The sequence below is a fragment of the Trifolium pratense genome, linkage group LG3 (genome assembly GCF_020283565.1).
Source record: "Trifolium pratense cultivar HEN17-A07 linkage group LG3, ARS_RC_1.1, whole genome shotgun sequence".
NCBI classification, from domain to species: domain Eukaryota; kingdom Viridiplantae; phylum Streptophyta; class Magnoliopsida; order Fabales; family Fabaceae; genus Trifolium; species Trifolium pratense.
The window spans coordinates 41256457-41328545 of NC_060061.1; the positions used below are offsets into that span (position 1 = coordinate 41256457).

A 72089-nucleotide genomic window follows, 5' to 3' on the forward strand; every position below is an offset into this window, starting at 1 on the left:
AATTGCAGTAATACGAATCAATGTGATGCATTCTCTATGATTCAATGGCATAACATCTCTAAAATACAAGAAAGCCAATGTGATGCATTCTCTCAACAATTCAGATTTTTTCCCCAATATATATATGAAAAAAATCCTAAATATCTGGTGTGGCTAAAGCCACACCATGCCTCTACATGGATCCGTTCCTGCAGCTAAGAGACTGTTTTTTTGAACATAGGGTTATTTCTAATTAGGTTAAATATGTTTTTTGTCCTTATAGTTTTGTAGAATTTCGTTTTTAGGCGTGAATTTTTTTTCCACACTTTTAAGTCCCTGAAATTTTTTCCGTCAGTGTTTTTAGTCCCTAGTTTTAATTAAACTCTTGTATACTTTCACGTTTTTAAATTGTTTTTGGTATTCATGTTTATAATATTATAAGAATATCTCCGATAAAAATTTAGAAATTTTTAACATAAGATGAATTATTAATGAATTTTTATGTACAAAAAACTAAAAAATTCATATTTAATTCATTTCTTGTTAAAAAAATTTAAACTTTTGTAAGAGAGATTCATATAATGTACTAAACATGACCGCAAAAATATTTAAAATTTCGAATGATATACACTAGTTGAATGAAAAGTAGAGACTAAAAACACTGACGGAAAAAACTTTTAGGACTAAAAAGTGCAAAAAAAATCTCCAAAAACTAAAATAAAATTATGATAAATTATAGGGATCAAAAACATATTTAACCCTTTCTAATTTAACGTGCTTAAAACATGTTCTATTTTTTTTGGTTACAAACATGTCCTACTTTATTATCATAGATCAAGTCTATTGTCTACAAGTAATAATTGAGACAAAATCAATGATGTTTTTGAGAGTTACTTTCACAAAGTTAAGAACCAATCTGGTTACTTAACTGACCACATCAATACCGTTAATGGCGTCATCCAACATTCCAACTGTTAGATAGTATGTTAGTGATTTAATAATATAATGGGCTTGTGGTTGTAATTGGGCTTTGGGCATAGTAGTAATTTAGTCTATTTATGTTTTCTATTATATTCATAAGACAACTCATTGTATTGTAAGCCATTGTAATGTAATCCTAATGAAACCCTAGTAGCCCCTTTTGTCTTCTCTGCTTTGTATCTTTGATTCTAACATAGTATCTAGAGCATGGTTCGATCCTTCTTGAACCACATGTCACTTCCGCCGTCAAGTTCCCAAAAATTTGGGAATGTATTTGCTTATTTTGTTGTTCTCCGTTTGGAATCTGGGAGGTTTGCCTTTTTGCGTGTTTGACTTACAACTTTGAAATTTGTTAGTGTTGTTTTGTGAAGTTTCAATTTGTGCATCAAATTGAAAAACGGTGGCTTTGATATTTACTGGTAATTAGAATTGACTTGGCATTTTAAGGAAGATACTTTTGTTATTGAATTTTTTAGTGTAGTTTGGCATAGAGTAATCAACCCATATATGTTGGTTGCCAACCACTACTTTGGTTCGTAACCCTCGGCAGATATTGGTTCTTTTCTTTGATTTGGTACTTGGTTCAATCGTAGTATTTTGGTTATCTCTTTGTTTGAATTAGTTTGGTTTTATTTGGTTGTTTAGCTATTATTGGCTGTGGTTTTTCGGTGCGGTTCAGTGTGATGGTATTTGGTTTGTTTGTCTTGATTTGGGTTTGTTCGGTTGAGTTTGATCTAGTTTTGTTGGTTTGGTTCCATTAATTTGGAGATTTGTTTGAATGAATCAGTTTGGTGAGGTAATACTCACAATTTGATGGTTTGGTTTTGTTTGGTGAATCGAGTTCTCACAATTTGGTTTCGTATGGTCTCTCTTGTTTGATTGTCTCTCCCCTTTTGATTTCTTCTTTGTTTGATTGGTAGTCTCCCTCATTGACTTCTTCTGTTAAATTGGTTCTCTCTCTATTTGGTTCTTCTCTTTGATTGTATCTCTATTGATTTCTTCTGTTTGATTGACCTTCTCTCTGTCAATTCTTCTGATTGATTGCATTTCTCCCTATCGACTTCTTCTATTTGGTTGCACTTCTCCCTCTATTGGTTCTTCTGATGGATTGCATTGCATTTCTTCCTATTTGGTTTCTTCCGTTTGATTGCCTCTGTCTGAATTATGTATGATTGCTTCTCTATGTTGATTTTCTGATTGCATCTCCCTCCCTATTGATTCTTCTTGTGTTTGAATGCTTCTCTTTCTCTCTCTCTCTCTATTGGTTTGGTTATTCTCTCTACTTTGGATTGGTTTTGCTTGATTGTTTTGGATTGGTACAATTTGATTTGGTTTAGTTTGGACCGGATAAGTTTGGTTTGACTTGGTTTTGTTTGGACGTTCCTACTGGTGATGGATCTTGCTGCATTTTCAATGATGTCAACTCACTTTGGTTGCTGCTCTCTATTGGTTATTTTGGTTTGATGTCTTGTTTGACAAACTCTCAATGCTTCATGTCAAGACATTGTGAGTTTGCAGGGAGATGTTAGATAGTATGTTAGTGATTTAATAATATAATGGGCTTGTGGTTGTAATTGGGCTTTGGGCATAGTAGTAATTTAGTCTATTTATGTTTTCTATTATATTCATAAGACAACTCATTGTATTCTAAGCCATTGTAATGTAATCCTAATGAAACCCTAGTAGCCCCTTTTGTCTTCTCTGCTTTGTATCTTTGATTCTAACACCAACAACCGTTGATGGAGAGACTTAAACAACGTTTAACATAGTCAAAGACTATTTAAAAAAAAAAAACCTATTCTTTTTGGTTTTCACCACCAGTTTAATCTGGTCGAGGGTCAGTTCTGACATTAAGTGGTTCCAGCCCCCTCCTGATTGTAGTTACGGGGATCGAACCGCGGTCATTCCTTTCAAGTTCAGCGTCAACTACCACGAAACCAACTAACGATTGGTAAAAGAAAGACTATTTTAAAATATTGATAGAATAAAAAGGTTTTAAAAACACCTCATATAAATTATATAATCAGAGAACTCTTTGAATATACACTCTCATATGTTTAACAATTTTTAATTGCAAAGATAGTAATACTTCCTATCCGATTGATTGTATATGGGATTTTCTAATCTATCTTGCGAACATTACATTAATACAAGTATCGAAGAAAATAATAATTTAACTCATTTTGTTTGAGTTTGATAATTCATTACAAATTATCAAAGGATCTGGTTAACATAAGTATAAGAATTCAAAATTAGAAATATTTTCTTAAATTTATAAAATGAATTTAAATTGTTTTATTTTTTGAATAACTAATATGCGCCCTATATGACACATTTTAACCTTTCCCATTATATTGTAAAAAAAAAAACTTTTTCCATTGTTGAATATCTATCGCATGATCCTCATTTACATCACTAAGAACGTTTTAATCTAAAATAAAATCTTCAATAACAGTCCACAAATTCTAGTTGAACTAGCATAAATGTCGAAATTGCTAGTATTGGACGTCTTGAATGGAATTCAAACCCGGCCACTCCACTTTGTATGTATGAATTTTCAATAACTTTATCATTTTGTCTGTCAATCAAAAAAAAATCTTCAATAACAAAAATATCCATCATGTTAACGTGCGGCACACAGGGTCACCCAATATCTTTAGATGTTTAAAACAGTTTTTATAGTGAGGTCTTTAAAATTTTAAATAAAGACACAAGACTTATAAAAAATAAAAATTAATTAAGTTATAGTGAAACCAAAATTTAAACCCATGTCTTAAAATTCACTTGTTTTCTTCATGTTTTTCAATTATTTCAATCACCATTCACCACCTTAAATTTTTTTTTTCTTTTCCATCTTCTTTCAAATTAATGGCTAAAAAAAAAACTTGACCATAATCTGACATAAGAGAATCTTTCTCTCCTAATATACACAAGGCTTTTGTCCCAACCAATTAAATTATACAATCATGCCTTACATTAATCAAATTCAAGAATTTATTTGTCTATAAGCAAGAATTTAAGAAATTAAATTCAAGAATTTAATTAAGCTGTACATTATCAAAAAAAGAATTTAAGGCTTTAAACTGTACAATCATCCTTCTCTTAAAAGGTAAGTACCCTGCGTCAAAAAAAAAGGTAAGTACCCGATCCTACAATTTCAGGGGAGGGGCAAAAGCAAAATAACTATTTAATCAATAAGGAATATACTAAGTATCTGTTATTATTTGTTATTAGGGTTAGGGGCACTAGTTAGCATTTTGGCTTAAATGCAGTTTTGCCCCCTCTGTTTTGATTAAATCGGAATTTTACCCCCTCTGTTTTAAAACGCGGACTTTTACCCCCCTGTTTTATAATTTGTTGGATTTTGCCCCCCCTAAAATTCTGCTTTCGAGTCACAACTTTAAAGCTTCGCACACAACTCAATTTTGATCAATAATTTACCAAAAGGATACCGAAATGACCGTAATCGAGTTATCTTTCCACATAATCAAACCCCACTGAATTTGGAGTTACAAAGAGAGATTAATTACCGTTTTAGTGAAGGTATGTCCCCAAAATTCTGCAAAAAATCTGCTTTCGAGTCACAACTTCAAAGCTTCGCATACAACTCAATTTGGATCCATAATTCACCAAATGGCTACCGAAATGACCGTAATAGAGTTAGATTTCCACAGAATCAAACCCCACTAAATTTGGAGTTACAGAGAGAGATTAATTACCGTTTTAGTGAAGGTCTGTCCAATTACTAATTCTGCAGAAATCTACTTATGATCTTCAAATTCAACATCGTCTACCGAACACATCGTAACTCCAAATTCGACGAAATTGAAATGCCAACAAGGGTAATTTCGTTAGATTTCCATACATGTAAATAGTATTAAAAAATGAGCTACAGGGTGAGAGGAATGACGAGAATACCAGTAGTAGTTTCATACGATAATTAATTTGAACAGACCTTCACTAAAACAGTAATTAATCTCTCTCTGTAACTCCAAATTTAGTGGAGTTTGATTCTATGGAAAACTAACTCGATTGCGGTCGTTTCGGTACCAGTTTGGTGAATTATTGATCCAAATTGAGTTCTGTGCGTAGCTTTGAACTTGAGGCTCAGAAGCAGATTTTGTGCAAAATTTTGGTGGGGGGGCAAAATCCAACAAATTATAAAATAGGGGGGGTAAAATTCCGCATTTTAAAATAGGGGGGGTAAAATTCCGCATTTTTCAAAATAGGGGGGGTAAAACTGCATTTAAGCCTAGCATTTTTCTTGTTATTATAGTTTCTTATATAAATTAAAGAAATACAGTATTAACGAATGTCTTTGACTCTTTAAAGATCTTAAATAATTTATAAAAATGTGTGAAATCAATGAAAATTGAATTACGATTGAAACACACGCTCTATTGGTGGAAAGACTTTATCGTAAGCAATGAATGCGAGTTCGATTCTCATTGTAGACAAATTTGTATTTTTGTAACAAAAAAAAAAAGAAAATCGAATTATTTTTTCCAAAGAAATAGAAATATTTTATGTTTTGAATAATTTTTTTAAAATATGATTCTTAAAGAATGATTCAGAGACACTCGTTAGCAAGATCCAATAGATTAAAAAAAAAGTTTTTTTATTAATCAAAATTAAAAGAAACGGTTAACATGTGCCATTAAGGAGGTAGACATATTTTCTTAGAATTTGTGTAATCAACTATTTTGAAATTAAATCAATAATAAAAATATTTTGAAATTAAAATTTTAAAATGATTTAATACAATTTTTTTCATTTGAATACTTTAACGTGTACTCCCCCTTTTTTTTTTTAGATAAACCAACGTGTACTTCCTTTGATCACATCTATAAGTAAATTTAATTTTTTAAATATATTAAATAATTAATGTACGTTATCTATAATATAGGTCATATACATACATTTTTTAATGTACCAATAAAGTCAAATGTACTTTGATTTTTTGGAGTACTTTTAGGAAATAATTAAATATTAAAACCTAATTAAAAATTATGATTAGGGAACAAGATAAAGTAACCACGTGTATGGACTCACTATTAAACAATATATATACATACATAGGGAAAGTTAAAATGTGTAGCAAGAAGTGACAAACTACAAAACGCATCCATTTTCTGGAGTAGTGTACATGGCTGCTGAGCAAGGTGATAGATTTTCCTCCATTGAAGTACCACTTTTGGATGATGAAAAAGTGTACAAAGTGAATGGTTCAAAAACTAAGGATGAACATCACACGGTTCATGAGGGTAACACTTCTTTATTCAAGACTTGCTTCCATCTTGTTAATGGCATCTCAGGTTCAATTTCTTGCTCTCTCTTTCTTTCTTATTGTCTCTCATCATCAATAATCACTCTTACTTATGCCTCTGGTTAATGTTATAATTAAAAATCGATGTATCTAATCTATAATAATGATTAAATATATTAGTTTTTTAATGAGTTTAAAAATATATTTTTTGCTTATAATAATGATAAGAGAGAGTTCATTCTTGCGCACTTGATTTGTTTTTTCTTGCTTTCATTTGTCCCTTTATTTTTTGTCTCTAATTTCAAGGTGTGAGTGTTAAGGTCGACAGCCACACAGTGGAATAATTACTTAACTAATAATGATCCACTATTTGCTTCAAAACAAGAAATTTAAAGTCTTCTTATTGGGGTTGGTATATTCTTTCATTATTTTGTTGAACCGATATTATGGAGTCACCTTTTTTCACATTAAAATTTTGAATGAGTTTGAAACTCATACACAACCCGAGTCTAAAAACGTAACTAATAATCGAAAGCATGTTGTTACATTGAATTAAAGAATTATCTATAATATTGTACAACTTTCTTAAAGTACAACCTGTTATAAAAAAAAAAAAAAGTACAACCGAATCTTCTCAATGATAAATATATTAAAACTATTAATACGCGAAATATTTCAAGGTAATTCAAGTATTTAGTAGAATTAATTTATAAATATGAATTCTGATTTTAGAGAAAGCATCATCACATAAGTAAGTTTCTTTCACTATTTAACTCCCAAACTCAAGTGTATATATCACCGAGGTAATAGCAACTCAATATAATCATTTATCTCAATATAAATAATTTTCCTATTAACTAGGAATGACAAAGTATACTGAAAACTAACGGCTAGCTTAAAAAAATGTAAAAATAAGTAACCGAAAAATATCATAATAATTTGTTAGATAAGTAGCAACTTCTATTTTATATATATACGTACACACACATCACTCTTACATATTAATTTGTTAATTACAATATGTCCAATTTGTACTAATTTGTTTTTCACTTACTACAATATATTAATTTTGTGGGTATTTTTGTTTTTCATTTCGTCTGCATTCATTTGCAACTATTTGTGTACAAATATTCCATAGTATCCATGTGACTGAGATATTGCTTTCAAAGCTGTAGAGATAACGATATTTAAATGAGACAATACTTTAATTATTTGACTGATACATAGAATAGTGTGGGCACTGTTTTTTTCCATCCAATCCAATATATATAATAATAAAATTTTAATTGAAGCAATTCCAATACCAACATGGACAGACACATGTGACCAATGTTTACATCCTTTTAAATTTAATAATTGATGTACACAGTTTTTATGTCCTCATTCAGTCATGTATACCACATAGTAAAAGAAGTCATGCTTGAAGTAGTTAATTATTACAGGAGCTTATATACATTAGTTAATCTTTGATTTCAGACTATTTAGTTTGAAAAAATCACCATCGCTTGATGCTGAAAGTAGTAGGTATGTGGATTGTTCCGTGTTGACGACCGGTTTACTTGACTCAAGTTCTAGGGACTTTTATTTTGTCTTGGGATTAACTAGAAGTTGATTTATTTTATCGTCCTACGCGCTTTTTTGTGGAATCACTGGGTTATGTTTATGTCCCCCAATTTTGTATATATTTCTTTTTTTAATATAATAAGGAGATATAGACAATGGATGAAGGTGAAGTCTACTTTGTCCCCTGATGTTAAGATGTTCTTCGTCTTATAAAATAAAAATTACTCAAAGACCTAATGTCACCAACTCATGAAAAATGTTATGTCTACAAGTACTGAAAAGATTGTGTAATAATTTACTCATATAGCTAGTTTTTATTGGTGTGAAAAAGTAGAGTAAAAAATTAACTTGTGAGTAAAAAATAAGTTATATGTTTGTGAACTTAATTCCCTTTGTTCACAAAATTGTTCCTCCTTTTTTAAGCTATTATTTTTCTTAATTATCTTTGTTCACAAAATTGTTCCTCCTTTTTTAAAATCATAGCTTTTGGTCTATTACTCTATTTTTAGGATACAAAAGTGATCGACATGGAAAATATTTTTACGTACACGACATAAAATTTGAATAGTATAAATTAAACTTTATGGCACGTGAATATTTGTCACATCACTACTTTTGAGTTCAAAAATCTAAATAAAAGACAAAAAAGCGAATATTAAAAAGAGAAACTATAGTTAATCAGTGAGTGAGTGAAAACTGAGAACCAAAATTGCAATTAAGCTAATTAGCATTAAGCATCAATTGTTGAGACATTAAAATGTTACTAACTTTTATATTCTACTCTAATTTCAGGAGTTGGTATTGTTTCAATACCTTATGCACTAGCATCAGGAGGATGGTTAAGCATAATCCTACTATTTACAATAGCCATAGCATGTTGTTACACAGGAACATTAGTCAAAAAATGCATGGACATGGATCTTAATATCAGAACTTTCCCTGACATAGGTCAATATGCATTTGGATCAAAAGGAAGATTAATAGTATCAATAATCATGAATTCAGAACTTTATCTAGCAGTAACTGGTTTTCTAATTCTAGAAGGAGACAACCTTAACAAACTAATACCAAATATGGAAATTAACATAGGTGGTTTAACAATTGGTGGCACAACAATGTTTACTATGGTTACTACAATTGTTATTTTGCCTACTGTTTTGTTTGAAGATATGAGTTTGTTGTCTTATGTTTCTGCTAGTGGTGCTATAGCTTCTTCAATCTTCATTTTTTCTTTGTTTTGGAATGGTGCTGTTGATGGAACAGGGTTTCATGGTAAAGGAAGGGTTTTTAATTTGAGTGGAATACCTTCTGCTGTTAGTTTGTATGCTTTTTGTTATAGTGCTCATCCGATTTTGCCGACTCTCTACAATTCTATGAGGAATAAAAGTCATTACTCCGGGGTAAGTATCGAGTTGTTTAAATTTTCGTTACTTTATATGATTTATTGAGTTTATCTACTAGCATAAGTACTTATCACACTATTTGAAAGAACTTACGAAAAATTTAGTGAGAAAAAGACTTTGGCTGTTGTTGCTATAGACATGTTTGGATTTGATTATTTGAATTATCTACTGATATAAGCACTTATCGGACTATTTGAAAGAGCTTATTGAGACAACCTATGACATATTTCACAACAGTTTATTAAAACAAGTTATAGCTTAAATGAAAATGGTCTGGCCTATTTTATCTTTTGTTATTGAAATATCTTATACATAAACACTTATATGATGATAGCTTATGCTACTAGTGATTAATTAAGCTTATGTTTGGTATCACGGTGAATATGTCAGAATTACGGTGATCTACCATAATTTTGCAGAAGCTACAATCAACCATACTTTTGCAGAAGCTACACTCTCTGTAGCTTCTGCAAAATAGCCGCCGTGATACAAAACATACACTAAGTTGTTTATCAAAACATGAATTAAATTCCTAAATGCTGTTTCTTTTCCATTTTATTTAGCTGTAAATACATACTAAACTTTTGTTTTTTCTTAATTTTTCTTTTTTGGCAGGTCCTATTTGTAAGCTTTTCAGCATGCACATTTGGTTATGCAGCAGCAGCAATTCTAGGCTACTTAATGTTTGGACAAGAAGTTGAATCACAAGTAACTCTAAACCTTCACACAGGAAAATTAAGTTCAAGAATAGCTATATACACAACCTTAGTCAATCCAATAGCAAAATATGCATTGATGCTTACACCAGTCATAAATGCAATAAAAATGAAGGTTTCATGCAATTACTCCAACAAAAGAGTCACACATATGATTATTAGTACATCATTACTAGTAAGTTCTCTTATTATAGCAGTGACCATTCCTCTATTTGGATACCTTATGTCACTTGTTGGAGCAATGTTAAGCGTCTCGGCTTCAATTTTAGTTCCGTCGATTTGTTACTTGAAGATTTCAGGAGCTTACAAGAGATTTGGAAGTGAAATGATTGTTAACTATTTGATTATTGTGATGGGGGTTGCTATTGCTGTTTTTGGTACTTATAGATCTCTTGTAGATATAATTCAAAACTTGTAAGTTTTCTTTGATAGAAGTGTTTTAATTTCCTATAGAGTGCTATAATTGGAATTGGAACTTTGGTTTGTAGTGAATTGGTTTATTTCTTTGTTGTATAAATAAGTACTTTTGTTTATGTCTAGATAGCTAGCATTAACAACTTATGAGGTTGAATGTTAGAGATTTTGTTGTGATTTAGACATGTTTTTTGTTGCAAGAAAAGGTATTTTCGTATGTAAGGTGACATGATATTTTGGGTTTGGTTTTATGTTATTGGAGCATGTTTGAAAGTTGGGTTTGATTTTTTTTTTTTAAATAAGAAAAAAGAAAACAAAATATCTCTAAAACTGTTTTTAATTATGTATAATAATTAAAGCTAAATCAGATACCAACAATTCAACTAATAAGATTTTGGAATTTTTAAGAAGATAGTTACGTGTTCTATTATGACTTCTGCCTATAGAAAAAATTCGGTCGTAAGAAGAGAATCTATCTTGTATGTCTCACAGATTCTCTAACAAAGATTAATCGGATTTGGATCCTCTCCAATTTTCCCTCATATTTTCTCTCCTTTATCTTAATCCAAGGGTTGATAAATTACAAAGAATAAAAAGGAGAGAAAATCAACCATTTGATTAAGAAAAAAGAGAGAAAATATGAGAAAAAATTGGAGAGGATCCAAATCCAAATTAATCATACAACTTATGAGTTATCACGAGTAGGGATTCTCTCATGTGACATTTTATATCCAGTGAAATCTCATCCACACATTTCTCTCAACACAAAAATTTTAATTATTAAATTACATGATCAAAGGCATGTATTGCACCGGATTTTCTCATGTACCGGAGACAATCCATTTCCGAGTTATCACATACTCTAAAGTTTGGACTTCGGAGAGTTCTCATGACATATTGACATCCTTTATTTTACATATAATTTGTCAACATCCAATCCAATGTTGGATAATCAAAATTAAATTCAACTAGTGATGAATAATCTAAAATAAATTCAACTGAGATTTTATTCCAATTTAATGTGATGGAAGCTTAGAATGAACCTTTCCCATGTACGATGAAGGAATTTGGAAGCATTTGAAGTTGGGTTTGGGTATGGTATATGGATGATTCAGTGTCACGGTCGGAAGAGGTTGCACGCTGTTTTCTGCTAAAAATAAAGGCGGTTGCCTTGTCCATTTGTTGATCCATGAAACCAACCTTTGCCCTTTTTTAGGTCACAAGCATGACTCATTGACTCCTTTCAATTTGAAATGAACAACGTTGTACCTACAAAGATTAAAGAGCAAGTTTGTGTATTATTTATTATGTAAAGACATTTTTGAACCGTACTTAATTTTTTATTTTATTAAGATAAGATGTCTAATCACTAGGCGCCTGGATTAGTTACAGTTGTCACCTATGACTGCATATAGTCACTAGTTAGTGAGATCAAAGTTGTCTGATTAAAATTTGATGGTTTTTGATTTAAGGTAAAAAGTTATATTTTAAAATAGTATTAAAATTGAGTTAAAATTTGAACTATTTGATGTTGATCGGACGTGTCAAATTAGACGATTGCAACTTGATTTCATATGAGATGACGGGATTGAATCCGTTTCCAATAACTAGACTCATACATTTTTTTTAGTCAAAAGGCATCAAACTAGACTATACAATTTAAATATGAAGAAATAAAAATGGCCAAGTTTAAATTCAGATGTTGTAATTTAATGATTAAAGGCACACCGACTTAAACTTTATAGACTTAAATCAATTTTGATCTCCTTATTTCTAATTTTTTGAAGTTTTGATCCCCTATTTTAATAATCAATATTTTGATCCCCCATTTCAATTTTTCTCGAGTTTTGGTCTCCCACTAAATTTTAGAGTCAATTTTAATGATGTGTCAATGTTATTATTGATGTGACACTACACCGGCTAAAATATGATCTCCGTCATTAAATTTTCATTCTATTTCAATATCAGGGGAACCAAAGCCGCTTTTAAGTCAACTTTTATATGATTGAAGTAGAGAGAATATTTTTTTTTTTGTCAAAACAAAGTACAAGACTAATGTACACAGATTATGTATTTATCATCATTAATTCTAGCCGTCCTAATCAGAGAAGATTGGATCTCATTATCTCTCATCTTTTTTCTTATTAATTAATTCTAAATGGTATGTTACTTGTCACCACTCAGATCAGCCAATATATACCAACATACAATGTATAACAATTTTTACTTATCTTTCATGCCATATATAACTTTTCCTTGTAATTTCTATGTATTCCTTTTCCTTCATTGGGCAGTATAATTAGAAAGAACACACCCTTTCTTCAGCATCAATTTAACTAGCTATAGTCCTGTCCTCAACTATATCTTCCATACAAGTTAATTTAGTCCACGTGGCACCTAATATAAATCAAGTATATAATCTTGACAAATAAAATTTGGTTGTTAATGAGGACCAACAACATCCATTATGTAAATTTGGGAAACATAGACTACTACTTGCTGTTGAAGCGTTATGTTTGTGGCAGGCTTATAGGTGAAGAAAACATGGCTAGCTCTTAGATATAATATACTCCTATCAAATGATGCATAACTGGATCTCTTCAACCGAGTTGAAATTAGATATATATAAAAGTTAGACTTAACATTTTTGATCGATCGAATAAGTGTATATGCTTCCAAAAAATGTTTTTAGAGAATGAATTGGCCAATCATGTCATATGTATGATGCATGAGTGATGTAATTAAACAGTCAAGTTTAATTAGCACACAATAAATTATTCCTTTCAATTGAATTTTTTTATTTATTTCTTTTGAGGAGAACGGTTAGAAGTCCCACATTGGCTAGCGATATGATAAAGATAGCCTTTATAAGTGTAGTGCAAACCTCAACTCTCAAGCTAACTTTTATGGTTGAGTATAGGTCTCACAAATTCTAATATGGTATCAAAGCCTATCCTAGATCCATTTGTTGTGAATTTCGTTTGTTCATATGCCATCTCACTTGCTTATAAACGGTGGGTGACCCGATAGCGGAAACCTGATAACAGGTGGTCCAACGGACTGGGGAGAAGCTCTGATACCATCTTAGAATTGAGTTTTGTAAAGTGAGGATTGCCTCTAGTATATAAACACTTAGTCAGACCATTTCGCAATCGATATGAGACTTTTTAACACACCCTCTTGCGCTAAGCGCCATGGGCTTGAGGCGCAGATATGAAAGGTGGAGGGCTCGATCAAAAACCTGATTACAGGCGGCCCGACGAAGTGACCCAGCAAATCGTGGATAGGCTCTGATACCATTTTAGAAATGGGTATTGAGCCTAACTCATCCTTACAAAGCTTGTAAGGATGAGTTAGGCTCAAATACTCAATTCTAATATAGTGGGCCTATGCATTATCCACGCTTCAAGACCTAGTGAGCTCTTGCGTGGGGGGGCGTGTTAGAAATAATATAAAACCATTGATGTAGCTCTATCATGACAGTTTATGCTTTTGGGATAATCGGTTATTTGACAATACAATTCATATTTTGATAATTTGATACAGTATTATATCTCAACCGTTTATTTATAATCGGAGATTTTAAATTCATTACTGTAACTGCATTATATCCAATCCCCTAGACCAACCTTGATCAATAACTATAAGATATATTTACTAAAAGCTTATATGATATTCATGATATAGTGACAGATTGCACGGGTAGCACGTGCCTTTATGAGGGATGCAATGCAAGGACAGTGCCTTCATAGATATTGCATATATAAAGACAAGAGACAGAGTAGTTGGTGACTTCCTCAAATATATGACACGAACCAATTCAATACTATGAAACGGTGAATTAATGCAACCGCCGCAATAAGTTGGTCTTAATTATATAAGATTTTGTCCTTACACACCATATATCATACGTATACCATTTCCTCCACTTTTTGTCATCAATCATATTATGAAGTGATTCTCAAATTTCATATCAAAATGAAAGTAGCATGGAGATTCATTACGTTCATAGTAATTATTGGGGTGATGGTGTCTCTCCAATTGAATTCATGTCATGGTAAGAGGGTTTCCTTAATATTTTTTTTCATTGAGCTTATGATATTGTTCCAAAGATTATGAGATTAATAATTTAAGGCGTGTATATTGTGGTTGAATTGTGATGTGAAGGGTTGGTACTTGAAAAGATGAGGGAGAGGATGGTGAGATATCCATTGGAGGTTTTATTGAAGTGGAATGGTAAAGAAGGAGTCATTGATACATGCTTTTGGTTTGGAGTGGAATGCAATGTTGTGAACTTGTAAGCAATACCATCTTCTTCTTTTTTCTTTTGATGTTAATTATAGTTTTGTGGTTGGTATTGGCTTGGGACATGTGAGTGTGGTACTCCTTGAGGTCTCAGGTTCGATTCTCTCTGATGTCAATTTGAGTGGATTAATTTAGTTTCTTAAAAAAAAAATTATAGTTTTGCGGTAGATATTTGCTTTTCTCTTTGATAAAAGGTTGTTTCAAGAGATTTGCCTTGGTTTTTTGTTTTGTTTTGGTGTTGAAATGTCACTATAAACACCATTTCTCATTGGCCATTTGAAATATTAGATTCTAGTTGATCTTCATCAACCACTTGAACCAAATTTCACTTGGTTAACAATGACCAAAATTTAAAATGAATACTCAAAATGAATTTTTTATTTATTTTTTTAATCATATTAATTGTTTAAAATTATATCTGAAACTATTTGACCGACAAAAATGACCATGATCGAGAGTTTCAAATTTTAAAGAATATTATTTAATTGATTTTTTATTAATTCAAAAGACTAAATTACTTACATTTCTATGATTTGATCAAAGAATAATAAGGAAGTTCAAACAACGAATGAAGTACAAAATAGAAAGTTGGATAATTTAAAGGAAAAAAACTAGTTAAACTTAAAATTGTTCAAATATTAGCTGGTTTATAGCGCACCTCTATCTTGTTGTCTTTTGAGATTTGCATATATCACCTGTTTTTACTTAAAAATATCATACTTTTATCGATTTATCGTACACTTTATACTAAGATTCGATTCGAGATTTGAATCATCGCGCGTGTTTATGACAGGCACATTGGCCAACAAGGGGATATACCATATAGCAGGAAACTTATACAAACAGAAAATTCTGCTAACTCACACAAAACCAAGAAGGTTGATGACAAAGAGACTTCTTCACCATCATCATCACCATTTTCTAAACATATTTCACCATCACAAAGTGTCTCAAATTCACCATCTCCATCAATTTTCCTTCAATCATCAATAGCATCACCGGAACTTTCCCCTTCGCCATCAATCTCTCCCTCGCCTTCACCTGTAATAGCGCCGACAACTTCAGACTTACCACTTACATCAAATCCACCTACAATTGTGTCCACACAAGAACATTCTAATTGGATTTCAGCAACTTCTCCTACTTCATCTTCAAACCAAAGGAATTCAAACAGTTCAAACCAAAAGCAACATTCTGTTATTATATGGTCAACAGTTGGAGGGTTCTCCTTCCTGGTTTTGGTGTCATTCGCTGTTTTTGTTTGCTTCAGAAGTAGTAAGGTTGCTACCGTAAAACCTTGGGCTACAGGGTTGAGTGGCCAGCTTCGAAAAGCATTTGTAACAGGTAATTTCTGATGCCTGAATTCTCTTTAAGTTTATTTTATATCTTGTTATATGATCAGTGCTTAATTAAGTTGTTTATCCAAATAAAGCCGTATCTTCCTCCTTTACGCGTTTATTTGAAATACTTATACTCATCAACATTAAATGATTCAGGTATTCCAAGTCTTAAACGAGCCGAACTAGTAGTAGCTTGTGAAGATTTCAGCAACATTATTGGTTCTTTACAAGACGAGACTATCTATAAGGGAACTCTTTCAAGTGGAGTTGAGATAGCTGTAGTATCCTCTTCCATGACTTCATCTCAAGACTGGTCAAAAACTATGCAAGCTCAGTTCCGAAAGAAGGTATGAAGGCAACAAATGTAGCATATGCAACACGCTTTTCGTGATCTGGTTTTAATTGTTTCTCTTGTTTTTTACTTTTTGTTTTCCAGATTGAGATGTTATCAAGGGTAAACCATAAGAACTTTGTGAATCTTATTGGTTATTGTGAAGAGAATAAGCCATTCACAAGGATGATGGTTTTTGAGTATGCTCCAAATGGAACGCTGTTTGAGCATCTACATAGTGAGTCCCCTTTTGTTCAAAATTTACTTGCAGGGAAATGGCTGTAGTATCATTGCAGCTTAACATTGAAATGCAGCTGTTATTTGATATTATATAACAAAGTTATTGTCTATAAGAACTTATTAACATACCTTCGATAAGCAATTTCTTGTGTCAAAAATGTGTGTGCATGAAAAATTATAATTAGCCCTCACTTCTTGTATCATAAACACTTGTGAGACTATTTGACAGAACTTACAGAAACAACTTATGACATGTTCATAAGCTTTTTTCAGCTTATTTCCATACGCTCTCTAAATGAGGCTTATGAAAACTACTTATACCTTATAAGAAAACCGTTGACTTCCTTTGATCTTTTGTTATAGAAATAGCTTATAAACCAGTTCTTCTATGATAAATGCTTAATTAAGCTATTTATATCCAAACATGGCCGAGTTTTGTGTTGACACAATTCATGTATGATGTATGTTTTGCAGTTAGAGAAGCCGAACAACTAGACTGGAGGACGAGAATGAGGATAGCTATGGGAATAGCATACTGTCTAGACCACATGCATCATCTAACACCACCTATTGCACAAAGAAACCTTCTGTCTTCCTCTATATACCTCACCGAAGATTATGCTGCTAAAATATCAGACCTTAGTTTCTGCACCGACAAAGTCAATACAAAGAAGGTTTCCGAAAAAACCTCAGCAGAAGAAATAAACGATAATGTGTATAGCTTTGGCGTAATATTGTTTGAATTGTTAACAGGAAAAATTCCCTATGCAGTGGAAAATGGTTTTCATACAGATTGGGCTGCAGAATATATAAAAGGACAACCATTGAGAGAGTTGGTCGATACAACCATATTGAACTCTTTGAAAGATCATGAAATTGAGAAATGGTCAGAAGTGATTAATAATTGTGTAGATCTTGATCAAGAAAAAAGGCCATCAATGAAAGAGATTACATCTAAGTTGAAGGAGATTACTGACATGGAACCTGATGGAGTAACTCCAAAATCATCACCTCTTTGGTGGGCTGAAGTTGAAATTATGTCCACAGATTTATGTTGAGACATTAGTTCATGGATTTGATTCGTTTACGGTATCGGTGTAAATAACTTTTGCACTGTCAATCAATCATAACTGTTAGATCATTTAAATCGTTTGACTTTAATCATGACTACTTTTAAAGTCATATATTTGATTGGTTGTGATTAAAGTCATATAACAAGGGAAAATAATGCGAGCAAAACTCCGAATTTGGAGTTTGATGCCATGTTGTTCTTTGTTTTTTTCTTCTTTCTTATTTTGTAATAATTATTTTTAGATTCTTGTTATGAAGATAACAAACAAAAGTACTGAAGTAGGGTGTGTATAGAAGAGACAGCTTTTGTCTCAGTAGAATGATTGATTTTTGTAAATATTTGATTAATGGAGAGAGCTATCAATATATTATTCTCTTTTTATGTTTTTCTGCATGAACTTGGTTTTTCTTTCGTGTGGAAAAAGCAACGCTCACAATAGTATCTGAATATATCAAAATTACAAAAAACATATATAAATGTGTCCTTTATTACTTAGTTTGGTCTTTAAATGTGTATTTCGTTAATTAGTTTGGTTCTTGAATGTATCTTTTGTTAGTCAATTTTGTTCATAAAATTACTGACAAAAGACACACTTTAGGGATGTTTTTCTAATTTTGATACAATCAGAAATTACGACTCACATGCATCACGAAGAGGGCTGGGGGCGGCCCAAAAGCTGAGCTAGCCCCCACGGTATGGTTCAGGGGTATTGTTGTTAAATGGACCGAAGTATTATCATTATAAATACCGCTGGTAACACTAAAACCCTAATTCATTCAAGTTAATAAACACAGAACTGTAGCGACTCTATAGTCAGAGACGTACTCACAATTTGGAGAACTTCGTTATCAAACATCATGTGTTCATTGTTTGCGTTTATTCGTTGTTTCTCTTTTGTTACTAGTTCTTCCAACAAAATGTTTGTTTACTCAACTTTTAAAACAAACATGTAAATTTCTTGTTCCATGTTCTACTTACAAAGAATAAAATCAAAGAACATACTATTTGTTCTTTCTTCCATCTTTGGCGAAAAACCAAAACACAAGAAAAATAAATGCTACAATGTAGTAAACCAGAGGTATGAATCTCTTTATAGTTTATAAACCATGTAATGTAACTGTACAAGAGGATGTGTAAATATATAGTGCAAGACAAATTCTGTGAATATGACTCACAAGAATCCACATCATATCAATGTATTTACATTTGTTTTAAGATCAAAAGCTTAGTTTTTGTATCCTTTGATATAAATCAAGTGTAGCTGTATGATTTGGATCTAAACAAAGAGCGGCCTTACAATCTATACGAGAAGAAGATAAATCACCCATTGACTCGTAAAATGCAGCTCGCAGATGAAGCATTTGAAGGTCAGGCTTGAATTTTAGTGCCTTGGTGAGTTCTTCCACAGCTTCTGTTTCTTTTTGCTCATCCATCAGCACTAGTCATATATATGAAACTTCGTGTCAGAATAACAGCTATTTGGATCGACTTATTTGAGTTATTTACTGGCATAAGCAGTTGTAAGGGTTTTAAGGAGAGCGTATTGAAACAACTCATCACATATTCATAAGCTGTTTTCAGCTTATTTCCATAAGCTCTAAAGGAGAGCTTATGAAAACAACTTATAGCTTATATGAAATTTTTTAACTTATTTTATATTTTTGTTATAGATATAACTTATACATAAGCATTTATGTGATAAGCGCTTATGCTATAAGAGCTTAATTAAATTATTTGTCCAAACAAAGACTAAATCAAAGAGCAGATAGGAGAGTGACTAGTAAATGAAGTACCTGCTGCCCTGTATCTATAAGGGTATGTCCTTAAAGGATCAAGGTGTGTTGCAATATCAAGATCAGCCTTCGCCATCTCACGGTCACAATATTCCGATCGTTTCTCATACGCTGAGGCATTGCTCTCCGCCTTCTCAATTAGCATTGTCATCTCATCGTATGCAGCTTTCCGTTGGTTTTTCTGATGATAAACGCGCGCTAGGCCTTGATGAGCTCTAGTGTGCCTAATTGCAAGTGCGTTGTTGTAGCATTCCTTCGCAAGTTCTATTTTACCACAATCAACATAAATACTCCCCATGTTATTCAATGCCTGCAAAAAATATTGCACCACACAATCAACAAAACAACACAAAAGATTACATTTACAAATTGCAATAGTGTTAGTTTGAGAAATTACTAACTTGTCCTTTGCGAAGTCCATCTGAAGGACATTTAAGTGCTTCTTTCAGAAGCTGAATAACATAAGAAGAAGATTCAGGATCAAGATTTGTATCTGCTAACACATATGCTTTTAGAAAAAAGGCTTCAAATGATTTTTGAATTGCAATGGATCTATCAGCCCTTGTAACAGCCTCGTCACGGTAGCCAGTATCGTATAGAATCCATCCTTCGTAAATTAGCCTTTCCTGCATTGAGCTAGAATGGTTTCTTGCCAGCCGCAAACTGCGCATTGCAGCTTTTTGACAGTTTAACCTGTGCAGCATAAGAACTGTTTAGTAAATAAGCAATTGTATTTACTAACATGTGCAATCTGTGAGTTTCTAGTCAAAATCATCGAATCACTGACACAGACACCAGACACGATACTAACACAGACACTTGTAATAATTTAAGAAAATGGAAGTGATTGAATTAAGCTTATAGGTCAGTCTAATGTTGGTGTCAGACACAAAACATGCATTCAATCAGAAGTTTCGATGCTACATAAGTCAAAAGTGAAAACTCAAGTAAATGAGATATTTTTAGAGTAAGTTCTAAAGATTCTTACCTCAAAAGTAGCAGTGACAGACGAAACTCAAGCAGGCTCTTTCCAGGCTCATTCTCTAGCATTTGATGTATAATAGCCAAAGAACCGACATCATCAACTGAAGACCATTGTTGATACAGTTGCATCCAACAATCAGCTTGATTCTTCTTCTGAATTCTACTTTTAAGAATTTGAACCAAGTATTCACCTTTAATCCTTCCATGTAAAGTAATGTAATTAGCCTCTATAGTTAACAATGCTCTAATATCTCTCATAGCACTATCATAATCCTCTAATGCAATATACAACCAAGCCCTCAACTCTAAACAATCAGGTGAAAGCTTAAATCCAAGAAACTTATCCAACTCCATAATCCCTTCTCTTATTTGCTTCTCCTCAACTTTTTCCAATGCTCTATATTTATAAGGAAATGAAAGTGAAGGATCAAGTTGAGTTGCAAAATCTAAATCAAAACCTTTTTCTCTTCCCATATTGTACAATGCTCTTTCTTGATACATCCAACCAACTGGTTTATACTCAAATATCAAAGAACTTATTAACTTATAAGCCGAATATGGTTGACCTTGTTTATGCTTTGTTCTAGCCACACCGGCTATCGAATAAACATGACCAAATTCAACTGCTTCATCAAAACAGCGTTGAGCTTCTTTATACTCTCTTCTTTCAAGAAACACACACCCTAATTGATGCAATGCAAGACCCTTCTGCCATCTTTCAGCAGCACACTCTTTCATTCGCTCGAGTAACATCGTTGTTGTTTTCGATACCATGCTTTGTTCAATAGAAACCTGACTGAGAAAATAGTACAACAAGAAAGTAGCACACCCTAAATTTGCCAACTTTTGCTTTGATTCAAAACTGCATAAGAAATTTATCACCTTTGAATTATGAAGCGAATTCGGAAGCTCCCGAAGAAAAATTTGTAAGCAAGAAACTACAAGAAGAGTAGCATTTTCTTCCAAACCATACTCAATTAGTATCAATGCATCTTCAACACTTTCAACAATTGAAGCCAAATGAAAATCACAAGAACTTTTCATTTCCTCACAACAGAACTTATTGGCAAATGATAGAAGTTCCAAAACAGTATTAGGACAAAAAAGATCCAATCTTTTTGTTCTGCTATAAAATTCTAATGCTTTCATCCCTTCTGAGCATAATCCATTTCCTGAAAAATCAATTTTCCACATTTTGGATTCTACAAATTCACCACAAAGCATTGCATTAAATGGTTCTGAAAGTGAAGCAATTCTCCACCTAACACACTTGATTTCTTCATTCCCAACACAAAACAAAACGTCACTTTCCTCATCAAACAAACACAAACTCTCATCATTGTTACAAGTTTCATGATTATTTCTCTCTTCATTACACTTGCAATGATCATTAATTGAAAAAGGATTAAACCCATTGTCCAAATTCTTCTTTGGACATTCAAGAACATTATAACCACCACAATCCATTGAAGAAATACCAACAAGTTCATCACCCCTTCTCTCAAATCTTAACCATGCAGACAAAACAACCTTTGACATAACATCCTCGGCGTTCTGTCGCGCTGTTCTAAGACATCTTCTGAGTAGTTTTTGGTCTCCAAGACCGCAGAAAACAGAGAAAAGTTCAACATAAAGTGACACTTTCTCAGATTGTGAGGTGCAAAACTCTATCCTTTGATAGAGTTCTGCTAAAGACTCAACAAGGTTGATTGGTTTAAGGTAAGGTTCTATGGATGGTTCAATGGTGTCAGTAGAAGGTAACTGAAGAGAAACAAGATTTGGAAACTCTGAGGTTTTGTTATTGTTGATGAATTTTGATTTTGACCAAGACAATATGGTTTTGTGTCTGTTAAGGTTATGATGTTTTGTTTTGCTGCCACCATTGTTTTCAGATGAAGAACTTAGAGCATGAACTTGAATGCTCTTGAAACGTTCAGAAATCTTCAAAGCTCTCATTTTTTGATGAATTTAATCACTTTTCTTTCAACCCTTTTTGTTAAAGTGTTGAACTTTGAATGAAAATTAACTTGGGGTGTGAAGTGTGTTCCTTTGAGAAAAAGGTTTTCATTTTGTAAGCTTATAACAGAAAAAAGAACATTTTTTTTCTCTCTCTAGGAACTACAGTGATTTTACGGGAATAATTGATGAATGATATGAACTTTGCATCTTCCTTTTTTGGTAAAAAAAAAAAGAGAAGAAAATTTAGTGTCCGGTTAGATGTGCGTCAGGTTTGCCAAAATCACCGTGGGAGCCAGAGTAAACGTGTGTTTGGAGATGTAGACAGACACTTAAATTTGGTATTGTAATGTCTCAGAAATCGTGGTGGGAGCAAGAGTAGACATGTTTTTGGAGGCGCAGACAAACACTTAAGTTTGGTATTGTAACGTCTCAGAAATTACGGTGAGAGCAAAGGTAGACGTGTGTTTGGAGGTGTAGACTGACTGACACTTAAGTTTGGTATTGTAACGTCTCAGAAATTACAGTGGAAGCAAGAATAGACGTGCGTTTGGAGGTGCAGACGGACACTTATGCTTTTTAGATAATGTATGTTTTTGGAATCAAAGAATGATATGAAAAATTGGTGAATCTAAGGAGCATATAAATCAAGTAAGCAATTATGAAGATAGTGCTTTTGTAAGTGATCAGGTGAACCTGCTATGCTATGCACATAAAGTAGCACCAACAAATCCGTTTGATTTCACCAAAAGAGAGAGAGGGAGAGAGAGATTCTTCAAAAAGAACCACTCCAATTTAGGACATGAGCATGCTAATTTGGTCAACTACTAGTTTCATTATGAATTTAGTTTTTTTATGTATTGAAAGGAGGGCTTAAAGATTAGTTAATTGTTATGGATCAAATCAAATGAAAGTAAAAGGGAGCTTATTGAAGAATGAATTATTGTTTACTAATAGCTAGGCATCTTTAGATTAATTAATTAAAAAGATTTGAGTTAACTTGCAATGCATTTGGAGTGAGGTGGAATTGTTAAGTAAAGGTGCACTATAGGTGGTGGAGTGAGTTTGTGTAACCAATCAAATAATTATTTTTATGTTAAGTGGTCTTATCAATACCAAACGGAACATTTTAATTTAATTAATTAACTATTGTAATATTCCTTTACCCTTTCACTCTTAAAGAAAAAAGACAATTTTATTTTTTTAGTTAGTTTGGAGCCTGGTACTGATGCTCTTCTCTAGTTACAATGTTTCGTGGTATGTTTGTTCGTCCAAGAGTCGAAATCTGTGGTCGAGTTTGGTGGCTTCAAGGCCGATCTTATGAACTATGAAGGTAAACATATTGACGACGCTTCCTTGTGGTTGAGTTGCGGCTTTTGGAGGTGTATTGTGTTTTCGTCTACCATTAAAGTGAGGATAAGTTCATGTGTGATGTCTACGTTGTGAAGATTTGACAAGCTAAGATTGTTTGTAGCAAAAGCTGATACTCGGGTCTGTACTGTACCACTCGCATCTTTATATTTGAGGTGTGCGAGTTTTGTTATTCGACAATTTGATAAATAAAAAAAATACAATATTTTTTTAACTTGAATGACATGTAGTCCCAAACCCCCGCAATTAACTTAGTTTCAAGAATAATTAATTAAGGTTGTTCCATATGGTGATCATCATTTTCACCGTAACTGTATTATTTTGACAAAATCATTTTCACCATAAATTATTTGGTCCATATTGGTTGAATGTCCAAGTCATATACGTGGTTCTTTCATTTTCTCAAGGGGAAAAAACTGTTGTGTATGGCGATTTAAGAATGATTTTCATTGTGTAGTCTTAATAGTATATTGCCAAATTTGTCCTAGAGTACGGTCAAGTCATCAATACAAACATTGTAGTTCTCCAAAAATATTGAATTGATAATTTTATAAAAGGCGTTACATTATTATTTTTTAGTATATAAGCTTCATATATATTTTGCAAATTTCAAAGTTAAAATTAACAAAATTGTATTTAGAATTAATATTATCTCAATAATTAGTATATTATCGACTTTTGTTTTGGTCTTAGTATATTATCAACTTTATTATCATTTCAAAAACAAATATTAAATTAAATGAATTACGTAAATTCATTTAATAACAATTATGCAACGTAAATTAAAATATTAACATCAAATTTAAATTTAATTATTTTATAAAAATATTTTTATAGACTTTAAATAAATCTCATCTCTAAATTTGCATGCCTTATAATATATTGGGCCGTACATTGACCATCATATGATCCAATTAGATATTAATAAGTCTCTTTTTTAAAAAATAAATAAATATTGCAGTGCGTATAATTTTATTTTGTTTACGGTGAGCTGAGAATCGAACCCACGACCTATAGCGTACTATCCAAACCCCTCACTACTAGACCAAATCTAGTGGCTTTGTAGTGCGTATAAATTTTTCCGTTAAACTATTTGACAACAAATATGAAAACTGAACTAGTTATTTGTTAATATCACAACTTTAATCGAATATCTTGATATATGCATCTAATAAAATATCCTTAGAGATATTGTTGTTAGAGTCGGAGTTTAAACAATGAATTTTTCAAGCCACTCGGTTTAGTCTAGTCGTATGAGATTTGAGTAGTATACAAGAAGTCCTAGGTTTGATTCTTTGCTCCGCTATAAACAAAAAAAAAAAACTAAATTTCTCACTTCTCAATATTAAAGTGTGTGCGCGTTTAGCCATTATCATATTTGACAAAAAAAATTAATTTAATATATATTTGTAGAGATATTTTAAAAATTAATTAAAAAAAGTAACATAAAGATAAAATATGATTAGATATATCTATAAAACTTTTAGTCAAAAAAATATGTATAAAACTTTTTATAGTAATATTGCATACCAATTAAATACTAATATTATTTGTCAAAATAATTAAAAATTGTTCACTAAGTGTCAAACGCACATGAATTAAAGAGGATGTGCATGAACAAGTCTTAATCAAGTAGTACAAAACACAATCTGAACAAATAAGCCAGATCAGACACCTAATTATTGAATGGTTAAGACAGTAGATCTAGCAACATCTTTGTATAATTTATTCATAAATAAATAAATTATAATAACTCAAAACATCATGAACCATATATGGTGCCTACTTCTAGTTCTACATAGAGATTCCATCAATTATTGGATATGTGTGTGTACACGATGCATGTACAAAATAATAATTAGAACAAAATAAAATAAACAATCAATCCCAAAAAAAATAAAAAAAATAAAAAAAAAATAAAAAAATAAACAATAATACTTTTTTTATTTACTTTTTATCTTAATGGTCAACACATATTCAATTGAACTATAACTATATGAATTTTGTGGATCTGGATTGCATACATTAAAATAACTATGCATCACTACATTGCAAGCCTTTAAATTAAAATTTTAGTGGTCTAGCTTTGAAGTTGGACGACTGAGATTAACATGCAGTTAAATATTAATTTATGTGCATTCATTGTCGGCATATAATCATGAATTCCTGATGGTCATCTGTATGACTATATTCAATTAGTAACTTCACAGAATCCGAATTTCAATTGAACGGATTTGGATTGAGTGCATTCAATTTTCATGCATTTAACTTAACATGTAGCTTGAATTTTCAGTTATTTATGAAGATTGATTATGTATGGTGAATATTATGTTGAATGCATGAATGCATAGGAAAATAAATGCACTCGATCTCAATCCAACCACTATGTACTATAACAAAGAGAACAATTATTTATTATAATAATAATATGTGTGTGCATCAACACAAGTTGAAAGTTTATGTTACAAGAATATATACCTCTCAAGAAAGCAAAATGGAGAGAAAAAGGATCAGATCCTTTTCAATCACCATGTTGAAGCATGTTCTTCTATAATACTGTACCCACCACCAGGAAAACATAAAAGCAACTTGTGCTAAAAGACTCAACTAGCTTTAATAAACCTTTAGTAAAAAAAAATTCTTTAATAAACCTATGCCTCAAATATATGCAAATCATGATATATATTGTCAAATAACCGATTATCCCAAAACCTTAAGGTGTTAGGATAGAGCCATATCAATGGTTTTATATTATGTCTAACACGCCCCCTCGCGCAAGAGCCCACTTAGGCTTGAAGCGTGGATAATGCATAGGCCCACCTACCATATGCTTAAATTCCACTTTTTAATTAGAAAGTGAGGGGAGCGGGGATCGAACTCTAGACCACTTAGTCATAGAGGCTCTGATACCATGTCAAATAACCGATTATCCCAAAACCTTAAGGTGTTAGGATAGAGCCATATGAATGGTTTTATATTATTTCTAACATATATGCATATTTCCTTATGTCAATTGATAAAAAGGCATCATTTTTTGTGGTTCATAAATCAAGTTTTTTTTGTGTATAGTATTTTTTAGTCAATAGATTTGGATTCTTTATATTAAGTGAATTAATCATTTACTTGCATTTTCTCTTAATTAAAATTAATTATAATCAACTTCAAATTCAACCGTTTAAATTTAAGTACTAGGCGACTCTGTGTTTCTTTAACAAAATTATAAGCAAGAGAATTCAAATCATTCCTTTATACACTACTACAAAATTGAGTTTTAATAGCGCCCTTTTAATAGCGCTTATTTAAAAAGCGCTATTAAAACTTAAAACTGAGCCCTTATGATAGCGTTTTTATGAAAACCGCTATTAAAAGCTCCAAACAGCAAACCTTATTATAGCATTTTGTGAAGAAACCGCTGTTAAAGCCCAAAACAAAAAGCATTATGACAGCGCTTTTGAAACAACGCTATTAAAGCTGTATACGCGCGTTTGAAATTAATTTAAATGGTGGTGGGTGGGTTTCGAACCCCTGACCCCTTGAACCCTATTTTTTTTTTTTTTTTTACGAAAAACCTTTTTTCTTTAAAAAAATTAAAAATAAAAACAAAGATCAGATTTCAGTATACACGGTGAAGGATTTTGTTTTCCCGCGATCAGTTGCTTTGCAAAAATCTTAACCCACGATCCTCAAATCCCTAATATTGGAAATCGAATTCAATAGAAATCCTTAATATTCACGATCCATAGAAAATGTTCCTGTTCATCTTCCTCCAATCTAATTGCATGAACCCAACTGTTAACCCTAATCTTCAAGAACCCAGAAATCACTGTGAGCCCAACCCATAACCCATAAATCCTCTTCTCTCCACCATATACTCAACAATTCAATTTTTTGGAAGTCGTACTTGTTCATCGTCCTGCCGTCACAACTCAAACCGTGGTTATTAAGGTATGGTTATGTTATATGCTTACGTTATAGATGTCTGAGAAAATTAAATTTGCAAAATTGATTTAAGTTAGAAGACCTGTTATTTTGCAAATTGATTTACGTTAAAAATTGATTTGCAAAATTGGAAATTAAATTTGCAAAATTGTTCATCGTCCTGTTATTTTGATACAGCACCGTGTTTACCTTGTTTACTTGTTACAATTGATTATTGTTTCAAATTAATTTGATCGCTACTGTTCCTCTTAATCTGTCAAATTCCAAATTGTGAATACTGCTACAGTGCGTGCGTTTTATTGTTACTACTTTATTAATTAATTGTTTCCTGCACCAGTATAATGAAAATAATGAATATTGCTTTGTTTACTATTATTATAATTATTATGGCTGAGTAGTTTAATTGAGTCCAAAACAAGAGGACCATCGTTACTATAATATGTATTCGTCGGTGATGCAGAAGTAATGTGTACGCGTCAGTGATGCGGAATTGAAGATGTTTGTGCAATGTCTGCGTTTTTTTTGCCGTTGGGAAAGATCTGGTTTTTCCACTATGTTACGGTGATTGGTGTACTGGTTTTTCTAGGGGTGGTTTGCAATTTGTGTTTAAACTTCTAAAGCCTAAGCTATACCAACTAAGGCATGTGCAGCAGCATTCATAGTTCTCCTAAGATGAACCACACTAGTATATGATTGAAATTAGATGCCTTATAGTAGTAAATATATATTCTAGAAGTTGTATTTAGACAACAAATCCAAACAGTCTTGAATTACATGATCTAATTCAACTAAATTTAATCTTCCATGGAGGCTGTTCACAACAAGTCCAGCATCTAACTCAAAAATAAGCTTACCATACCTTTGATCTTTATCCCACTCTAGACCCCACCTAAGTGTCATTGAAGTATGAACTAACAATGAATTAGAATAAAGTCAGGAAAGTTCGAATAGTATTAATTCAAATATATTCATTTAAGATTATGTTGCGTTTTAAATTTCTGATGGGTTCATATATCAAATATGCATAGCCCTTTCCTCATTAAAAATTCACAAAAACTAGTCTGCTTCTATTGATATGAACTTAGGGATGGCCAAAGTTTGGTTTTTAACCAAAACTGTATGTGAACCGAACCAAACTGTATTTCAATTCTTTAAAACCGAACTGAACCATCAACCATTTAATTTGAACTGAACCGAACAGTTTTTTAAACTGTTGAACCAGTTCTGGATTAAAAAAAACCAAACAGAACCATTACTTAACGAATATAAAAAGGAAAAGTGGTCCTTGTTTCAGCGAAAACAAATACAGTACCCTACACCTCATGTGTATGAATCTGGTCTTTGATTTTTTAATATTTTTTTGATAAACTGAAGCTAGTCTTTGATGATAAAAGGAAAACAAATACTCTGCCTCGCCGCCATAGCTTGAGAAGCGATTATTTTATTATTATTTTTTATTTTATTTTGGTTAAGTGTATTATTGGGTGGGGTTAAATTATTTTAATGAATCGATGAAATAGGCCAGTAAGAGTGGATTGTTTCGTGATTCCATGAGTGAGCCACATACCTGTGAGTGAGGGTGGTTTATTACTTTCGTTGTATTGGGGAAGGGGTTGATGGTGAGTGCTGCAAAATTTGTGAGTAACAAATAACCATGGTGCAGTTTGGTTAACTGGTGAATTTAAGTACATGGTTCAGTTAACAAACTGTTTCCAAAAACAACAGTTCGGTTTGTATTTTCTAGTTTTTGGTTCAGTTAAAAATGGTTTGGTTTCGGTTTGGTTCATAGTCCGATTTGGTTTTTCAGTTTTTATGAACACCCCTAGATATGATACATAAACTAGTGTATGCTCATATTTTTCCAGCTGAAACTTGTAATAGGCAGAGTGGTCCACTGTTATGCTTCTTTTTAATTTATGCATGATTTGAAAGTGTTTGGATTTTTATTATAACTTTTGCTGGATTATTAGGTTATTCGCCATAGACATTCTACATACTCTAAAGAGAAGCTAGATGAGGTGCAGGAGGAGTGGGCTACCCATATGGTTGAAGATGTTATCAATGATGCAAAGAGACTGCAAAAAAATAGTTGATCATTAATTGGTAAGTTGTATTTATAATTATCCAAATATATTATGATATGACTGTTGTGCTTGGTAGAAAATGTAGTTGGTATTCTTGAATTTACACATCCATTGTCAAATTTTAGAGTAATTGGGATAATCATAATGTTCCCAAGGTCATACTATTTTTCCTCTTGAAACTAGGATGAATTATGAGCATGCTGCCTAAGCGCGTTAGTGACATGACGCGAGATCCTGAGTTGCAATACTTTAGCAATGTTTTGATGCTACTTTGAGGTGTATGTTGAATTTGTGTGGTTTCTAAGAGAGAAAGACAAGTTTATATGCTGCCAAATGATGTATTATCAAGCAAATGCCTAATTTCTTGTACATCTATATATACAGGTAGTTTGAGGGCTTCCTTTTTCGATGAAGTGGGCGGTTCTCATCAAGTGACAGGTCGCAGAAGAAAGTAGGGCTATAGTTTGACTATCTTTTGTAGTGGTTTTTGTGTTTTGTACTAAAATTTGTCATTGATTTTCTCATTAGAAGCTATGGCCAAATTTTGACAATATCTCTTTTGTAGTGGTCTTTGTGTTTGCACTATTCAATTCGGATTTGTCTTGTAGTCGGATTGGTTTTATTTATGAAATGAATGTATTACAAGAGTTTTTATTTTATTAGAGCTTGTGTGGCACAACACTATTTTTTTAAAAAATTTGATAATATATATTTTGGAAGTATATATATATATATATATATTAAAAGTTCAAGAGCAGGTTGTCAAACAAAAAAAAAATGCAATTTATTGTTAAAAAAAAGGGTCAGGATTAGTAAAAAAAAAAAAAAAAATACTTACATACATACATACAATAGCGTTTTTTACACGGTCGCTATTAAATGTTAGTCCAAACAACGAATTATAATAGCGTTTTATAAACGCGGGCGCTATTATAGAATATATATAACAGCGCTTTTATAAAAAAGCGCTATCGAAACTCGTCTCCGAAAGCTTCTTTGGTCGCACGCAGGAAGATACAACATCGCTTTTTATAAAAACCGATATTAAAAGTACATATTTGACAGCGTTTTTAAACGCTATTATAGGCACCCAGACCTATAATAGCGGATTCAATCATAGCGTTTTAAAGCGATGTTAAAAGTTAAAAAAATGCTATTAAACACCTATTTTTGTAGTAGTGATAAATTCCCAACATAGTTTTTGCACGAGTAAGTAGCATCTGACCTTTTGATTGAGTCGATAAGACTTCTTGTTTAATATTTCAATTTACTCTCAAATTTGGATCATCTCCTTCCATTTATTCTCTCCATCTTTCTCCTTCTACAATATTAAATTATTCCTATCTCTCTCTAAAAATTTAGAGAAGATCAAGAAGAAAAAAAAAATCAAGAGAGAGAAGATTATGAGAGAAATAGTCACAAATTTTAGGAGAGAGAAGGAGAGAGTAAAGGAAATGAGAGGATTCATTTTCATTTAAATGAACTTGGATCCTCTTCTTCCCTTTATTATCTCAATCTAGGTCGCCTTCATTTCTAAATGTGTGCTTTTGGCCGGATAGAGAGTAGTGGAAAATTTCATTGTGAATATTTTTATAAATTTGAAAAGATTTGGGTCAAATTTCAAAACTAGGGACCAATTTTTGAAATTTTTTAAGGGGCAATTCTACAATTTTTGGGGTCAATTTGCAATTTTAAAAAATTATAGGAGTCAATTTAATTTTTTTTGAAACACATGGGAGGTATGGATTTTAAATTCCTAGGTTTTAGGTGTCATTTAAAATTCATTAAATTTAGCTTGGACAAAATACTTCATGAATTTTGATCATTTTAAAAATTCTCCAAATTAATCAATCATTTTTTCAAAGGTAAATGGAGAAAGCTTAGCAGGAAAAGTAAATACATCTAAACTATGTCGGTGACATTCATTTACTCACCCTACAAACAAGTTAATTCTCAAATAAATTAAAAAGAGAAAAAAGATAAGCCACTAGGTTTGATTGAGTGGTGAGAGATTTGAGTAGTATGCTAGGAGTCTTAAGTTTGATTCTCAGCTCCATTCAGGGACGGATCTGGCGGGGGGCAGGCAGTGGTCAAGGCCCCCCTCGCCTCCATCTCTTACATATAAATATACATATATTATACTCATATATTATATATTATATGTTTCACTCCAACTCTAATAGTATATATACTTAGTATTAGTATATTATATAATTTATGTTCCTATAAATATAGCTCATTTAATAGGAATATTGCATGTAATATTAACTGATGTTCAAAGGTTTAATTTCGGACTCATGCGTATGAAAAAAATTCAGTTGAGAGAGAATAACTTCGTACTTATAATATGATACCAAAAGAAAATTTTATGGACAATGTAAACAAATATAATCTCTATAAATAAAATAGGTTAGTTACTTTTCGGCCCCCAGTATGAATTGTTTCTGGATCCGTCCCTGGCTCCATTGTAAACAAAAAAAAAAACGATTGAAAAAAACTTGGGCGATTAGACCAATACGCAAGTGGAACTTAACAAATGCAACTGTCTCATTAAAATCATTACCTATAAAACCCGTAGGAAAAACCAAGTGATGGAAAAAGAGTGCGGTGTTTTAAAAGAGATTAGCAAAATCTATATTCTCGCAAACCAAATCTATTTCTAATGAAAGCATATTAGGAATCGTTTGAATATGCAATTCAAGAATAGCAATATCATCAACACATTTATTGTCTTCTCTATAAATATGTGAGATAATTAATGAAAAACATATGTTTTGTGAGCTCAATACAATTTAACCAACGAATTAAATGAGATATTGCTTGAAGTTATTTTATTCTAACAAAGTAAAAGTTGGCTTCCGAAGATCTATGATATGCACAAACATAGAGGATAAATTGTTGTCTAATATAGTTTGTTATCTTCAAAATGACTATACCAACCAAAATGTTCAACTAATTTTTCCAACTAATTCTTAGAAGAAGATCCAACTTACTTTTTGAGCAAGGATAAAGTGGAATAAATGTTGCTCAACATTGTTTTAATGTTTCTGACAAACTCTAGTGGTCAGGGTATCTCAGATTATAAATTAGTTGTAGTAGTACTATATTATCACATTTTTCTCTGGTAATAAATACCACAATATATGGGTTTTGGCAGGAGTAATATTCAATACTATAGTACATCATCAGATTTATCACGTGATGATTGCAAGTGCACTAGTAGTGGAGATGATGAAGTAATATTCAAGTGAAACAGGATAATTTATTGGTTTTGAGGAGACTTTTAATTTATTTATTTCATCACATCATTGTTGTGTTGTGCTCATGTTTGCTAGCTTCAATGAAATTGGAATGGATTTCTCATGTAAAATTAGAGACAAATGTGGTTTCACATAATTGGAAATGAGAGATAAAAATGAATGAGTTGATTTATTTGTAGGAGAGTTTGGTCTAAAGGAGGGAAGATGATAAATTTTAAAATTGTTTGGATTTGGTTTCACAAAAAGGAGGGCCATGTTTTTTTTTTTTTTTAAGGCAGGACCACGTTAAAGTGGATGTATTTTCGTATTTGATTTGGTGCGCATATGACGTTGGATTAAGATTAAACGATCAAAATTTTAAGTTGTATAGTTTTTATTTTAAAAAAGTTAAATTTATATTAAAGCAAGAAAACTTAATTTGCTGGAAAAGGTCTGTAGAGGGTTGTGTAAAACTTAATTGCGATGGTGCACATAAGAGCTCAAATAGTAATTCGGGGGTGGCGGTTTACTTCGAGATATCAATGACACACTTGTTTGAATAGCTATGTTGGTATATAATATTGGTTTTTGTGACGCGCTCCATGTTGAAATGTGGGGACCTGGATTGCATGCATTCAAATGACCATGTAGTCATGCATTGCTAGCCTTTAGACTAAACTTTTGGTGGTCAAGATTTCAAAATGAATGACTCATATTAACCTACAGTCAAATAGTGACTGCAGGGAATCCATTTCCGAAATGTGGAGGATGCATATCGAGATGGACATGGCTTGGAGAAAGGGGATCACCCATCTCCATGTTAAGAGTAACTCTAAGGTTCTGATTGACATTGTTCATGAAAACATGTCTACTTAGTTACATTACATGATAAAATAGATTATTTTAAGGAAAAAAATATAGATTTTTTCTTAAAAAAAATCTCAAACAAACGGACCCATTATTTAAAGTTATTGACAAATAGTATATTGTCCATGAATTATATGGAGAAACTTCAACACATTTAAATAATCTTTTCTACTTAAATCAAACTTTTAAAATTAAGTTTAAAGTTTTTTTACTTTTGCCAAATAAATTTAAAGTGAGCGAAAGATGCTCCATTTTATAAGGTTAAAAAAAATGCTTTCAAGTGTCCCAATCAAAGTAAAAAATATTTACATTTGTCTTTTTCTAAAATTATTAAAGGAACTCAAATTTCGAACCTCTTAAATCTAAAACTTATCTTTTTGCTACTAAACTAATTTCTTAAAATTAATTAATTTTTGTCAAAACAAATTTGAAGCCTATATAAAGACGAGAAAAATTCTCTTTTCCCCCCTATTTTGCGAACTTTTTCTAGTGTAAAATATTATTTTAAATGACAAAAAAGTTGGGAAAATATGTTCCGAACTTTTTTCGCATGGACAAAATTCAAATTTCAAAAGGATAAAAGAAATATGTGTGTGTGTGGGGGCGGGGTAAGAGAATTTTTCTATGGACGATAAGTATGAGTTGGGTCAAGCCTAAACACTCAGTCTGCAATCAAAATTGAGGCTTGCTAAGGCTTTATAGATTCTCTTTCAGCCCCCACATTTCTTTTATACCCCTCAAAAATTTTATTTTACCTTTGAAAAAAAATTCGAAACTTCTAGTGCAAATTCAGGAAAAATTCGGAAAACAGAAACCGAAGTTTTTTTCTAGACAAAAAAAATTCAGTAAATAGAAACCGAGATTTTTATTGAAGGACAAAAAAGGAAAAAGAAGCATGAGGACCGAAAAAGAAGTTATCCTATTTTTTTTTTGACGCAAAGTTATCCTATTTTTAGGGTCAAGCCTAAACACTCAGCCCGCTAGGCTGCTACTTTCTATCCAATCCTCATCATAAAAGTTAATTTTAAAAAAAGGATATTATGAAGCAATTTGATTGAATATCTGTATAAAAAAAAATTAAAATGTCAATTTTTGCAAATAAAATATTTTTAAAATTATATATTTAAATGAATTTAATGTATATGCTCTGTCAATATAAACTAATTTTACACTGATATTCAATTGAAATCAAACATTCTACCATGTCATATAATTAAAGTGGAATGTAGTAGGGTAATTTGGTGGATGCTAGTAGGGTGCATATCCTCGAGAACACCCTATGAGGAACTCTGCATTGCTCTGAGTTCCTCCATTCTCACCAGCAAACATCTTCAAGTAATGTAAATCCTATCGAAAGATATTTTCTAGTGGTGTAAAATCTTATCAAAAAATATCTTTCGACGGTATACTTTTTCTGTGTGAGCAATGCAAAGGAAGAAGAACAATCACCATAGTCCACAGATAGGAAATTCACTAGCACACAAAGCCCAGTAGGACAAAAACAAAGCTGTAACATCATGTTCATCAAGTTGAAGCAAGAGTATACTATAACATAATCACATCATAATCTATCCAATAATATTATTACATGAGAGTGCAGTGTAGAAGATCCGAATTATTTATTATACATACTCATTATAACATTGCTCTACCACTAGAACTATAATTTATCCATTTGACATTAAAACTATACAAATTTATACAAGTAAACAATACACAGCTATGCCTCCAAAACCATAGGTTTAAAAATTGGCAACATTTTTTCAACTACAATTTCTTAAACCATTTTCACAACCCAAAGCTTATATTTTCTATTATACAAATACACAAGACATGGTCCTATCAAATTTGCTTCAGAAAGGGACTTACAAAGCTTCATATAAGTATCTAAATTTCCATGATGTTGAATCTTTTTCCTTAAACCTTGCAAAACAGCAACTCTATCCAAATATTCAGGAGAGAATCCTAACTCAAGCATTTTCATCACAGTTTCTGCCGCTTCATTAAAATGACCACCTTTAATATAACCTCGTAACAACCACGACAAACTTTTCTTCTTCTGCGGTGAGCTCGCAACTTCCATCCGCATCATCAGCCTTGCCGTTGCCGCAGACTCTTTTTGAGAAGCACAAATGGCTAATACAATGTCGTAAAGACCTCCGTCGGCTTCTTTACCAACAAGCTTCATTTCCCATAATTGTTTCTCGGCCTCGATTCCACGGCCAGCGCAAATGTACATAGCAAGGAGCCTCTCATGAATAACTCCGTGAAGCGATGAAGGGGTGCTGTCTTGAATCACCCATTTGGATAACAGTGCTCCGTCGGCTAGAAGTTCTGATTGGTAGTTCTCTGCCAGATCAACATCTTCTCGGTCGAATTCGGTTATCAACCCGGCCCTTGCATAAGTTTTAAGCTTTCGTAGAGCTTTGGCGAACTCGTTGAGTTCCTTAACCACAGCAGTCATTGCAACAAGGTAACTGTAGATCTCTGGTTTCAGGCCAGCTTCTCTAAATTGAATTACCAATCTAACAGCGCCTCGGTAATCACCTTCAGTCTGGAAAAGAAAATCATATATATATGTAACTACACCACACTTCCAATATGTAACTGATGATCGGAAAACTATGATATACACTTAGTTATCTTAATTTAGGATCTATTTTGATTGGCTTATTTGAGCTTATCTACTAACAAGCACTTCTGAAACTAGGATAGCTTATGAAAAGAGCTTATAAGAAAACAGTTTGACTTTATTTTATCTTTTGTTATAGAAGTAGCTTATAGATAAACACTTACTAGTACATGATAAGTGCTTATGCTATAAAAGTTTAGTTAAGAAGCTTATCCAAACAGTGCCTTATTCCACAAATTGGCTAAATACAACTGATAATCAGAATAAGTTTCCTATTTGTATCTGCCCCAAGAAAATACAATGGCATAAAGTGCATATGGGACATCATAGGGCAAAGAAGCTTAAAGCAAGCTAACTATGTGAGTCACATAGTGCACTTATCTAGAAGGGCTTAGGAGAGGTACCTTTATCTAGAATCTCTAATGTGAAAAGTTGCTTCTAGGTAAGCTAATTTTGTGTTTGGATGATACTTGCTCATAAGTCATAAGTTCTTCTGGGAGTTATTCTAGAACTAAATAATTAAATAATCCAAACACCATTTCTAAACTCCAAAAGAGCTTATTCTTATAGAGAAGCACTTGAGGCTTATACCAAAACATAATTTTAAAATAAAACTAGGACATTTTAATAGTATCTTTACATTTAACTACTGTTCTCATTTTAGTAAAAATATAGATATTTGATTATTTTGCCTTCAAACCTTGACTTGAGTATAAGTAAAGAAAAGTAGCTTTTGCTTTAGGTAATAGAAGTTTGAAATAAGTTTTCCATCAAACTCGCTTTTAAAGTAAATACAACCAAATCAATTTTATAAAATCAAGTTTATTCAAAATCAGGTCTGTCATACGCCGCTGACGACACACTAACTGAAAATGAACAAGCAAACCAAAAGCCAGCAATTCAAAGACACATATGACAATAATAAAAAAGCTCGAATTCAATGTTTGAATGGGGATAAGCAGGGTCATCGAAGGCAACACGCCAATACCAATGCAAAACAAGCAATTCAAAAACACCACAGCTAAAATTAACAAAATATCTATGTCCGTGTTTGGTTCCATGGTTGGAGGGTTCCAACTCAAGTTTACAATGAATTGATAAGAAACAGTTTTCTCATAAATCATCCAAACATAAACGATATTAAATTAAACTCACTTTTAACCAAAACCAATTCTGTTCAAATCAATTTTTGTCAACACAGAACCAAACGTACTCTAAGTCAAAGGGAACCAAATGATCAACAACCAACACAAACATGTTCTTCAACACAAGACACAATCATTCAAATTTTCAAACAAAAGCTAATTCACCAATCAAATAAAGAAAACCTAGATATCAAGTATGAAAATTCTTACCATCATCTTCCAAGCAAGATACCCCGTCGGACCTCCTTTATGCCCGTCAGGATCATCGTCATTACAAGAAATCCCCCGCCGCAAAACCTCTTCCACAAACAAACCAGCACCTTCCTTCTCTCCCATATCCCAATACAAAGAAATAACCTTCTCAATCATACTAAAACCAGGTCTCAAACCAACACAATCCATATCAACAAGAAGGTCAACAACATCACCAACACCATGTTGTTCTTGAATCAACTTCTTCACCCAACCACACATAATAGCAACCATCAACTCCATAGTTTCCTTATCAACTCTATTCTCTTTTCTTAACCAATCAAAAACCTCCAAAGCACACCATGAATCTCTTCCATCTTGAGAAAAATAAACCAACACAAGTTGAAGTTCTCTAGCTGAGAGACGATCATTCATCTCTTCAAGAACATCAGAAGGTTCCCTTGTCATTCTCTCAAGCTCTTCAATTGCTTCTAAGAATCCATCACCCATTTCTTCTTCCTCTTCATCATCACTAGTTACAAACTGGTCAAGCTCCACAGATTTTGCACTCTTAATTGAAATTGGTTTTGTAGATACAAATAATGGGTTTTGGAATTTGAATGACCCATCATTGAATTTGAGTGAAAAATCACACTTTGATGAAGGGAAAACCAAAGGGTATCTTTGTTTTGGTGAAATTTGAGATGAAAATACAAAACTCAATTTCAATGTTGGAGTAAACCCTTGTGCATAAGCCATTTTTTCTTCTCTCTCTCTCTCTTTCTCACTCTCTCTCACTACTTCAATTCAGTGTCATCATCAAGTGTTGAGGAAAAAGATTGAATTTTTGCATCTGGGTTCAGTGAATTAAAGTGAAAAATGAAATTAATAAACAGCAGAAGCTACAAGAAAATGAAGAAAGCTAGAAAAAAGGGTTTTTGCTGAATTTTCTCATCATCCAAACAAGGTAGAGCTTAAATTTAATCCATCCAAGTGTAATAAGAAAGAAAGTGACTTTGAGGAAATAGATAAAATTGGAAGGAAATAATTGTTGCCATGAAAATTAAAGATAAAAAAAGGATGGCAAAGAGTCTGTTTCGCAACTGGTATGAAAACAGACAGAGAGAGAGAGAGAGACAAGACAACGAAAGTTGCAAATTGCAAAGGTTGGTTTTTTTATTTTTTTGACAAAATTATTGTGAAGGATTTGAGTAAGAGATGTATTTGAGGGAGAATACGTGTACCAACCATGACAACATATACTAGCTCACAAGTAACACCATTTACTCTACTTAAATAAGATTAATGCAAATATTAGTTCAACATAGAGTTCGTTTGTTACAGATTAAAAAAATAGTGATTTTAATGTAAAATAATTTAGAGATTTTTTAGAAAAATTGAATTTACTTTGTGTTTGTTTATTATAGTAAAAATCATTTTTTTTTAAATAAAATAATTTTTAGTTTGTTTGGATAGAACTTATAAAAATAATTTTTTTAAGGAAAATGCTAAACTTAAGAAAAAATGGTAATTTGGTATTGGAGTTTGTGCAGTCAACTCCTCAAAACTTTAAAAAGTGTTATTTTCTATTCAAAATTTTCTTTTTTTATTTCCTTAACCAGTGCCCCGGGGGCACCGGTTAGCATGACCATTTTTTTAATTATAAATAACTTTCTTCTTTTAACATTTCTTTTCTCTCTCCTCTAATTTTTTTTTATTATTTTATAAGCTACTAGCTTCTCATTTTTAGCTGTTTTCTGATTATTTTTAGCTTCTGATTATTTTAAAAATTTGTAACAAACAGATGCAAAACAATTAAAAGTGATTATTTTTATAAAAAAAAAATGATTTTTTTCTTCTAAAATAAGCTATAACAAACGGCCTCATAAATGTTAAAATTTGCCTAAAAAATATAAATGTTAAAATTATTAGGTCGGACGTATGGGTAGGGGGTGAGTATAGGTTCTCGCTACATTTGAGTTTTCTAAATTTATTTATAGGATAAATCTGTCCCGGGGGCACTTTTTAGCATTTTCCATAGTTTTTTACCCCTATAAAGTAGGTGAGTTTTGATTTATCCTCGTAAAAATAACTTTTTGAATTACCTCATTTTATGTGAAGATTCTCTAGTTTACCCCCTCATGAAAAATGTTGACATAAAACATAAAAAATATCGAAACATTTTCCATCAAAATAAAACATAAAAATATCAAAACATTTTCAATTAAAATAAAAACTCCATACAATACATAATATAATTTTCTAGTTGCACATTTAAGCATTCAAACATCAAAGCCACGAAATCCCATAAAATAAAAAAGAAACATGCATTATCCAGATACAAAATATAAATGAAACACAATGTGAATCCATCAGTGAAATCCTCTTCACACATCATGCACACTTAGGGGGAAACTGGTTGTTAAAGTAGGAGTCAAAATCATCTCCATCAATCATATGCCATTGGACAAATCAACCACATTTATTTCATGCTCATTTGCTTTGGTAGCTCTCCACATTTGACTTTCATTTGGTTCTATATCTATAAAAATAAACCAAGTGAAGAGATCATATACATGTGCATTAATTTTTTACTAATATTTTGTACTTAAAGAAAGAATTAGTTGTATTGATACTCATACAAATTAACAAACAATATAAAATATTTAATAAAATAATAGGGGTTCCTAAGCGTGTTGATACTCATATCATTCATTAATAATTAAGATGCAAGAAGTCTGCTGGACTTGTTAAATTTTGATTTAATATTAATTTTGCTAACATATATCAATATATTATGCAAAGTGAGAAATGCGCATCCTTGATTAGAAAATTAATGGTATTATTATTTTGTATTTAAATGACTAATGAAACTAAAAGTTTTAAAATATTAACCTTAATTTTCTCTTTGGGGTCTCCATATTTGATGATTTCACATGCATTTAATTGATTTGGTTTTCTAATTTCGAAGAATATGTTTTTCCAAAACTAACCTTTTAGGGTTTTTTTTTTTGAAACGGCAACTAACCTTTTAGGGTTAATTGTTAATTCATCCTTCATTTCAATTTGTAGAAGAGTTTCTAAATTGCAAATTTGGAACAAGGTTTTTAAGTTAGGTTAGGTGTTCCCAAGATTATTTTTGTCTCTTGTGACCAAAATTGCATGATGGTAGATCTTGGTTCGTAGACAGGGGCGGATCCACACTAGGCTCAGTGTGTGCAGCTGACCACTCTCAACTTTCAATTGTTATACCAATTATAAGCTATTTACTTTTGCACCCCATGAAAATTCTACCTTGCACCTTCTGTTTTTAGAAATTGATTGTTTCAACCATGAAGGCGTGTGTCTCCGTTGGTTATTTGCAATGACCTAACCACTATGGCATGTTAATTAATATAAGCATTTAATGCAAATTTGATACATTAAATAATATGCGATTAATTTAGTTAAAATGATATAATTTAAATATACGATTAATTTTTCGTAAATTATCCGATACACATCTTATTTGAAAATGTACTGTTATATCGTTGAGATGGATAATTCTTATAGGTATAAAAATTAATAAACACTAGTTATGAACTTATAAATTTTATTCACTTAAGTGGTATATGAGTCCATATATGTAATTTTTTTTATGGTTAAATATGTTTTTAGTCCCTAAATTTTTGCGGGCTTCTACTTATTATATTTTTAGTCCCCTACGTTTTTTTCGTTTTCAACATTAGTCCCTATTGTGAATGCGCAAAGAGTGAACATTAAATGACTCTGTGTGGCATCTATGTGGTATTTTTCGTCTGTCCAGTCAACCAAAATGTCACAGTATAGCATCATAGAGTGAGTTCATTAAATGCATGTCTAAAAATATTTTACACTTGTTAGTGTGTACAAATTAATCCTTTAAATTATTATGTTTTAATTTTTTTTACTATGTTTTAATTATTAATTGAAGTTTAAAATTTTGCACCATGAGGCAGGGTCCTGGATCCGCCATTATTTATAGATATTGTATTATAGTGGCCAGTCGACCATTTTGGTTCCCTTGGTATACGGCCAAAAGGAAAGAAGAAGTTGTTGCTAATTGGCACGATGCGTTTTAATTTTTTAGGAAAAGTTGATGTAAATGAAATGTTACAAAAATCAGAAGACACAGAAAAAGAGGACGAAATATAGGCTTTGAACTAAATTTGAGTTCTTAAAAGTTAAAATAATAGAGTATAAATGTATAGTCTTAAATTTCATGTGTCATAGTAGGACCCACAAAAAATGAGATAAGAACTCCTATCCTATATCATTCATGTTTTAGTATTTTTATTTTTTATTTTTTAATCAATACTTGCTATAGTGTTTACATATCACCTTTCACGTCTATGTATTTTTTGGTCTTATTTACAACAATATTTGGTTGGAGGAAAATGGTAATTAACAAGGAAACTATTTCACAATATCTAACAATATTCATATACACAATTCAAGAGAAAAGCCAACAATATATCAATTAATGTGAATCCATGGGAGTGATGCATCCCCGATTTTAGATCATGGAAGAATTTCTCATAATGGAATCATTTATTGTTTCTTAGTAGTTGTTTCAATAATAACCAAAAATTCCAAAATTTAATATTTTTACAATAAATGATAACATGTTCTTACCTTGATCATATGGAATTGAAAAATAATTTGGGAATGGATCATAGGAGACTTGCTGCACATTATAATCATTTGAATCAAGAATTTGTGCTTGATGCTCTTGCTGCATGGTATGTTGTTCATTCGACACATTCACCCGATCAAGAATTCTTTAGTTAAAGCTGATAAAGGTGATGCAACCGTTATTTTAGATGTGTATGCATGGATAAGTTATGTAACCATAATTTTAAAATATTATTGAAGAATTTATCACAATGGAAACAATTAGTTGTTTCTTTTTAGTAGTTGTTGCAATAATAACAAAGAATTCCAAAAATTAATATTTTCACAAAAATGGTAGCATGTTCGTTCCTTGATCAAATGTATTTGGACAATAATTTGGGAATAGATTATAGGAGATCGATGACACTTTGTTATTAAAGTTCATTGTATAGAGTTCATTCCAAACGTTCAACTCAGCTAATAGTTCCTTAGTTAAAGCTGATATAAGAGATGCAAATTATTAATAAATATTATTTAAGTTTATAGCATGCACACAATTACATCGTGATGCCACATCATTTAATAAGTATGAAAAATTGTTTGTTTTACACTCATTAAATGATGTGACAATGACAACATAACACAATATTAACGATACTACATTTTTTGTATACCACTATAAAAAAAAACCAATTAACTTTACTCTTTCACAAAAATCACATGCAACACAATGAGGATTGAGATAGAGCAAGAATAACATTAATTACTAGATTTTAGAAGGAGCTCTTTCTCAAGAATGTTGATTTCATGAATAATTTTCTCACGTTCCAACAACAAAGAGCCTTTCTGATCTAATTTTGTTTCAATTTTTGGCCGAAGATCATGATCTATTTGAACCTGTATAAAAAAATATATGATAAAATATAATAACAAATATATATTATTCATCTATAAGCCACACAAACATTTGTACAAAAAAAAAAAAGTTCACACAAACACTAATATTGATACCTGAGTTTCTTTGGCTTTAATTTTCAAATTGGCCAAATATATCTGTTTCTTGAGTCTTGCTCTTTTATTTGCAAGACTTCTCAACATGAATCTGTAGAGACATAAAGTTATATATAAGGTAAATATTATGTTAAATGTAGAATTAAACCATAATATAGTGTATAATATATAATATGCATGAAGATTTTTTGAAAAGGTCCTCAATATAATTTTATAAGTTAATTTTTTTTTCTTTGGTTGGAGTTGAGATTGCATCAATAAAATTTAACAACAATACCGATTGCTTACAATATCATTGATTGTGATGAGACTACATCTAAAATCAAATCAAAGTTTAAACTTTTTTGTTACCGGTAATTAAGATATTATACACTTACAATATTTTGAATTATAATTATATACAAAATCATTGATTACCGTGGAACTGCAACTACAATTGCAATTTAAAACTAATAACATGAAAAACATCAAACCAAATTACGTACTGTCTCATCTTTTTTGGATCAATTTTTTGGTCAGAATTAAGCCCAAAATTGGATCTTGATGCTGCCCAAACTTTTGCTTGTTCAACAATAGCATTAGAATCAGCTGTTGCATTTCGTAATGCATTACTAGTTGGACTCATGTGAGAGATAGAGAAAAGGTTGTTGCTACCTTGATCCATTTCTCTTGCATATATAGAATTGAGAAGAGAAAAATGGATTTAGACATAGATATGCATGCACAAATAATGTTAATAAAACTCAATTAAGTGAAAAAGTAGAGAAAGTGAGAAATTCTACTCAATGAAATTGCAAGCTTCACTATCACCCTTACACGTTCTCATTATATTTAAAGAGGGTAAGATGTTGTATTTTTCTGCCAAGCACATTTAATTTTGATAATTACCAATATATCCCTCTCCTCTTATCCTTATCATATAAGCAAAAAAATATCAATTAATAATGTAACTGATGTTATCAATTAATAATATAACTGATATTATTACATTTTTTTATAAGAAAAATATATGATTACATAATATATTAGATTATTAAATCTTATGGGTCTGTTTGATTTGCAAAAGTGTAAACATTTGAAAAAATAGTAGAGAACAAACTTTTGAGTTACTAGATATATTTAGTCATTTGATTGGGTGATTTAAAAAATTTATGTAGCATCGTTAGTTAATATTTATGTGGTACTCCCTCCGTCCCAAATTATAAGGGAAAAAATTTTATTTTTTTTGTCCCAAATGATAAGGGAAAATTACAATTTTCAAGAATATTTTTTCCTTATTCTCATAAAATTAAATGCAAATTGCATTTAATTGTTTTTTCTCTCTCCCATTTTCTCTCTCGTAATCTTGCTAGGACGTTACCCTTGATGTCAAAGTTGACAGGTTCGGCTGGTTCAAAACCAAGAGATATCTGCTCCGTGTCGGATCTCTTGCAGTAGTCTCCCATTGTTACTCTAGGTTAGGCTGCCATAGCTTCTTTCTTTTTCTTTGCTCGTAGGTTCTTTCTGGCTCAGGATCGTATTCGACGATTTCAGGATCTGTTGCCTGCATACACTAAAGAAGATACCTTTAGCAACACAACTTTAAGTTTTATATCTTTATGTTTGTTCTTATACGCAAAGATTCAACCACAGGGATTCCTAGGTAAGAGAGGTGGATCACTAGGATCGCTTAAGTACAATATCTTGCCTAGCCAGAATCGTCAGTTAGTTTAATTTTTGCAAGAACGGATTTTTAATTTTTTTGATTTTTTTGATTTTTTTTCTTTTCGAAATATTTACAATTCCTAAACTACGCTAGTTACTTTGTAAACACAATCCCCGACAACGGCGCCAAAAACTTGACCGTGGTTCTGCAAGTGCACATAATCGCTACCAAGTATTAAAGTAGTAAGTTTATCGTTCTCCACAGGGATTGTGCCAAGGTTACTAGTTTCGTTTAAGAATATCGATAGTTGCCTTCGCTTCGGTATTTGAAAAGGTATCTTTGCGGGTAATAGTAAATGACAGGAAATTAAATGCTGAAATTAAATGACAGAAAGATAATTGGTGTGTGTGTGACCACACGGGGTGGTTAAATGTGATCGGATCCCTCCCTTACTCCTGCTTGGTGGTTATTCCCTTGTTTCCCTCTATTAGGAATTAGACTATTAAAAATAGGTTCGGAAGCTCATCGTTCCCTATTTCTATTACAAACTCTTCAGAGCCTATTTAGTGGTTACCCTTACTCTATTTAAGCATCATCGTCCCAAAGTTCCATTTTTTTGTTAAAAACGTTGGTATCATTACCAGAGTGACTCCGTGTGTCATAAGTTGTCATGTGTGCCTCTAACTACTCCTAACTCTGCCTCAGGTAGAAATTATCGTTCTTTCTAATCCTATACTAAGACCTCAGATACTAAATTTAATGGTCTCATGGTTGGCCCTAGCATACCGTTCTTCGTTCGGGATTACTAGCTTCGTTTTCTATGCGATATCCACCAGGTCCTTAGATTTCATTTTAATGTGATCAATATTAAAATAAATATAAAACCAGACGATAAAAGAGTTTGAAAGTAGAAACAATTGAATTTACACCCAAATTATATAAAATACAAAACCAAGCATTCGTAAGGGAGTTCCTCGACTCCACCTAACCTAGAAAAAATAAATTACAAAGACAGAAAGAAAAGAACCTTATTGGCATTGGTGTTCCTTGACCTCCTTATCTCCTCCTTATAGTTCTCCTACTCTAGAGTGAATATTCAATGTCTCTGAATATTTTGGAATGAATAATAGTGAAGGAATGAGACTTTATTTATAGTTTATCAGCTGAGTTTGGGCTTTTTCTGCGCATCGATCCATCGCACCCATCGTGGCCACAATGACGTGTATTTTCGCCTCATCGTGGCCACGATGGATCCTATCGTGGTGCGATGAAAGATTTATTCAGGATGCGTGTTTTTCAAGTCATCATCGTGCCACGATGAAAAAGATTTTCTGCAGATTTTCTTCAATTAAACCGCCTTCTCATCGCGCCACGCTGAGATTCATCGTGGGTACGATGGCTACGTTGCCTTATTACATTTTTTTCCATTTTTTACTGCTTTTTCCACTTTTCTTACTTCTGGGCCTTGTAACTTCACTTTTCCAGGTATTTGCTTGCCTTTGAACTTCAATTGCTATTAAAACTACTCTAATTTACTACTAAAACATCATATAATTGGCTGCCACATAGAAAAATTATTCTACAGACTTCTCTCTACATTATATTACTCAATTAACATATCCCTTCCCTTATCTTATTTGGTCAATTCCTCTCTTTACCTTTTTATTTTATAATTTGGTCAAACCCTGATATAAGGATAAATATCAATATCAATAATATATTAAATTGTTACTTATATAATATATTACTTTTTAAATTTGGTCAAATCCCTTTACCCTTTTAATTTAAGAAAAAATATCAATATATTAAATTATTACTTATATATTATATTACATTTTTTTTTTTTAATTTGGTCCAACCCTTTACCCTTTTAATATAAGGAAATATCAATAATATATTAAATTATTACTTACTATACATTCTATTACTTTTTTTTTATAATTTGGTCAAGCCCTTTACCCTTTTAATTTAAGGAAAATATCAATAATATATTAAATTATTACTTATACATCATATTACTTTTTTTGTCAAACCCTTTACCCTTTTAATTTAAGGAAAATATCAATAATATATTAAATTATTACTTATAAATTATATTAGTTTTTTTTTTTTTTTTTTTTTAATTTGGTCAAACCCTTTGCCCTTTCAATTTAAGGAAAATATCAATAATATATTAAATTATTACTTATACATTGTATTACTTTTTTTTTTTAATTTGGTCAAACCCCTTTACCCTTTAAATTTAAGGAAAATATCAGTGATATATTAAATTACTACTTATATATATTATATTTTTTTTTTTAATTTGGTCAAACACCTTTACGCTTTTTTTTTTTAAAAAAATAATATATTAAATTATTATTATTATTTTTTATATATATCCTTCATTTAAAATGTGTCCTTTTAATATTAGGAGATTCATTTAATATATCCTAATTTTTCATAAGGGTGTATAAAATATTTTTAAAAGATACAAAAAAAATTATAAATTCATTTTTTTAATTTTTTTTTTTGTTTTTTTTAAGCAAAAAAATGGAGAGCATGGCATCATAGTAAATCATCGACATCCCAACTATGTTGGCACCTCAATGCACTACCATTCCTCTACCATCTCACTAAAAGTATTATTAAAATGAAAAACAAAAGAAAGGGTGGGGGGCATAAACCAAACCCACCAAAACAAGATTAACGAAAGCGATAATTAGACAAACCAACTCTATCTCTAAAGAAACTCTCTCTAGAGCAGCTTGGTAATTGGTCCCACCAGACTAACCCATCAACAAAAAATCCCGCATTAGCTAATCTGTCTGCACAAGTATTTCCTTCTCTATAAATATGAGAAAATCTAAAACAAAAATTTCTAACGATATGAAGACAATTTTTCCATTTAACCTTCAGCTTCCAAGGGACCACATTCACATTAGTAAAAGCTTGAACTAAGAGATAGAGTCAAATTCAATAGCATAAATTGCAGCGCAATTGTTAGAGATATTTCCAAAATATATAAACTTGGAAATAAAACATTGTATTACTGGATATAATGATTAAGGTTGAGAAATATATCAGAACTATTAAATATGGCTTAGTGGCTGTGTGCGTAATCCATTGACCTGTAGGTACAGGGTTCGGTTCCTGGGTCTTGCTGTTTTGCGTTTTTATTGTCAATTAATTTGAATTATCATGATTCAAATTTTTAGCAAAAACGGTTGAGGCAGGAGTTGAACAAGGATCAGTTTGTTAAAGGTTACACACACATGCCAATAGACTAGACCAACAGTTACTGATATATATTGAATTGTAACCGCTAATAACGGTTATTTGGGAGAAGTTATTCTCTTGATCAAATTATGGTTATCTCTCTATAAATAGAGAAAGTTGGAAACAGTAAACATAAGAAAACTGACATAATCAAACCAAATTCTCTCCCACTTACATTTTCTTCTAAATCATCCTTCACTTCATTAATGCATGAGTGAATTGTTGGAATCATATTTTTGTAAAATGTTATCAAAGATATGCTTGTTGTGTTAGTGCAAACCACTACAAGGTGATCAAAGTATCCTGCAGGGTATTCGCCGTATATCCCAATTGCATCCAATACACATTATTGGTGGGGGCGAATAGAACCTAAAGGTTAGTGTGAAAACACGCTTTGATTCTTTACGTGCATCCATCGGCGACATCTTCTTTGTTCAAGTGTTGCAGCATCTTCCCCAACAAAAATCTCCAACAATCTTTAGGTTCTATTCTTCTTAATTAATGGCTGCATCACTCAAAGAAATGACTTCTGATTTTGTGAAATTAGAGAGGTTTGATGGAGGCCATTTTAACAGATGGCAGAAAAAGATGAAATTCCTTCTCACAACCTTGAAAGTGGTGTATGTTCTTAATACCGCAAGACCAACAGAGAGGGAAAATGAAAGAATTGCTGAAACAAGAGACAGACAGAAGTGGGAAAATGATGATTACATCTGCATGGGCCACATTCTCAATGGATTATCAGACTCACTTTTTGACATCTACCAAAGTAGCGGTTCTGCAAAGGAACTATGGGAGAAACTGGAAACAAGATATATGTTGGAAGACGCTACCAGTAAGAAATTTCTTGTCTCTCAATTTAATAATTATAACATGGTAGACTCTAGACCAGTGATGGAACAATTATATGAACTTGAACGAATTCTTAACAACTTTAAGCAACATAAAATGCATATGGATGAAACAATCATTGTTTCTTCCATAATAGATAAACTTCCTCCATCATGGAAAGATTTTAAAAAGTCCCTGAAACATAAGAAAGAAGATATTTCTCTTGAGCAGTTAGGAAATCACCTTCGTCTTGAAGAAGAGTATCGCAAACAGGATGATACTAAGAATCAAAATGCTCATGAGAAGGTATATGTTTTGGTGGATGGAAAGTCTAGTAAATCCAAGGATAATATGGATATAGATGGAGAAAATGTTCATGACAACAACAATGGACATGGACAAAAGAAAAGAAAGAGAGGAAGTTGCTTCCATTGTGGAAAACCGGGACATTTCAAGAGTGAATGTAAGTTCTTGAAAAAGTTGAACAAAGAGAAGAACTCTAGTGCACAAGAGGATCATCTTGTTGCATAGAAGTCACTTCTAGAAATTTCTCACCCTTAAGAATATATAATATGTACCCGATGATGGGAATGTTGTAATTTAAGTGTGTTTGCTTGTAACTAGTTATGAATTTGTAATTTGGTTTGTATAACTTATTGTGTGTAGTGCTTTATAACATGATACTGTGATTTATATTTATATTATTGTTCTTGTATGATTATTATAGAGAGTGATATCTAATTTTCATGAATTCTTATAAGCATAAATTGTTGTTTTTGCTTCTAATAAGACTGTTTGATTAATCTGTAAAAAGTTTTTAAAGTAACTTGAATCACTGTTTTGCAAATTTCTTTTTCAATTGCAGTACAGGAGTTTTTAACTAATTACCTTGGTTTAAAATGTCATGATAGTTATATTGGTATATAATGGTATATGTCTATTTAGTAACAATGTTTATAATTTGATTATTTTGAAAAATGATATGGTATGATATCCAAAACCAATAGGTTGTTTGAATACAATGCATTTCATTGTTAGAGTTTTGTCCTCTACTGCTATTGTTATAAGGTCTTTCGTAGCAGCAGATCCTCATGATAGCAAACATGTTTTGTGTGGAAACTATAAAAATTAAGTTATTGCAATTGTTAATGTTATAATAAATTTCATGTGTGTGTATGATAAGCAAGACATGCATTATTTTATAGAATTGAAATTTAATTCTTAAGTGTGTATGATTAACATGTATGTGACTCATAATTTGTTATTTTAAGATTATGGTTATTGTTGATCATTGGAAATTTGATGATCATTATTATACATGTTTTATATTTTGAATAAATGATATTCGGTGAATGTTGAAACGAAAGTGAAAACTTTAAATCGTAATGCTTGTTATTAAATGGTTTAGTTTAATAACAAAGGTGAAATGATTTAAAATGAGTTTGTATAAAATACAAAGTAATTGAATGACTCAAAGTCATGAATTTGTGATAGTTGGTTAAACTATCAAGAATATATAAAAAGCATAGCTATGAAAGTGATTGAATATTCAAAATTATTTAAGTGGAAAAACTTGCAATTATTTGACGAAATGATTGACAAGGTTATGGTGTCTTCGGATATGATGTTAAAATCATTGAAAACGTCATAAGGGATGTGATACAAACCCGAATCTAATTTATCACCAATGGTGGAAACTCAACTCACACTTGAATAATATCAAGTCTTGAGTTCAATGGTGAAAGTACACTGTTAGAGTGATTGAAGTACTTGATAATAGATACATCCCAAGGGGTAAAAGTACTTGGACCATAAGATTGAAAGTGGTAGGATGAGGTTTTCCTCTTAATAGACATATAGCATATATTTGCTTGAATGCATAATTATGGGTGCATTTATGATATAGTCTACCTATATGAGAATGAAGTGAGGCCGCTTCATAGAGTTCAAGGGTTTGACTCTTAAATTCTCATGAAAAGGATACGTGACACAAGGCCCTATTAAATGTGTCAAATTTAATAATTCTTTTGATAACACCGAGATGTCATGTGTAAGTTATGCACACTTGTTCAAATGAATAGTTGGTTCAAAGCTTGTCTACCAATGTCTATTCGGGATAAGTGGAACACATTATCTTACTAAGTAATGGTTCAAATCGTGAGATACCATTATCTGAAACCATGATATTTCCAGAAATATGGATTTAGTTATATTTTGTAAATGGTGGGGGATTGTTAGAGATATTTCCAAAATATATAAACTTGGAAATAAAACATTGTATTACTGGATATAATGATTAAGGTTGAGAAATATATCAGAACTATTAAATATGGCTTAGTGGCTGTGTGCGTAATCCATTGACCTGTAGGTACAGGGTTCGGTTCCTGGGTCTTGCTGTTTTGCGTTTTTATTGTCAATTAATTTGAATTATCATGATTCAAATTTTTAGCAAAAACGGTTGAGGCAGGAGTTGAACAAGGATCAGTTTGTTAAAGGTTACACACACATGCCAATAGACTAGACCAACAGTTACTGATATATATTGAATTGTAACCGCTAATAACGGTTATTTGGGAGAAGTTATTCTCTTGATCAAATTATGGTTATCTCTCTATAAATAGAGAAAGTTGGAAACAGTAAACATAAGAAAACTGACATAATCAAACCAAATTCTCTCCCACTTACATTTTCTTCTAAATCATCCTTCACTTCATTAATGCATGAGTGAATTGTTGGAATCATATTTTTGTAAAATGTTATCAAAGATATGCTTGTTGTGTTAGTGCAAACCACTACAAGGTGATCAAAGTATCCTGCAGGGTATTCGCCGTATATCCCAATTGCATCCAATACACATTATTGGTGGGGGCGAATAGAACCTAAAGGTTAGTGTGAAAACACGCTTTGATTCTTTACGTGCATCCATCGGCGACATCTTCTTTGTTCAAGTGTTGCAGCATCTTCCCCAACAAAAATCTCCAACAAATTTCAGCATAAAGAGAGGTTGCAACACCAATATTATAAGGACGACGAGTGTAATATTTAAAAGAGTTAGTTCTTGTTGGCACCCTTCGATGAGTTTTGATGGTTTAAAAAATTTGACTTAAATTTGACTTAAAGCATTTTGTATAGCTTCGATTTGTCCATTTACTTGAGTGTAATAAGGAATCCACAATACGAACTTAATGTTTTAGGAACTAGCATATCAATAAGGAAACACTCTTAATTGGAACATGAGACATTGACCTCTTGGTATAAACTTAAGGAATCTAGTTTCTTTGCAATTACGGACTATTGGTTCCTGGATTAAGACGAATGCTACCCACATTTAGTGGGAGGATTGTGCTTATAATATTTGAAACCAGCTAAAAATGTGATTTTGTCAGTAGAAGTAATTTGATTGGCATGTCTTGGGCTCAATTTTATAGAGTCGCGAGGGTAAAAAATAATGGCTCTTACATGATAATTAAGTTGATATTCAAAATGTAGAATAAAAATGAATTTGAAAAATAGAGGTGATATGGTAAATTATTGTTATAATTATAAGGCTAAACTAAACATTTGACCTCTTACGTTTATTTTGATCCCTTACATTTAAAAAGTATCAATTTGGTCCCTTAAGTTTCCATTAGGTTTCAATTTAATTAGTCCGTTCTGTTAGTTTTGTCACTAACACCGTTTGAAATATACACGTGTCAGTGTGTCCAAATGTCTACGTATTTGTTCACATATGCAAATTGGTTGACACATGCGACAAAACTGGAAACAAATTGATGTTTTGTTGGGCCTTGTTCTTTACTTCGAATCCTTCCAATCTCTACTCTTAATTAATTTCCATTTTCTAATGAAATTCCAACTTCTATTACTTCATCCAAACTCTATAGCTATGGATATAATTGAAGGAATTTGAGTTTGGGTGACTTTGATGATGGTGGTACGGTTAATGAAAGGAGGAAGAGGGAGTATGCTTTGTTGAAAATGGAAAAGTTGAGATGTTACATAGAGTTTGTAGAAATGTGTAAGAATATTGGTAAAAAAAGTTGCGGGATAAAATGTGTCAACTTTATACAAAAATATGGATAATTCTTATATAGAATTATTAAACTTTGTACTATATATGTAGGCATCATAAAAAAGGCCAAAATTGTAAAGCAATGCAAACATCGCTTTTGCAAAGAAAAGAATGCATTGAAAAATCGTTGTGCCTTAGTTTGATCCTCAAACAATCCCACTCATTTCTATATATTTTGAATCATATTTATTTAATACAAACCATTCCAATTTTCATTTTTGTCCTCTAAATAGGATGTATTGGTTTTACCGTAATAACCATGAATGTCCAACATGTCGCTTACGCTGTGCAAGTAGACGTGATTTAATGGATGATCCCAACTTTGATACCAAGAATGACAATTTATTTTCATCCATAGAAAAATCTGAGTAAGCGGAAATTATTTGAATTACCTCGTACTTATATTTTTCTATGGATGAAAATAAGCTGACAATCTTAGTATTAAAGTCGGGATCATCTATTAAGGCACGTCTACTTATACAAGGTAAGCGACAAGTTGGGCATTCATGGTTACTACAATATTACTAATTCTTACTATTTAGGTAACAAATAAAAATTGGAATGATTTGTAATAAATAATTAAATATGATCCAAAATATATATATATAAATAAGTTGAGGTTGTTTGAGGATTAACCTAAGCACAATTATTTTCTAATCCATTCTTTGCAAAAGCGATGTTTGCATTGCTTTACAATTTTAACCTTTTTGATGATGCCTTCATATATAATACTAAATTAACATTCTTATATAAGAATTATCCATATTCTTAGATAAAAGATCACAACTTATTTTATCACTATTCCCACACTTCTATAAAGCCCAACTATAAAAACAAACTCTTCTCCTGTTAGTCATATGCTAAAATTCCAACAACTATACTTAGGTTGTTTCAACCCAAAAACAATTTTTTTTTTAATTTTTTTTAATTCTTTGACCATATAATTTTATAACTATAATTTACCATATCACCTTTATTCTTCAAATATCTTAAATTTTATTGAAAATCAAATACGACATTAATCACCTTAATTTCTTTTCCTTTTATTTATAAATAAATTTGCTAAATATGTTGAATCCTTGGAAATTCCAAATATGTTGATCTCTAAATTTTGATTTGTTTTAGCTAGCAATCCACATAGTTACATATTCAGGACTATTAGATCGAGAACATATGATACCTAGATTTCAGGACATATTTTTATTCAAAAAATAAAATAAAATGAAATTTCAAACATGAAATCTAAGTCGTCAAAAACAAACAACCACCAGCATTTTTGATTTAATGAACGTATGAGTTGTTGAATCCAACAAATCTCCACACAATCATGTATTATGATATATTAATGGTTATTGAATTGAGATCAAATGATCTAAATTGAAAAACATATTTTGAATTTAAAATATGAATTGTTTGATCTCATAGTCTAACGATCACCAACATATTAGATTACATGAATGCATAGATTACTGACTTCAACAAATATAAATTTGTATCAACAAATTTGTACGTTCTCAGCAATCTACCCATTCAAAGATGTCAATGATTGATAGATATTGAAATCTAAACTATTCGATCTCAATCCAATTATCACCGACAATTTTTACTATGCAAAGGAATGGATTGAGTGCTACATCAAATTTTGTTGATATAATATGTTAATGAACCATTATTCACGGATTTTTCTAGAAAAAGGTGAAATAGAATTGTAATCAACAAATCTTTTAGATATTTTTAATTATTTAAAAAAAAAATTGGAGAAGGGGGATTTTTTTTTCAATCTACAAATATCTCTTAGATTGAAATAGAGACTAATAAATAATATTTTATTATAATTATTCAAAATATCACATATTGCAACATGATTGCAGCTTTAACTTAAAACATCATGAAAATAAATAAATTACACGTACCGTCTCATTTTTTGAGGACCCATATTTTGCTCACAATTAAGACTAAAATTGGCTCTTAATTTTGCAGCAAGTGGTTAATGGTAGCACCCCAAACTGCATGATTAGTTGGAGGGTTATCTACCATATCTATGCTTAAGTTTGAAAGCGGATTTTGCGGAGAAGATTGTAGTGAATTGGGAAGAATGGAGGGGGAGAGAATATTTGAGAGAATGCTTTGTTTTCTCACTTAAAAGTTTGTTTTTTCATTGCTTGCTTGAATGGCTTACAAATCACAAGCTCTCTCCCTATTTTATAGGCTTTAAGGAAGAGATCTATATATGCATCAATAGATTATTCTACACACTTCGAGATATAAGCAAAAATCACATTTCTAGATTCATTGCATAACTAATGTATTTGGTCTATAATATATTTGGTCTATAATATAGACCAAATACATTAATTATACAATGAACCTAAAAAGATGATTTTTATTTATATAGTGTTATGGAGTGAGTAACTAATATCCCTCGCTTTATCTTTTTTATTAAATTCATTCCATTAATTTTTTTAAAAAAAATTTGGTCAAATAACACATTTCTAGATTCATTGCATAACTAATGTATTTGGTCTATAATATATTAGTTATACAATGAATCTAAAAAGGTGATTTTTATTTATATAGTATTACGGAGTGAGTAACCAATATCCCTCGCTTTATCTTTTTTATTAAATTCATTCCATTAATTTTTTTTTTTAAAAATTTGGTCAAGTAACACATTTCTAGATTCATTGCATAACTAATGTATTTTGTCTATAATATAGACCAAATACATTAGTTATACAATGAACCTAAAAAGGTGATTTTTATTTATATAGTGTTACGGAGTGAGTAACTAATATCCCTCGCTTTATCCTTTTTATTAAATTCATTCCATTAATATTTTTTTATTTTAAATTTGGTCAAATACTTTACCCATTTAATATAAGGAAAAATATGGATAATATGTCAAATTTCAGAAATATATTTATAATTATTTGACACTTTTTAAAAAAATTCCCTAAATATATATTTCAAATTATTAAATGTATTTACTGTTATTTTTCTTTTAACTATACTCATTATTAATAGTTTATTTTTTCTTGAGAGATGTAAAAAAGGATGGCAAAGTGTCTGTTTCGCAATTCGTATGAAAACAGACAGAGAGAGACAATGAAAGTTGCAAATTGAGAAGTTTTTTTTTGTTGACAAAATTATTGCGAAGGATATTAGAGTAAGAGATAAATTTGAGGGAAATTACATGTACCACAAAATAAGATTATTCCACAAATCTTAATTTAACTGGTAGAAATGTCAAAATTATTAAGTCCGACATAAGATTCAAACATCGTCCTTCTATTTTGTATGTGTTGAGTTTCTAATGACTTGGAATTTTGTCTATTACCAAAAAAATTTACAAATTATTCCATTGGACACGAGGAAAAAAAATAATTGACGTTGTTATATTATACTGGTATGAAGAAAACATAGAATGAATTTATTAAAAGAAAAACTTATGTACCAAAAAAATAAAAACTTAGATGTGTCAAAAAGATAAAACTTAAAAATAGTTACTTTACTTATCTCTTCTTCTTGATTGTGAGTATGAGAACCACTAATCATTTTGGATACTAAACCACCATATAGGGGCTCATCGTTTCCTAGTGCTTTCACAAAATAAAGGGAAAAAAGAAGAAAAAACATCATATCCTATATCTTATCTTATATAAATTATGGTAGAAAAATGAAAGTAAACCATGGTAAAAAGTTGTATCATGAAATTCAACATATATTGAAACATCTTCCACCAAAATAAACATAAAAAATATTAAAACATCTTCAATTAAAATAAAAACTCCATACAATATATAATATAATTTTCTAGTTGCACATTCAAACACTCAAACATTAAATCCATAAAATCCCATAAAATAGATGAAAAAATAAACATGCATTGTCTAAAGACACCAAATATAAATGAAACACAATATCAATCTATCACTGCCTCTTCACACATCATGCACATTAGGGAAACTGGTTGTTAAAAGTAGGAGTCGGAATCATGTCCACCAATCCTATGCCATTGGGAAAATCAATCTCATTCCTTTCATGCTTGTTTGCTATTGTAGCTCCCCATATTTGACTTTCATTTGGTTCTATATCTATAAAAATAAACCAAGTGAAGAGATCATATTGATACTCATACAAACAAACAATATAAAATATTTAATAAAATAATAGGGGTTACTTGTGCAAGAATTTCATTGCATTTTTGTGTTTTTTTAGTTAATTTTGCACATGTCCTCCAATTTGTGAGCTCTCCTAGAGTATTTGGAGCCCAATACTTATATAGACAGCAACATAAATTAAATATGTTTGGTCACATAAATAACTTTTAAAAAAAAAATAAAAAAGAAATAATTAATATTAAGTGATGCGACTATATTATTTGTGTTTTAGTTTTTCTTATTTTGTATTGTACCTATAGAAGAGTTGCACCTATTTCGATTGTATGACCAGAAGGTTTGTATTCATGGTTAGTTTTTGTTGAGTTCGTCCTGACCCAAATAGTTGTTTTTTCATGGTTATTGCTTTTGAATATGGTCCTGACTAGGGTGAACTTTTTTTCTTCTGTAGAGTATACAAATATATAATCTTAAATTTCATGTGTTTAGAGTATAGGTTCCATAATAATTGAGATAATAATTCCTATACAACCATTCTTGTTTTAGTGTTTTTTATCAATACTTGCTTTAGTGTTTACATCTCACCTTTCAAATTAAAAAGAGAACAAAAGATAAGTAATGCTACCTTCTAATAACACCTATGTTTTTGTTGTCTTATTTTTGCAACAATATATTTTTTTTACTAATATTTGCAAAAATATTTGATTGGAGAGAAATGGTAATTAACAAGGAAATTAAACTACTTCACAATATCTGACATATTCATGAACACAATTCAAGAGAAAAGTTAACAACTATATATCAAATAATGTTTAATGTGAAACCATGGTAGTTATGCAACCATGATTTTAGATCATGGAAGACTTTATATCATAATGCAATCATTTATTGTTTTTTAGTAGTTGTTTTAATAATAACAAAAAATTCCAAAATTTAATATTTTCGCAAAAAATGATAACATGTTCTTACCTTGATCATATGGAATTGAAAAATCATTTGGGAATGGATCACAGGAGATTTGATGCTCTTGTTGCATGGTATGTTGCTCATTCGACACATTCAACCCGATCAATAATTCTTCAGTTAAAGCTGATAAATGTGATGCAACCGTTATTTTAGATGTGTATGCATGAATAAGTTAAGTAACCTTAATTTTATATCATTGTAGAATTTATCACATTGAAACAATTAATCGTTTCTTTTTAGTAGTTGCTGCAATAATAATAATAAAGAACTCCAAAAATTAATATTTTCACAAAAATGATAGCATGTTCTTACCTTGATCAAATGGATTTGAACAATAATTTGAGAATAGATCATAGGAGATCGGCGGCACGTTGTTATCAGAGTTCATTGTATAGAGTTCATTCCAAACTTTAAGCTCAGTTAATAGTTCTTTAGTTAAAGCTGATAAAAGAGATGCAAATTAATAAATATAATTTTCTACTCTAGATTTATAGCATGCAAACAATGACATCTAATGATGTGATGCCACGTCATTTAATAAGTATGTCAAGTTGTCTGTTTTACATTAATTAAATGATATAGCAATGATGTAACAAAAAAAATTGATATAGCAATGACAGCAAAACAAAATGTTAACAATACTACATTTTTTGTATTAAAAAAAAACTAATGGCTTTACTCTTTCACAAAAATTACATGAAACACAATGAAGATTGAGATAGAGCAGGAATAACGTTAATTACCAGATTTTAGAAGTAGCTCTTTCTCAAGAATGTTGATATCATGAATTATTTTCTCACGTTCCAACAACAACGAGCCTTTTTGATATAATTTTGTTTCAATTTTTGGTCGAAGATCATGATCTATTTGAACCTGTATCAAAAAATATATGATTAAATATAATAACAGATATGTACTATTTACGGTAGAAGCCACACAAACATTTGAACAAAAAAAAAAGCCACACAACACACTGATATTGATACCTGAGTTTCTTTGGCTTTAATTTCCAAATTGGCCAAATACATCTGTTTCCTGAGTCTTGATCTCTTATTTGCAAGACTTGTCAACATGAGTCTGCAGAGACATAAAGTTATATATAAGCTCAATGTTTTGTTAAATGTAGATTTAAACCATAATATAGTGTATAATATATAATATGCGTGAAGATTTTTGAAAAGCTCCTCAATATAAATTTTTAATTTAATTTCTTTTATATGGTTGGAGTTGAGATTGCAACAATAACATTTGAGAACAATACTAATTCATTACAATATCATTGATTATGATACGGCTACATCTGAAATCAAACATAACACTTACAATATTTTGAATCACAATTATAGACAAAATCATTGATTACAGTGGAACTACAACTACAATTGCAATTTAAAACTAGTAACAACATGAAAAAACATCAAACTAAATTACGTACTTTCTCATCTTTTTGGGATCCATTTTTTTGTCACAATTAAGCCCAAAATTGGATCTTGACGCTGCCCAAACATTTGCATGTTCAACAATAGCTTTAGAATCAATTGTTGCATTCGGTAATGCATTACTAGTTGGACTCATGTGTGAGATAGAGAAAGAGTTGTTGCTACCTTGATACATTTCTCCTGCAAAAATAAAATGAGAAGAGTAATTAGATTCAGACATAGATATGCATGCACAATTAAATTTAATAAAAAAATAATGAAGTAAAAAATAGAGAAAGTGAGAAATTATACTCAATGAAATTGCAAGCTTCACTATCACCCTTATACACTCTTATTATATTTAAAGAGGGTAAGACGTATTTTTGTGCCAAGCACACATTAAATTTGATGATTACCAATGTATATTTGTCCTCTTATACTTATCATCTAAGAAAAAAAATATCAATTAACAATGTAACTGATAGTATCAATTAATAATATAACTGTTATTATCACATTTTATATAAGAAAAATATATGATTACATAATATATTTGATTAATAAATCTTATGAGTCTGTTTGATTTTCAAAAGAGTAAATTTTTTTTTTTTTTTAAAATAGAATAAAACAAACTTTTGAGTTACTGGACAACTAGTCATTTGATTGAGTGATTTGAAAAATTTATGTAGCATCGTTAATATTTATGTTGTATATTTTATAAACTTATATAACACGGTACATTTTTATTTATATACAGCTGTTTTGTTTTGTCAACATATATAAGTGAACATGATTTATGATAGAAAACGGAAATCAACAGATGTAAAGCTAATTAGGACAAAAGTGTACCTATATCCAATGCAAACTTCACGCCAGAAAGAACACTTCACTCCTTAATTTGCAACTGAGTTGATTCTAGCCTACGTCGTCACAAAATCTTTAATCAATATCGCAACAAATTTACCAAATGACATGTCAATACATAAAACTACCATTCCCTTCACTAATTTTACTAATTATTAATTTTTTATTCGTATATAAAAAAATACTATTTCTACAACTTTAAACAATATGTACTTTGCATTTATTTCCTCAAATGCATTTGAGATGAATAAATGCAATTTACATTATTTTGTTTAATTGTCTACCTATCAAAGTTGTATTTTTTGTTAAGGTGTTGCCATATCAAAGCTCTCCCTTTTATATTATTTTCTATACATTTTTTTTGAGGCAATTATTTTCTAAACATGTATGTTAGTAAATGTTAATATTTCAAATTTTTACTGTAAATAAAGTAAAAAATTAAAGTACCGTTAAAACTTAACACACAACTGCAAGGTCTAGGGATCCCTAGTGAATATGTTTGTCCTAACAAAAATAATCATTTCATTAGAACCTATGTATACAAGAAGAATTTGTTAAACGAATACTTAAATGGAACCCATGATCAAAATATAATATGAGCTACTAAAAATTATAAATTAAATTATATGAAATCATTCTGATATATGATTAATAATTAATATAATATTATAAAAATAATACATGTACAATTATTTGTTACCGTAAAATTACATATAATAAGTTCTTTTTAATATATCTGAAATAAAAAAAAAAATGTAACTATTATAATACACCAATTATAATTTATGAACACTTCATTTTTTTTACATTGTTTTTGAACTGGTTGCTCAGAAATGATGTAAGTTGGCTATGTCGAATTCTGAACGGTGACGTCTCAGCTAGCGGTAGAGAATTGATAATGGTGATGAGCTCGACGATTCTGGCCTTTGTCTCCGAATGGAAAGGGTATCTGCAGTCATGTTAGCACTCCGTCGCTCAGTATATGAAAGAAGTTTTGAAAGAGCGTAAATGGAGGCGCAGAATGTCATACCCAGGGATTAATGTATGAGCATATTTATATGGGAGAATATTAGGGTTTACAGTACCGCGGGGTCCCCCATGAGGAGTGGATCTGCCACTGATAACACTTGTATTGTCCTTTCGTATGAGCACTTGAGGATGGTATTAGGCTCTTCACCTTTAGTCTGTGCCCGTTTGTGTTCTTTCCGTGGTCGTTTACCACATGTATAGTTTTATCCCATTTTGGTGGGCTTCTCTTAAGTTGGGCTTTTGGCCGATCGAGAATAGTTTTTTTTTTTTCCTTTTTAAATGAGCCACTAAAGAGTGTCATTTTTTATATCATCTAATAATAATTAAAAAGAATAATAATTATAATAGAGGAGGAATCAAATACACCGGTGTAACTTTAAAAGTGTTACACTCAATTTAATCCGTTGATTTAGTATACAATCAACGATTATAATTTAATTGGTAACATAATCGCGTGACCTAATAAACATACAAACCATCTCTTCTGAAACCAATTGTTGGAGGCACCGTCTATGTCACTCAACCGTGAGTGCAATCTGGAAACACATTTTTTCATTGTTTGATTTTATACTTCAATATGAAACAAAATTCTTTTCATTTGTTGATAAGTGATGATGTTTGGCTGTTTGCTATATCAAGGTGGTTCGTTTAATTTTGTCCTCCAATTCTTGAACCAAACATAATTATAACAAAAACCTACAATTGAAGAATTTTAATCTTTGAAGGCATTAAGGAGGAAAAAATATATGGTACAATTTTTTCTGATTACCATGGCCATAAATAAGCAACATCGATTCTATTATTACATCGCAGTATTCAATCCTCTAATAAATTCTTAAAACTCAGCATAAATTTCATGATAAAATATACTTATTTAATTGCAATTAAATTAGAAGAATGGATTGTCACAAGGTATTGGAGAATTATGGTAACGTGATTGTTAGTATTAGTAGTGAAAGTCTGGTCGTTGGATGTAAAAGTAGATCAACGGATTTAATTAAGTGTAACACTTTTAAAATTACACTGATCTAATTTGATCCCTCCTCATGTAAAAGTAGACATTGTTGGTTATACGTTCGAACTAAAAGGAATCAGCCATTAAGGCATGGTGAAGTAGGTGCATTGTTGATGTATTTTAAAGGACAAAGTGAAAATCCTTCATTCTTTTATGACTTTCAAATGGATGTTGATGATCAAATAACAAATATATTTTGGGCGGATGCACAAATGATAAAACGATTATGGATATTTTGGTTTTGTCATCACTTTTGATACAACGTAAAAGACAAATAGGGATTATCGACCATTGAGAGTATTTGTTGGACTTAATAATTTCAGACAAACAATTGTTTTTGGGGAAACATTACTCAATGATGAAATAATTCCTTCTTTTCAATGGTTATTTGAAACTTTTCCCAAAGAAATGGGTGGAGAAAAGCCTAAAAACATTTTAACAGATCAAGATGTAGCAATGACTAAGGCTATTTCTCTAGTTATGCTTGAAACGTTTGATGGACTATGCACCTGGCATATAAGAGAAAATGCTCTAAGGCATGAGAACCATCTATATTAAAAGAGTTTACAATTTAACTCGAATTTTGAAGCATGCATTGATCTACATGAAGAAGAAGATGAATTTCTGAACGCATGGAATGCTTTACTTCTTGACCATAAAGTTTCCGATGATTCATGGCTACATTCAATTTTTCGTGTGAAGGAAAAATCGGCATGGACTTGTGAGGAAGGTGCCTTTTAAATGACTTGATGTTTTGGATCTGGCGTGGTTGGAGGTGATGAGGTGCTGATGTGGTGGTGTTTGGATCTGGCGCTGCCGGTGTACATGTGGTTGATGCTGTGTGCGATTGGTTTTCTATGATACTTGATTCTCCAACTGCTTCCAAACCTGTTGAGACACTACTAGAAAACCAGGATTTAGAGTAGAGTAGGATTAGCGTCGGCGTCAGGGCTGAGTCTAAAACACTCGTGGCTAAACAGTAGCGTTGGGGCTGAGTCTAAAACACTCGTGGCTAAGGTGAAAACCGAAAAGAACGTTTCAAGTGAGATTGAAAAATAAATTATTCAAAGTATACCTTGAAATAGTCTCTTCGTTCTTCTTTTGTTCATCCTTCTGCACCTATATATAGCTGACAAAATCTATCTCTAAGAATGCAGCAAGTCTCCAATTTTATTAACTAAAATAATGCATTAAATAACTCATTTGATTAACTAAAATAATGCAGTAGTTATCTCATTTGATTAAATAAATAATGCAGCAAGTCTCATTACAACAATAACAACAAAGATCATCATCAGTATTCAGTATTTAGACTCACTATTGTACTCTGTAAGAGAAACATGTTTTATACAAAACTAGGGAACACCAGCACTATAAACAAAGAAAAAAAAGAAACTTCTATATTAAATCAAAACTAAAATAACGACGATCCGAAAACAATGTTCTCTACAGACTACATTCGCTAAATATTGATCTAAGGGACCGATTGAGTTAGACGTTATGTTGGTCAACAGATGCTTTCCGTCGAAATGCATTTCTTAAGTAATCCTGTTCGATAAAACAACCACCTGATGCAATGTAATGTAAAACAACATTCCAAAATGTTATTTGATCTGTAATTAGATTGCTTATAACAAACTAGAAGAGTCAAACAACATTCCAAAGTGTTATTTAATCTGTAGTTATACTTATGCACAAGAAAATAAGTAAAATAGTTTTAAATAGAATGCCGCTAGCTTTTAAGCATGCCCATAGCAAAAAGAAGTAACAAACATGTTTTATGCATGTCAATAGCAAAAAGCAAAAAGTAATAAGCTAATATGTAATTTCAATAAACTTGGTAGACATAATTTCAATAAGCTTGGTAGACCTATATAATAATATATAGTGGAATGTAACAAGCTTCAAGCATGTCATGTCAATATGTTGACCATGCTAAGCCTAATTTCACCAATGAATACAATGCAGGTCTAAAACCTGTCAAAATAGAACAGATAAAAACAGGCCAAGACACCTTCAGATCCTGCAAAATACTAAACAGCGCCATAACAGCAAAACTGCGTGACACGGACCCTGAAAGGTGTACAACAAAACAGGGAAACTTGAACTATTAGTTGTAGACCATATAAGGATCCTCCAAAAACAAGCATAGTTTCATAAATAAATCAATTTTCAATTTGATAACATGTTAAACAAACCTTTGGTCACAGAAGATATTCACTGGAATAAATCATTCTAATGTAGTAACCAAGGTTTTAAATTGCGGTTGCGGTTGTTACGAATGCGGTCATTGCGGTTGCTGCAACGCGCAATGTGGTTGTTGCGGCGTAAAATCATTTTGAAATTTTACAAGCTATATAACTACACTATTTATCCATAAACAATAATTTGAATGTATTTAAAATACACGGTTGAGAGATTGTTAAAAGTAAGATTTTTCATTAATTTGAAACAAATTAGGATTTGAAGTTCATAAATTTTATTTTTTGTTGAGAAAATTTGAACGAACATCGTTGAAAACATCTGATGCGGCTTCCGATGCGGTTGTGATGCGGCCGTACACGTGAATTAAGATCACACCGAAATTGCGGTGCGATGCAGTTGCAGTGACTACCGTATCAGCAATACTGCGGCAGTAATTGCGTATGCGGACCGCAATTTAAAACATCGGTAGTAAGTAGTATTTCAAACATAATAAACAACCGGAAGATTGTAAAGCATAAGGTACAAGTCAATAAATAGTGTTATGAGATGAAATTGCAAACCTCACAAAAAGAAAATAACTAAAAGAACTAGAACTTGTGTTTATACTAGTTTTGAGTAGACAAAATGTGAAAATAGACTAAACAAAAAAAAATACCTAAAAAAATAATTAAAGGGTCACACATTATGGCAAACGTCTTAACACGCAACATGAAATGTAATCTTGATTCCTAATTTTAATGGATATAAACTATATATGTCGTCTACAAGCAGAGGTGGCAATGAACGGATTCACTTTCAAAGAGACATCCAAGTTAAATGCCTCATTGCAATCCACTTTTTGCTTTTAACAAAATTATGTACCGCTAGTCTTTAACATTGTCCAAAGATAAATTAACAAGAAACATTGACCATTATACAAGTTTTCTCAACTCAATCATCATTCTATGAATTAAAATGATAAGCTTTAACAAAATTGATGTAACAACCAACAAAGTAAGCAAAATACCGGTATTTATACTTCACGAGCTCTAGAAAACCAAGTTAACACAAACTCCTCCATCAAGGATCTTGTGATTACTTTTTTCTCTCTTATGGTTTCCAAATCTGTTGAGATTTGCAGGTTTCTCTCTTAGGTTTTCATTCTACCGTTGTCCCATCAACTTTTGGCTCACGGAGTTGCTTTTTGGATTCTGATGGGCCGGTCACTTTTGATTCGAGATCGGGAGTTAGCGTTTAGTGACATCTTTTTGGGTCGGGTTGATGTCTTCTTTGGTGGTCTGGAAGCTTGGGAGTGTCTTTTTAAGAATGAGATTAGAAGTGGACCTCTATTAGGTAGTATCTGTTTTGATATTTTTCATTGGCGTTCCGCTTATATATGGTGCATTTGTTCTGTAGTTCATCTTTTACCGGTCTCAGTTCGTCTTGTCCAGAGACCTGGTTTTAATAATATAATATATTTGCTGTTAAAAAAAACTATGATGATAATAAGGAGGCGAAAGTAATAAGGAATTTTGAGGATCAAAAGGTTGCTTGTGATTGTCGTAAATTTGAGACACATGGTATGCAGTCAAGCTTTGAAAGTTTTGGATGCGATGATATTAAGCTAATACATTCACACTATATACTCAAGAGATGGACAAGAAATGCAAAGTCGGGAAGTAATCGAGATTGGAACATTGATATGGACATAAAGATCACTTCATGAAACGATACAATGATTTATGTCCTCGGATGGTTAAATTAACTAACAGAGCTGATGAATCCTCATCATTACATGTTATCTGAGCATATTTAAGGCAATTCTTAGGTAATAAATGTAAGGAAGTTGATCATAATGAGTGAAAAATGAGCCGAATCGAAGGTTGAGTGTTGCGCAAGCAAAACAGGGGAATTTGAATTTGAAGTTGCGCCATGGCGCAGGAGTGTTGCGCATGGCGCAATTGAGCAAGAATTGGAGAGCTCAATCCTCTGTAAGCTGCGCCACTGGACTGTGCATGGCACAAATGGAATGGAAATTTGAAGGATCTTCTCTGTGACTTGCGTCATGGCGCCACTGAAGCTGCGCATGGCGCAATTAAGTTTGAAATTAAAGAGTTTCTCTCTAGGTTCTGCAGAGAAGCTGCGCATGGCGCAATCAAAGCTTGAAAAGGAATATTTGGACTCTGTGAGCTGCGCCATGGCGCAGAGAAGCTGCGCATGGCGCAAGATGAACATCTAGGAAATTGCTCTTGATCTGGAAGCTGCGCCGTGGCGCTAGAGGCCTGCGCCACTGTGCAGGTGTAACTGCCTCTTTGCGCCAGGGCGCGAGGGTCTGCGCATGGTGCAGGTTGATAAAATTATAAAAGGAAACAGAGCTTCCAGTGCAGAGGTTCGACTTTTTGGAGCGAAAATTGACATTGAGTGCTTGAGATCGCGATTGGATCACTTCTACCTCGATTCTAAGCCATAGATCGGTCACCATTGCAGCTGCACAATCCATGGAAGGTCTAACTATGGAGTGGGAGCTGATTCTTGACCAATCCACCATGAAGAACTGATTTCTCAAGAGGTTGGATACATGTTTAGGCTTTGATTATGTAATTCTCAATGTGATCAACCAGTAGATGTAATGAATTTCTCTGTTTACGTGTTATACAATGAATTCTAGTCTTAATGCTTTCATGCTTTGATCATGTATGAATTGAATCTTGAATTTAACTTGTATGAGAATATTGAGTTGAAATCCGATCTGTATTCATTGTGTAATTGTTAATCCATTTGAGAATCTGAATTGATAATTGTAACGGAAGATTAACGTGTTTAACGAACTCCTTTACCGATAGTTTTGATCAAGAGATTGGTGAATTATAGGTAAAGGATAGGATGAATTTATCAAGAGATTGAGATTCATCATCGAGTTAATCTAGTTGTAACACGTGAGAAGTTCATCACACTGCGGTTGATTACGTATGATTATTACGATTCAATGACTTTACTTGTATCCGACCTCGTTCCATCCATTAAACTCCAATTAGTTTTCTACCAAACTGAATTTCAAAGATTTCCCCCAACTATGTGTTTTCATATTTTAATACATTCGGATATGATTGCGTTGATCGAATAAGGACAATCCTCGTGGACACGATATCTTAATTACTACTTGACAACAATTGTATACTTGCAATTTTGTCTATCAAGAGCATCTGAAACTCATGAAGGTTACAGTTTTCTATCCAAAGTTTATGAGGAGTCCTCCAAGATAATTGATATGTTGGCTAAAAAACCTATGGACGTGAAATCAATTGGAATGTGTCACGTTTCCATATCAATTGAAAGTGGTGAAGCAAGGAATAAAGAAGAGAGGATGCTCGAATAAGAGCAATAAACGACCTAAATCTTGGAATGAGAAATTGGCTAGAAAGAGAAAGGCAAGCATATCACAGAAAAAGAAAAAAACTCAAGAAACTTTGGTAAGAAAGACAAGCATATTAGTTGCAAGCTTTATTACTATATCATTTTATAATAAAGGTTACTTATACTTCAATTATGCAGGAAAAATATGTAGCAACAAATGATGGTGCACATTCAAGTCACACTTTTACTCAATTGTTGACTGTAAGCAAGTTTTTCATCCATCTGTACAATATAATTTTTAAACTATCTTTTATAAAAAGTTTATATAAATTTCCTTATCATATCATGTAATTTTGGATGGAAGCCAAGTTGACATATTGAGTTTGAATTTTGGTAAAGAATGAGACTCATGGAAAGGAAAAACACCTTAGGGGACACTGCATGTTTTGCAGGAGGGCTTGATGTGCATTTTTGTGTGGCTTTTATTTTTGTGATGCCTCTTGGTTTAAGAAGTAGGATTTGTTGAACCTTGGTAGTTGGTTTTATTCCAAGATATTTTGCAAGGCAACTCTTTGGTTTGCGTTTTTTAATACCATGACTTCGGATTTTTTTATTGTCATTCATCAAGATTTCTTATGCTTTTGTTTGGCATGTTCGATAATTAATTTGTTTTTACAAATAAAGTAACTAAGAAAATTGGGCAATTACACAATGAGCTAAATGATGAATCTGACAACTGAATTTCATTAACATTTCATTACAATTACGGCCGAGGTTGGATGATTTAGGTCGATTAGGGGAGAAGGTGGGTTTGTGACTTCTGTCATTTTTTTTTTATATCTAAGCCATTGATTTAATTTAGTGCCACATGTCATTCAACTGGAGAGGATCTGAACGCTTCCTTATATATGATATGACTATGGACTCAGACACACATATGAAGTTTGATCACGAGATATGAATCCTAGTTTGGGATATACCTTATCATAACTCAAATAAATTTTTAATAGTGTTCTGCTAGGGTTTACTCTTTGATCTAGGTGTTTCTCTTTGATCTAGGGTTTACTCATAAATAAATCTTTTAACTACGGTTTGCCGCTGATCAACTAAGATGGATGTGTATTGAGGGATAAATCAATTCACATGTTTTGTAAATTGTAGAAAAAAAATATGGCGTGAAGATTTAGCACACATGGCTTTGGAAAGAAAGAATATGCCAAGAAATATGTTGGCAGGTTTGTATTGTGAGGAATCGTTCAACGGGCAACTCACCAACCATGGTCATCATCGATTTTTGTGATTGCGTGTTTGCCACTGTTTGAGCTTTAGATTCGTGGTTGGCATTTCTGATCTTTGTTTCTCTTATTATTTCCAGTTCTATTGAGATGTGCAGATTTCAAGGTTTTAAGGTTTGTCGCCCCCTTCACCTCATTTTTTTTTTTTAATATATATTTCAGTTCTGGCAGTTCGAGACCCCTACCGATAATTGCATGTCTTATGTTATTGTGCTCTTAGCTAAAAAAAACAAAAACTGAATAGTAATTAAATAAGTATGAATACACATCAAATCCAAGGGTACACCGGATGATTTTTTTGACAAAATATAACAACTAATTATGCAAAATAGTTATGCATAACAGTCTGCACTCTGCAGATTCAAACTTCTTTTAATTTACCTCTCTTTGATACCTGCTTATCTTGAAGAGGAAAGAAAAAACAAACTAAGTGGGATGCGATTATATCTCAGTGAGTTCCAACTAATCCATGATTATCATCCTAACCCAAAAACTGGATTCTTTAATAGTAATCAATTTATACATGTTTAACAATATTCAAATGTTGAACACACAATAAACTTTATTTTGTCAAGTTTTACCTACAGGGTCAATTGAGTGTAATTGGTCTCAGAGAGCCCTACGTATCTGGGTGATATATTAACTTTACAACACATATTCACTTTTCACATCATGTGTCACTTAATAACTTATCTTAATCATACTTTAGTTTGTTAAGAACATAAAAATTCTATCCATTTTCTAACCATTGCAGCCCTAACTCCAATCACAGTTTAACTACAAGACCACTATAGCTCAAGAGGCGTCTCATCCTAGTGTTAGAGTTACAATTTCATCCACTAGTATTAAATTCAAGGACTGCTACGTCCAACCTGTAGTGGATCAGTCACATCCACTACAGTTGTAGCAGGCCCAAATGAAAAAAGACTACACGCCTAGTACAAAAACTAGGGGACACACGGTCACCTGTAGTATTGTGCTACGGCCGTAGCACACCCAGGTGTCAAAGGAGATCAAATTTCTCCTCTCTTTTACTTGGTTCCCTGCAATTGTAAAGGTCCAGAACAATCCATCAAATAAAATATATAGAATAATACTTAGGATGTCAACTTTAATACTGAATTATAGAAATTAAATCTGAAGATCACAGTGTACCACATCAAATGTTATATCAAGCACTTGTCTTAAATTAAATACCAGATACAAAATGGATAATTATAAGATTAATTCAAGCACCAAAACATGATGCTAAAGATAACATCAAAGAGGCCTTGTAAGCTAAACTTCTTTTTCATTGCCCTCCTTTGATACTTGTGCATCTGAAAGAAAAAAACTAAGAGGTATGAGAAATAAATCTCATTGAATTCTTAACTAACTCCATTACCTTCCTGATACTCTCTATTCTCACTATTATAAGAAAAACTAATTTTTAGGTTGATTGAAAAACTGATGAGTTTTCCAATAAACCTAACATGTGGTTTTTTGCTTATAATAGTCACCGGATGGAGTATATCTAAATTTTGTTAATTGATACAAATTAACAAATTTATTCTTAACAACACAGAGAAAATTACTAAGTTGCCCCTCAGTAAATCACATAATCTCTAATATGACCTTGGGTTATGACATGTGCATTTAAGATTAAGAGAATATAATACCCATTGCTAATTGTTTCTGGATGTTACATTATCAATTATGATCTTTTATTTTTAAAATACAATAATTATGAATTTTGAACAATTTAGGCATATGAGCCACATCATTTAATACAAAAACATTAGAAAAAATACTAGTAAAACCATTTCAATAAAGTTAATCAAAATTATCTAACCTTGTTTTTTCTGAAGCTCCATCATCAGCCTATTAAACTCAGCTTGGTTCCTTTCAATCTCCACTGACAATAGAACATACTCATGTGAAATAAATGGTAAAGACCCAAAAATAAATGCTACCAATAAAGAAAGACCATTGAGGCATGTTACCTTCTCTAAGTATTGCTTTTTTTTCATGAACAGCAATTTCAAGTTTCAATTGGTGGTGCTCAATCTGCATTAACCACCTCTTATTTTTACATGCTTCCATTTGTGAATGAAGAGAATATAATGTATCCTGCATATAGAAAATAAAAATTCATCTAAAAGGTCACAAGTTTTAGTTTAGGTAAATCTAGTGGAGATCTGGGGATCATGATTGTCCCTGTTATGTTTTCACACAGTTCTACGTGGTAATGCATTTCAGTCGTTGATTTAAAATCGGACGGGCTAGATTGCACAGTCAAATGATATAGTAAAATGACCTCAACAATCAATTTAAATCAGATGGCTGAGAGCTGTAACAGTCGATTTAAAACAGAAAATCTAATTCTGGGATCTGGAGCCCTTGTATTCTGGGATCCCATGATTTATCCAGCCATGACATTTAAACAATTAGATCAAGATTGAATGACTCACATATTTTTCAATTGGATTCCGAATTTGTAGTTAATACATGAATAGACGAGTAATAATCCAATTAATCGTCCAAATCACTTCACTATATATTTATCTACTACAACGAATCCAATTAATATGATAGTAAAAAAATTG

General features: G+C 31.6%; 4 protein-coding genes, 1 long non-coding RNA gene and 1 pseudogene across 6 annotated transcripts; 4 read left to right on the forward strand and 2 right to left on the reverse strand.

Annotated features, from left to right (window-relative positions):
• Positions 1–6021: 6021 nt before the first annotated feature.
• Positions 6022–10503, forward strand: LOC123917574 (amino acid transporter AVT1I-like). Its single transcript, XM_045969335.1, has 3 exons — positions 6022–6275; positions 8582–9189; positions 9808–10503. The coding sequence occupies exons 1-3, from the start codon at positions 6107–6109 to the stop codon at positions 10324–10326; spliced, it is 1296 nt and encodes a 431-aa protein (XP_045825291.1). The 5' UTR covers positions 6022–6106; the 3' UTR covers positions 10327–10503.
• Positions 10504–13918: 3415 nt separating this feature from the next.
• LOC123913734 (inactive receptor-like serine/threonine-protein kinase At2g40270) lies at positions 13919–17975 on the forward strand. Of its 2 annotated transcripts, none has more exons than XM_045964569.1 (6): positions 13919–14379; positions 14490–14619; positions 15421–15971; positions 16124–16314; positions 16404–16536; positions 17013–17975. In XM_045964569.1, exons 1-6 carry the CDS (start codon positions 14301–14303, stop codon positions 17594–17596), a joined length of 1668 nt encoding a protein of 555 aa, XP_045820525.1. In that variant the 5' UTR covers positions 13919–14300; the 3' UTR covers positions 17597–17975. The 2 variants fall into 2 exon arrangements, with proteins under 2 accessions (XP_045820525.1, XP_045820526.1); XM_045964570.1 differs by having other exon boundaries at positions 14078–14379; positions 17331–17975.
• Positions 17976–18673: 698 nt separating this feature from the next.
• LOC123913732 (ethylene-overproduction protein 1-like) lies at positions 18674–23418 on the reverse strand. The gene is made up of 4 exons (XM_045964568.1): positions 20392–23418; positions 19805–20096; positions 19404–19713; positions 18674–19048 (listed from the first exon to the last, which is right to left on the reverse strand). Exons 1-4 carry the CDS (start codon positions 22341–22343, stop codon positions 18828–18830), a joined length of 2775 nt encoding a protein of 924 aa, XP_045820524.1. The 5' UTR covers positions 22344–23418; the 3' UTR covers positions 18674–18827.
• Positions 23419–27363: 3945 nt separating this feature from the next.
• Positions 27364–30399, forward strand: LOC123916463. Its single transcript, XR_006812146.1, has 3 exons — positions 27364–27659; positions 29624–29756; positions 30122–30399. It is a non-coding gene; the product is annotated as an uncharacterized LOC123916463 (long non-coding RNA).
• Positions 30400–35399: 5000 nt separating this feature from the next.
• LOC123914455 (pentatricopeptide repeat-containing protein At2g30100, chloroplastic) lies at positions 35400–39081 on the reverse strand. The gene is made up of 2 exons (XM_045965616.1): positions 37831–39081; positions 35400–36397 (listed from the first exon to the last, which is right to left on the reverse strand). The coding sequence occupies exons 1-2, from the start codon at positions 38569–38571 to the stop codon at positions 35621–35623; spliced, it is 1518 nt and encodes a 505-aa protein (XP_045821572.1). The 5' UTR covers positions 38572–39081; the 3' UTR covers positions 35400–35620.
• A 23431-nt stretch (positions 39082–62512) lies between these two features.
• On the forward strand, positions 62513–69593 carry LOC123915117 (annotated as a pseudogene).
• The last annotated feature ends 2496 nt before the right edge of the window (positions 69594–72089 follow it).

Excerpts from the sequence above, each read along its gene's own strand:
- LOC123917574 (XM_045969335.1), top strand. The coding sequence starts at position 6,107 with ATGGCTGCTGAGCAAGGTGATAGATTTTCCTCCATTGAAGTACCACTT. Across the intron at positions 6,276-8,581 it reads TCTTGTTAATGGCATCTCAG|GAGTTGGTATTGTTTCAATA; the intron begins GTTCAATTTCTT and ends CTCTAATTTCAG. Across the intron at positions 9,190-9,807 it reads ATAAAAGTCATTACTCCGGG|GTCCTATTTGTAAGCTTTTC; the intron begins GTAAGTATCGAG and ends CTTTTTTGGCAG.
- LOC123913734 (XM_045964569.1), top strand. The coding sequence starts at position 14,301 with ATGAAAGTAGCATGGAGATTCATTACGTTCATAGTAATTATTGGGGTG. Across the intron at positions 14,380-14,489 it reads CCAATTGAATTCATGTCATG|GGTTGGTACTTGAAAAGATG; the intron begins GTAAGAGGGTTT and ends TGTGATGTGAAG. Across the intron at positions 15,972-16,123 it reads TCGAAAAGCATTTGTAACAG|GTATTCCAAGTCTTAAACGA; the intron begins GTAATTTCTGAT and ends TAAATGATTCAG.
- LOC123913732 (XM_045964568.1), bottom strand. The coding sequence starts at position 22,343 with ATGAGAGCTTTGAAGATTTCTGAACGTTTCAAGAGCATTCAAGTTCAT. Across the intron at positions 19,714-19,804 it reads ATGGACTTCGCAAAGGACAA|GCATTGAATAACATGGGGAG; the intron begins GTTAGTAATTTC and ends TATTTTTTGCAG. Across the intron at positions 19,049-19,403 it reads TTATAGATACAGGGCAGCAG|TGCTGATGGATGAGCAAAAA; the intron begins GTACTTCATTTA and ends ATATATGACTAG.
- LOC123914455 (XM_045965616.1), bottom strand. The coding sequence starts at position 38,571 with ATGGCTTATGCACAAGGGTTTACTCCAACATTGAAATTGAGTTTTGTA. Across the intron at positions 36,398-37,830 it reads ATCTTGCTTGGAAGATGATG|ACTGAAGGTGATTACCGAGG; the intron begins GTAAGAATTTTC and ends TTTCTTTTCCAG.